Below are 72089 nucleotides of genomic sequence, written 5' to 3'. Positions count from 1 at the left end.
GGAGCGCAACTTCAGGTAAAAAAATATTTACACGAACCTGTAACAAACAATCTTTTAGCAGTGGATGTTTATCCGGTTGTGAAAAAAATTTTCCTTAAATACAACACCACGCTGCCTTCCTCAGCAGCGGTAGAGAGGCTTTTTTCATACGCAACGATGCACAACTTACCTCGGTATAATAGGCTTAAGGACTATAACTTTGAAATACGCGTTCTTGCTAAATGTAATAGTTCGAAAAATTGGCGCTAAACTGGTATGAGCGTAAATAATAAAAGCAATCAGAAATAAAAGAGAGCAGTATAGGCAATAGGTACTCCCTCATTATTCAATCAATGAAAACTTTTTATTCGGTATAAATATGTATGTACATATTTGTTTTAATATTAAAAAAATTTGATAACCAACTAAAGTATATTTGTTTACATACATATTTGCCATATGTCTATATGTATCTCATATGTACAAACATTCTCAAAAAAATATATAAATAAATGAAAATCTACCTATCTTTGTAATTACAGACGTTCTTACGTACTTTATTGTAGTTTAGTACTTTATTGTGTAAGATCGATACCACTGTTGCTATTTACTTCGCAGTTTTTTATTTTTATCATCTTAAGTAAAATGTATATATGCACATATGTTTGTATGTATATATAAAATTACTGCAAATAAAAAGGGCCTATATTAACTTCGTGTTGATTCCAGGATCCCGGAATGGTTCCGAACTGATCCCGAAATTATCAAAAATGACCCCGAGGGTGTCCCCAAAACCATCCCCAAATGACCCGGAGGGATTCCCCAAGACCATCCCGAAGTGGCCCCCAAATTACCCCGAGGGAGTCCCCAAAAGCATCCCGAAATGACCCCTAATGACCCCGAAATGACCCCCAGGGAGTCCACAAAACCATCCCGAAATGACCCCCAAATGACCCCGAAATGACCTCGAGGGAGTCCCCAAAAAGATCCCGGAATTACCCCAAATGTCCCCTAGGGACTCCACAAAACCATCCCCAAATGACCCCGAGGGAGTCCCCAAAAAGATCCCGGAATGACCCCCAAATGACCCCGAAATGACCCCGAGGGAGTCCCCAAAACCATACCCAAATGACCCCGAAATGACCCCGAGGGAGTCCCCAAAATCATCCCGGAATGACCCCGAAATGACCTCGAGGGAGTCCCCAAAAAGATCCCGGAATGACCCACGAATGACCCCCAAATGACCCCTAGGGACTCCCAAAAACCATCCCGAAATGACCCCGAGGGAGTCCCCAAAATCATCCCAGAATGACCCCCAAATGACCCCGAGGGAGTTCCAAAAAGGTCACGGAATGACCCCGGGAGGACCCCGAGGTACTCCCCTAAACCATGCCAAAGTGTCCCAGAAATTACACTCAAACGGCCCCCAAAAACCCCGCGAATACTCCCCAAAATCATCTCAATATTACCCTAAGAAGCTCCAGAACTACACGCGAACTGGTTGCACATATGGGTATATTTTCAGGGCATCTCGATGGTTTATTTTTTTATTTTTGGATAACTGAATAAAAACTAAAATTTTATTGTTATTCCATATTTTGTAAATAATGAATAATAACTCAACTCTTTATTCAAAATTTGCAAAAATAAGAATGGACGTTTATCATCAATTAGAATATTTTGAATAACGAGAAAATGTTATTCATTATTCAAGAAATGCTTGAATAAAAAATAACTTTTTATTCATCAATCAAAAAATTTAAAATGATGAATAATTTTTTATTTTTTATTTTGATTTGTTTCATTTCAAAATGACTCAACCCTGATAGTATATATATATATTTTCGCATTTTAACCCCATTTTAATAGCTAGCAGCTTCAAATTTCACCGAATGCTTACGTATATAGCATATATTGTTGTCTGAAAAAATTATAGGGATCGGTTGTATATATAGTATATATCTCATTCAACCGATTCTTCAGATAAGAAACATTCCGCAATTTCTACCCCATTTTAACAGCTATAAGCTTCAAATTTCACCGATTGTATGTATATATATTATATGTATCACCGTTCTCTATGATTTTTTGACACAACAATATATACTATATACGTAAGCATTCGGTGAAATTTGAAGCTGCTAGCTATTAAAATGGGGTTAAAATGCGAAAATTTATATATATTCTATATATATATACTATACATATATACTATATATATCACCATATATATACTATATATACCACCGATCTTTATGATTTTTTCAGACAACAATATATGCTATATACGTAAGCATTCGTTGAAATTTGAAGCCTCTAGCTCTTAAAATAGGGCAGTAATTACGAAAAGTTTCTTATCTGAACAATCGGTTGTGGGGGATACATACTTTATATATGACCGATCTCATAAATTTTTTCAGGCAACAATATGTGCAATATACGAAAGTATATGGTGAAGTTTGAAGCTTCAATCTGTTAAATTGAGTAAGATATTACAAAAATCCTCTTTTTCTGAAAAATCGGTTGTATGGAGGATATATGCTATAGGGGTCCGACAAATGTCTAATCGGACACCCAAATACACCCGCTCACCAAATTTTATCAAGATATCTCAAAAATTGAGGGATTAGTTTGCATACAAACAGACAGGCGGCCAGACGGACATGGCTAAATCAACTCAGCTCTTCAACCTGATTATTTCGGTATACTTAATGGTGGGTCTATCTATTTTCCTTCAAGGACTTACAATTTTGGGTTTCGTGACGAAATTAATATACCATTTCATTTTCATGAAAGTTATAAAAAGTGCAGCTGTGACAGAGCAGCTTAACACCCTCTTCGGTAATCTCTCTTCTAAGCTAACTGAATTAGAGAAGCAGCTGGTGAAGCGGATTGACAAAGAAATTTCTGTGTGTGTGTGTAAAATTGACGAGTCCGCGATTAACATTAGGGTGCTTGAAGATGAAGCTAAAAAACGTGATGTTGAGATTGCAGAGCTGCGGAGGCTTGTTGAAAACACGCTGTCCTCAAAAAGTAATTCTGTGGAGTTTCCAGCTGATGCTGTTGCGTTCGGGGTACCGTTTGTGTAGGGGGAAAATTTAAAAGGCATTTTTAACCAGATTTGCCTGTCGATTGATTTTATGGTGCCGAAAATAAGTGACATTTTCCGCACAAAAAATTGTTCTGGTTAGGCTAATAATGCCATCATCATTAAATTTTACTCTCCGCATGATCGAAATAAAACTCTTCGTGCTTTCTCTGCTTTCCATGGGAGGAACAACTCAACCATCCCGCTTAGTTCCGTTGGATTTGACGGAAATTTAATTTTATATGAGAGCCTCTCTAAGTTTAATCGTAAATTGCTGCAAGAAGCCACCAAACTAAGGCGAGATGGCAAGGAGCGGAGAGTATTTACTCTTAATGGAATTGTTTATGTGCGATATGAAATTGGTTCTCCCCCTATGAAGATTTGCTGTGAAGATGACTTGGTGCGATTTCGCTGACATTGTACATTTGTTTATATTTATGTTGTTATGTATGTTATTCTTTTTACGTATAGTCTCCTTTATTTTAATTTCTCCTATGGCTGTCAAGTTGGCCCTTCTCTTTAGTGCCTTTAAAACATTATTTGCAGTATTGGTTGCTTTTGTTTACTTCTCCCATGGTACTAAACGATAGGTACAATAGTGCTGACGAATTTGGTCCTGCTAAGCTTAATGTTTTATGCAGTCAACAAAGTGGTTTAAATTGGTGAAATTTGAAGCTTATAGCTGTTAAAATGGGGTAGAAATTGCGAAAAGTTTCTTATCTGAACAATCGGTTGAATATATAATATATATATGATGGTATATATCGCTTCCCAATGCAGTCGGTTCTATGTACCGGAGCTACTCGTGATTTTTCCCGACCAAGGACTGCCATTTCAGTGTGACCCCATTTAATTTGTTTCGTCCCTCCCACAAATTGTCAACCTCCCAGCAGCTCCTTGCAGCAGGACTGCTCCATACTCTCTTACTCCGGGAAGGCATTGAATCCAATCCGGGTCCGTCTCCTGACCCCGGTCCTGAGAAATGGTTTTGCTGAATTTGCCGGAAAAGAATCTTTTTATGACGGTCATACTCTGTTCAGTGTGTCCCGTGCAAGGGATGGTTGCATCGGACAGGTTGTTCTGGGCTTGATCCCAAAACCCGACGTCCACGTAACTTTTATAAATCTTTTGTAGCTCCTTGCTGTTCACGCCCAAGGGCGTCCCGTAGTCTACGCCTAAGCGCCCCCCCCCCCCACTACCTTCCAGCAGCCCCGCTGCTCAGCATGCCACAACAAGTACCCGCTGCTGCTCGTACCCCACGGCGCCAACCACTCAAACAGCTGACACCCCTCATAACTACTACCTTCGTAGTAGAGTTGGTAGCAATGCTGAGCATCAGCCCCTGACCCCGTCTCCTCCCCCCCCTTTACCGGCAGCAATCGTGCAGGTCAGGGAAACAGACTCTTAGTCCCTACCTCCGTTTGCACCATCTGCCAGCACAGAATATATAGGTTTGCGACATCCGCCCAGTGCAGCTCCTGCCTTGGGTGGTACCTCTTTACTAGATGTTCAGGTCTCCGCGACGGCAACCCCTAGGCGGGTTTCATCGCGCCATGTTGCCAGGTCGCAAACCCAAATCATCCGGGTACCCCAATGCTTGCCCACGGACGCCCAGTCCCAGGGCCACAACAGCAATTGCGTCCTGGCCTTCCACAACCCAGGCGTAGTCACCCGTCACTTACGCCCAGAGTGGCGGCGTCTCCCCTTATGCACTTCAGAATTCTACAGTTAAACTGTAATGGACTAACTGCGAAGATTACGGAGATAGTCGATTTCATGAAGCGGCACAACATCCGCATTTCTGCGATTCAAGAGACTAAACTTACAGCAAGATCTGCATTGCAGATATGCTCTGGGTATAATGTCCACAGGAAAGACCGCGAGAGCGGAAATGGAGGCGGCCTCGCGTTTATCATACACCACTCTGTGCATTATTATATATTTGATCCTGGCAACGACCGCAGGGACAATGTCTTAGAACGTCAAGGCCTATCTGTCCGGTCAGGCGATGCAAACCTAGAAATCATCAACATCTACATCCCTCCTGCCACCTGTTGCCCTAGTGGATACCGCCCTAATATCAGGGCCTTACTCACTGGCACCAATCGCATTATCTTAAGCGATTTCAATGCCCATCATGATCTATGGCATTCAAACTTGCGGGCGGACAGTAGTGGTGAGATGTTGGCGGATCAAATAGAAGAAACGACGTTCTGCACAATAAACGGAGACGCCCCCACACGTATGGTAGGAAGCTGTCACAGCTCGCCAGATATCTCAATCGTGAGCGCAGAACTCGTAAACTGCGTCAACTGGCAGCCGATGGTAACATCGGCGTCCGACCAACAGCCCATACTTATTTCGCTCGAGCGTACCGCCGACTTCATCGTCACTGAAAAACGCACTTTCATAAACTTCAAAAAAGGAAAGTGGGAAGAATATAAATCCTTTACAGAAAACCGCTTTGCTACCCTCCCTATCCCGACTGATGCCCGCCAAGGGGAGCGTGCCTTCCGTAAGGTCATTGATACCGCCTCGACACGTTTCATTCCCGCCGGGAGAATTCCCGAAATCCGGCCCCACTTCCCGGCGGAGGCCGCAAACTTAGCGAGAGAATGTGACCTTATAAGACAGCTTGATCCAGGCGACCCCCAAATAAGGGATATAAACCAACGCATCAGATTGCTTGTGGATGAACACAAGCGGGCGAAATGGGAGGAGCACCTAAGAGGTTGTAACCTCTCTACCGGTGTGGGTAAACTTTGGTCCACCGTAAAGTCCCTATCGAATCCGAATAAGCACAAAGACAAAGTTTCCATCGCCTTTGGCGACAAAGTGCTGTCGGATGCGAAAAAATGCGCGAGTGCTTTCTGCCGACAATATATAATGCATCCTACGGTCGACAAAGATAGACGGAGAGCCAATAGACATGCACATAAACACAAATTCAGCACGTCACCAATCACCATCGCCGCTAAAGAGGTTGAGGACGCCATTGGTCGCGCTAAACCATCCAAAGCAGTGGGCCCAGGCGGCATAGCCGTGCCGATGCTTAAAAGCCTAGGGAAAGAGGGTTTCAAATATTTAGCGCATGTCTTCAACCTGTCTCTTTCCACCTTTGTCATACCCGAAAAATGGAAAATGGGCAAGGTGGTCCCGCTACTAAAGCCTGGGAAACCAGCTAACATAGGTGAGCCGTATAGTCCGATATCTCTCCTATCGCCAGTGGCAAAGACGCTTGAAGCCATCATGCTCCCTTATTTCCAAGCAAATTTGCAGCTAGCACCACCACCGCGCTAAATGCCATTAGCACCCAGATAAATTGCGGTTTAAATCAATACCCCCACCATAGAACAGTACTCGTAGCGCTAGACCTATCAAAAGATTTTGATACGGTCAACCATGGCTCGTTACTGCAAGACCTGGAAGGGTCTACCCCTCCGTCATGTCTTAAAAGGTGGACCGCAAATTATCTAGGTGGTCGACAGGCATCTGTGCAATTTAGAAACGAAACATCAAAACCAAGGAGAATTAAACAAGGGGTGCCACAGGGTGGTGTCCTATCCCCACTTTTGTTTAATTTCTACATATCTAAGCTACCTTCACCACAGGAAGGAGTCACAATCGTTTCCTACGCCGATGACTGCACAATAATGCCACAGGCCCAGGTCCAGATCGATGCGCTATGCAACAAAAAAAAACGGCTACCTCCCTGATCTCTCCAGTTTTTTCGCCCCGCGAAACCAGGCATTATCACCGAATAAATCTTCCGCGACCTTATTTACAACATGGACGTCCCAAATGTCGACCATTTTGAACATCCACGTCGATGGTACTACGCTACCGACTGTCCTATATCCCAAAATCTTGGGTGTGACGTTTGATGAGGATCTACATTTTGGTGAGCACGCAGCCGCAATTGTTCCGAGAATTCAGAGCCGTAACAAAATCCTCAAATCCCTCGCTGGCAGTACCTGGGGAAAAGTTAAAGAAACGCTCATGACTACATACAAAGCAATAAGCCAGCCGATTACGTGCTACGCGTCGCCCATATGGTCGCCAAGCCTTAAAATTACCCACTGGAAGAAAATTCTGGCCTGCCAAAATACTGCTCTCAGAATCGCCACGGACTGTCTTCTTATGTCCCCAGAACACCATCTGCATAATGAGGCGAGAATACTCCCCATCATGGAGAGAAATGAGATGCTGACCAAACAGTTCCTGTTGAATACCCAGAAACCTGGGCATCCCAACAGACATCTGATTGATGAACCAGCACCGCCTAGGGGTTTAAGGAGTCATCTCCGTAGGCATTTTGAGGAAATACGGCATTTAAGAACCCAGCCGTATGAAGTGAAAAAACACAAGCAGGTCCTTGGAGAACTCCATAAACAGGCGTCGGACCTTTATGCCGGGAATTGCCCGGTGAATCCAGTACTTAAAGAAAATTATCCAAAACTCGCGGAAGAGGAATGCATACTCCCCAGGGAAACGCGTGTCACTCTTGCTCAACTTCGTTCTGGATACTGTAACAGGTTAAACTCTTACCTATCCAGAATCAACCCCGACATACAAAATGTATTCCCCGCTCGCAATGTGTCCCCACATGACACCAACCATCTCTTTAATTGTAATAATGGACCAACGTCTCTAACACCCCTTTCCTTGTGGTCCACCCCTGTTGAAACGGCAAGTTTCCTTGAAGTCCCGTTAGAGGATATTGATGACAATTTGTGATCGGTCGTGGATATTAGGTGGGGCGAGCATTGCTACAACAACAACAACAACATGATGGTATATATAGTATATATATATTTTTTTTGCGATTTCGGCCCCATTTTAACAGCTAGAAGCTTCAAATTTCTCCAAATGCTTACGTGTATAGCATATATTGATGTCTGAAGAAATCATTGAGATCGGTGGTATACATGGTATATATCTCATACAACCGATTGTTTAGATAAGAAACTTTGCGCAATTTCTGCCCCGTTATAACAGCTAGAAGCTTCAAATTTCACCAAATGCTTACGTATATAGCATATATTGTTGTCTGAAAAAATCATAGAGATCGGTGGTATATATATTATATACTTCATATAAACTCTCATTTTTGCCCCTTTTTTACGGCTAGAAGCTTTAAAATTCATCAAATTTCATCAAATAGTTACGTTTAGGTCATATATTTTTCAAATACGTGATTCGTAGTCATAGTTTTTACATGCAGACCACAAAAAACGTGAAGCTTTGCATCCTCACACAAAGTACCTACCTATTTTTTATTTTATATTTATCTTAAAAATCGTTTAGATATGTTCAAATTTCACCAAATGTTTACGTGTATAGCATATGCTGTTGTCTGAAAAAATCATAGAGACCGGTGGCATATACATATAGTATATATCTCATACAACCGATTGTTGAGATAAGACGCTTTGCGCAACTTCTTCCCCATTTTAACAGCTTGAAGCTTCAAATTTCACCAAATGCTTACGTGTATAGCATATATTGTTGTCTGAAAAAATCATAGAGATCGGTGGTATATATATTATATACCCCATATAAATTGTATTTTTTTTGCTCCTTTTTTACGGCTAGAAGCTTCAAAATCCATCAAATTTCATCATATAGTTACGTTTACGTCATATATTGTTGAAATACGTGATTTGTAGTCATAGTTTTTACATGCAGACCACAAAAAACCTGAAACTTTGCATCCTCACACAAAGTACCTACCTATTTTTATACCTTTCATGAAAATGAAATGGTATATTAATTTCGTCACGAAACCCAAAATTGTAAGTTCTTAAAGGAAAATAGATAGACCCACCATTAAGTATACCGAAATAATCAGATTGAAGAGCTGAGTTGATTTAGCCATGTCCGTCTGTCCGTCTGTCGGTTTGTATGCAAACGAGTCCCTCAATTTTTGAGATATCTTGATAAAATTTGGTGAGCGGGTGTATTTGGGTGTCCGATTAGACATTTGTCGGAACCGGCCGGATCGGACCCCTATAGCATATATCCTCCATACAACCGATTTTTCAGAAAAAGAGGATTTTTGTAATATCTTACTCAATTTAACAGATTGAAGCTTCAAACGTCACCATGTACTTTAGTATATTGCACATATTGTTGCCTGACAAAATTTATGAGATCGGTCGTATATATAGTATATATCCCCCACAACCGATTGTTCAGATAAGAAACTTTTCGTAATTACTGCCCTATTTTAAGAGCTAGAGGCTTCAAATTTCAACGAATGCATACGTATATAGCATATATTGTTGTCTGAAAAAATCATAAGGATCGGTGGTATATATAGTATATATATGGTGATATATATAGTATATATATATAATATATATATATATTTTCGCAATTTTAGCCCCATTTTAACAGCTAGAAGCTTCAAATTTTACCGATTGCTTACGTATATAGCATATATAGTTGTCTGAAAAAATCATTGAGATCGGTGGTATATATAGTATATATCTCATAGAACCGATTGTTCAGATAAGAAACTTTGCGCAATTTCTGCTCCGTTTTAACAGCTAGAAGCTTCAAATTTCACCAAATGCTTACGTATATAGCATATATTGTTGTCTGAAAAAATCATAGAGATCGGTGGTATATATATTATATACCCCATATAAACTGTATTTTTTGCCCCTTTTTTACGGCTAGAAGCTTCAAAATTCATCAAATTTCATCAAATAGTTACGTTTAGGTCATATATTTTTCAAATACGTGATTCGTAGTCATAGTTTTTACACGCAGACCACAAAAACCCTGAAACTTTGCATCCTTACACAAAGTACCTACCTATTTTTTATTTTATATTTATCTTAAAAATCGTTTAGGTATGTAGATCTCTTCATTATATATTTCTTATCTTATACATCCGATTATTCGGAGATTACGAACGGCATAAGATTATTGTTCAGCCCCATTCATGAAAGGTATGAAGTTTTCGGCACAGCCGAAGACAGTCCCGTCCTTACTTGTTTCTTCTAATTCTTTAACAGCGGCCAAGACAGCACTGCTTTCATCAAATTTAGCAGCTTTCGCGAATGGTGACTCTCTGCTAGCGCGACACTTAAGAGTCGGTTGAGCGGTAGCAGACATTTCAACAGAAAAACGTATGTTTGTATTTTTGCATGTACCGAAGTATTTAGCGCACAGATAAAAGAATTGATTAATTGAGTAAATTGTAAACTATACACCAAGTTCTTCGTTATGCTTGCAAACATTCAAGAAGAGAAACAATAATATGTCTTCAGTTGCACTGTAAGCAGCTTGTGTTGCATAAAAATAAGTTAAACTGAGAAAAATCAACCGAAACTCGGAGCGAATAAAACTGAGATTGCAGCACTTATAGTACCTAGGACCTACCTAATTATTTTCTCGCTTTTAATATTATTATTACTTCATATAAGTATTGTTTTCAATAAAACCGCTTAAGATCGCGAGTTTGAATCGAGCTCAAGGCCTAACAATAATTATTTTATCTATATTATTGTTATAATATATTTTTTCTTAATTGAAAAAATTTTAAATTAGAATAGAAGAAAGAAAAAATTTAGACAACTGCCATAGCTCGTTGTATAGATCCATTTCGGGAACTGCTAAATCCCTTCATCGGCAACGTTTAGGCGCCGCTGCTATAACCATTCAGCCATCACAGCGGTTTTTTTGTTTGTCTTCATTATGCCTACTTCAATTCTGGTTCTTGCCAATTGATATTCACAGCACTGCGACATCTGTTACATAATAGTTGTGAAAATTGGACTTTGTTTATGGCGGTGATGCCATGGTGTCATATTTCATTGACACTTTTTCCCCGTGCTCTGGGATGTATTAACAATTTGTGTTGTTATATCGGCCTACTGATTTGTAAGATCGCCAGTTTGAATCGAGGTCAAGGCCTAACAATAATTATTTTATCATTATTATTGTTATAATATATTTTCTCTTAATTGAAAAAATTTTAAATTAGAATAGAAGGAAGAAAAAATTTAGACAACTGCCAAAGCTCGTTGTATAGATCCATTTCGGGAACTGCTAAATTCCTTCATCGGCAACGTTTAGGCGCCGCTGCTATAACCATTCAGCCATCACAGCGGTTTTTTTGTTTGTCTTCATTATTCCCTGTGAAAATTGGACTTTGTTTATGGCGATGATGCCATAGTGTCATATTTCATTGACATTTTTTCCCCGTGCTCTGGGATGTATTAACAATTTTTGTTGTTATATCGGCCTACTGATTTGTAAGATCGCGAGTTTGAATCGAGCTAAAGGCCTAACAATAATTATTTTATCATTATTATTGTTATAATATATTTTTTCTTAATTGAAAAAATTTTAAATTAGAATAGAAGAAAGAAAAAATTTAGACAACTGCCAAAGCTCGTTGTATAGATCCATTTCCAATTTTCACAACTATTATGTAACAGATGTCGCAGTGCTGTGAATATCAATTGGCAAGAACCAGAATTGAAGTAGGAATAATGAAGACAAACAAAAAAACCGCTGTGATGGCTGAATGGTTATAGCAGCGGCGCCTAAACGTTGCCGATGAAGGAATTTAGCAGTTCCCGAAATGAATCTATACAACGAGCTTTGGCAGTTGTCTAAATTTTTTCTTCCTTCTATTCTAATTAAAAATTTTTTCAATTAAGAAAAAATATATTATAACAATAATAATGATAAAATAATTATTGTTAGGCCTTGACCTCGATTCAAATTCGCGATCTTACAAATCAGTAGGCCGATATAACAACAAAAATTGTTAAAACCGCTTAACTTAAAATTTTTTTTAAATTATTTTATTTCAAGTTTTTAGTCTTTATTTGATTGCCTATTATTTCTCATTCTATTTAGTTAATTCAGTGACTCATTATTACAAGGACTCTTTCCTGACAATTTGTTACAATCTAAGTCCTCAATACATAATCCTCCTAAAGACTTTGCTCGACTCTGCACCACGTATGCTTGTCCCTCCTCCAACTCCAAAATATGTTGATGTCGCTTCTACCGGACTGTATGTAATATTTGTTCCAAATGTGAGCCAAATCGGATATCATAGGTCGCTTTCTATTCATATATGTATTGTGTTCCAAATATGGACCCAATCGGACCACAAATACGATTTTTTTAATATCTCGATCTGTGAGCCACCTAGCAGCGATTTTTTTCATAGGTCGCTTTTTATTCTTGTATGTATTATGTGTTCCAAATATGAGCCAAATCGGAGCACAAATAAGATTTTTGTGAATATCTGGAACCTTGCGCCACCTAGCGGCGATTTTTTTCATAGGTCGCTTTGTATTCTTGTATGTATCATGTGTTCCAAATATGAGCAAAATCGGACCACAAATACGATTTTTGTGAATATCTCGATCCTGGCGCTACCTAGCGGCGAATTTTTTATAGGTCGCTTTCTATTCTTGTATGTATTACGTGTTCCAAATATGAGCAAAATCGGACCACAAATACGATTTTTGTGAGTATCTCGATACTTGCGCCACCTAGCGGCGATTTTTTTTTCATAAGTCGCTTTTAGTATGTATTATGAGTTCCAAATATGAGCCAAATCGGACCACAAATGCGATTTTTGTGAATTTCTCGATCCTTGCGCCACCTATCGGCGATTTTTTTCTTATTATTGCATTGCCATCGGGTTCTGAACTATATTCCATGTTTCAAGCTTGTAGCTTATCGGGAAGTTACTTAAATTTCAATTTAAAAAAATCGTTCAAACTAAATAAAACCGTTTAAAAATGTCATTTGCCCGACGGCTTGGAAGGAATCTTTTCTTATCCCACTCCATAAAAAAGGAAGCAAGTCGTCTATTGAAAACTATCGTGGAATAGCAAAGCTCTCCGCTATCCCTAAGCCTTTCGAAACAATCGTTACTAATCACCTTACATTTTCGATTTCTACATTGATAGATAGTTCTCAGCATGGCTTTTGTAGAGGCAAATCACCCACACCCAACTTGTTTGAATTTACAACTCACGTTTTTAGTTGGTTTAGAAACCATCATCATGCCGACGTTATATACACTGATTTCAGCAAAGCATTTGACAAAGTATGCCACTCATTATGCTTGAAACACAATGCCGGGCGAAGACGATATACGCCGCGTCGGGCGATGACATTTTTCAAATTACGCCCAGACATTTCGTCTACTTAAGCACAATGCCGGGCGGACGCTGTTTATTCAGACTGGCCATTATTTAGAAATAAAAATGAAAACAATTAAAACCTTTTTAATTCTTTGCTTTAGCACTTGACTGCTGAAACGCGCTCAAAATGTGATGAGCTGTGTTAATCCGGAGGGTGAACATTAATATTATAATAATGAATACAGTTTACATGTATACGGCGCACATTACGTACGTTTCCATAAGCTTTCATAAGTTTAAATTTTTGACAGCGCACGTACCCGGTTAGTTGAAAACATTGAAACGGAAATTTAGCAAATGTTTGTGCTAATTGCCTTTTAGTTTTTAATAATATTAATCAATAGTTGGGGGTTTATTAATAATGGTACCGAAACACGTCTTTCGATATCCCTCCCAATTTTTTTGAACGTGTTTTGACAGTAAAATTAAGAACTGTATGTAAAAAAAATAACAAAAAATTTGTTTTTGGATATTATGTTTTATTTTTATACTCAGGTGAGCAAAGCTCACAGAGTATATTAACTTTGATTGGATAACCGTTGGTTGTACAGGTATAAAGGAATCGAGATAGATATAGACTTCCATATATCAAAATCATCAGTATCGAAAAAAATTTGATTGAGCCATGTCCGTCCGTCTGCCTGTTAACACGATAACTTGAGTAAATTTTGAGGTATCTTGATGAAATTTGGTATGTAGGTTCCTGGGCACTCATCTCCGATCGCTATTTAAAATGAACGATATCGGACTCTAACCACGCCCACTTTTTCGGTATCGAAAATTTCGAAAAATCGAAAAAGTGCGATAATTCGTTACCAAAGACGGATAAAGCGATGAAACTTGGTAGGTGAGTTGAACTTATAACGCAGAATAGAAAATTAGTAAAATTTTGGACAATGGGCGTCGCACCGCCCACTTTTAAAAGGAGGTAATTTAGAAGTTTTGCAAGCTGTAATTTGGGAGTCGTTGAAGATATCATGATGAAATTTGGAAGGAACATTACTCCTATTACTAAATGTATGCCTAATAAAAATTAGCAAAATCGGAGAACGACCACGCCCACTTAAAAAAAATTGTTTAAGTCAAATTTTGACCAAAAATGTAATATCTTTACAGTATATAAGTAAATTATATCGAAATTCGACTCCAGTAATGATATAGTGTAATAAAATACAAAAATAAAATAAAATTTCAAAATGGGCGTGTCTCCACCCTTTTTCATTTAATTTGTCTAGGATACTTTTAATGCCATAAGTCGAACAAAAATTTAACAATCCTTGTGAAATATGGTAGAGGCTTAGATTCTAGGACGACAACTGTTTTCTGTGAAAAAGGGCGAAATCGGTTGAAGCCACGCCCAGTTTTTATACACAGTCGGCCGTCTGTCCTTCCGCTCGGCCGTTAACACGATAACTTGAGCAAAAATCGATATATCTTTACTAAACTCAGTTCACGTACTTATCTAAACTCACTTTTTATTGGTGTAAAAAATGGCCGAAATCCGACTATGACCACCCCCACTTTTTCGATATCGAAAGTTACGAAATATGAAAAAATTCCATAATTCTATAACAAATACGAAAAAGGTGATGAAACATGGTAATTGGATTGGTTTATTGACGCAAAATATAACTTTAGAAAAAAAATGCAAAATGGGTGTGACACCTACCATATTAAGTAGAAGAAAATGAAAAAGTTTTGCAGGGCGAAATCAAAAGCCATTGGAATTTTGGCAGGAATAATGTTCGTGGTATTACATATATAAATAAATTAGCGGTACCCGACAGATGATGTTCTGGGTCACCCTTGTCCACATTTTGGTCAATATCTCGAAAACGCCTTCACATATACAACTACCACCACTCCCTTTTAAAATACTCATTAACACCTTTAATTTGATACTCATATCGTACAAACAAATTCTAGAGTCACCCCTGCTCCACCTTTATGGCGATAACTCGAAAAGACGTCCACCTATAGAACTAAGGCCCACTCCTTTTTAAAATACTCATTAACACCTTTCATTTGATACCCATATCGTACAAACAAATTCTAGAGTCACCACTGGTCCACCTTTTTGGCGATATCTCGAAAAGGCGTCCACCTATAGAACTAAGGCCCACGCCCTTTTAAAATATTTGTTAACACCTTTCATTTGGTACCCATATCGTACAAACAAATTCTAGAGTCACGCTGGTCCACCTTTATGGTGATATCTCTAAAAGGCGTCCACTTATAGAACTAAGGCCCCCTCCCTTTTAAAATACTTATTACCACTTTTCATTTGATACCCATATCGTAAAAAAACAAATTCTACAGTCGCCCCTGGTCCACCTTTATGGCGATATCTCGAAAGGCGTCCACCTATAGAACTAAGGCCCACTCCCTTTTAAAATACTCATTAACACCTTTCATTTGATACCCATATCGTACAAACAAATTCTAGAGTCACGCCCTGGTCCACCTTTATGGCGATATCCCGAGAAGGCGTCCACCTATAGAACTAAGGACCACTTCCTTTTAAAATACTCATTAACACTTTTCATTTGATACGCATATCATACTAACAAATTATAGAGTCACCCCTGGTCCACCTTTATGGCGATATCTCGAAAAGGCGTCCACCTATAGAACTAAGGCCCACGCCCTTTTAAAATACTCATTAACACGTTTCATTTGATGCCCATATCGTACAAACAAATTCTAGAGTCACCCCTGGTCCACCTTTATGGCGATATATCGAAAAGGCGTCCACCTATAGAACTAAGCCCACGCCCTTTTAAAATACTCATTACACCTATCATTTGATACCCATGTCGTACAAACAAATTCTAGAGTCAGCCCTGGTCCACCTTTATGGCGATATCCCTAAGTGGCGTCCACCTATAGAACTATGGACTACTCCCTCTTAAAATACTCTTTAATACCTTCCATTTGATACACAAGTCATACAATCACATTTCAGGGTTACCCTAAGTTCATTTTCCTACATGGTGATTTTCCCTTATTTTGTCTCCATAGCTCTCAGCTGAGTATGTAATGTTCGGTTACATCCGAACTTAGCCTTCCTTACTTGTTTTATATAATATATATCAGGGATGCTTAACGAACGAAACGATATCATTTCGTTACGATAATCAACGTTAATAAACGAAACGAAGTCATTTCGTTTCGTTTATTATCGTTAAGATCGTGAAATTAACGTTAATTTCACGATCTTAACGATAATAAACGAAACGAAATGACTTCGTTTCGTTTATTGACGTTGATTATCGTAACGAAATGACATCGTTTCGTTGGTTAAGCATGCCTGATATATATAGTCGCAAAATGACGTCGCGTAAGTTTTCTCTTCGCTTTCATTGTGTTCACCTTCATGTAATTACGGGGATTCTATTTTTGACGAGGCGAAGTTCTACGCGTTTATTTCGCGGCGTCAAGGCATTGTGTTTCAAGCATTACTTGTCTTTAAACTCGAATTGCTTGGCTTTCAACCTGGCCTAACTCGCTGGATCTCCTCCTATTTTTGCGGCAGAGCTCAAAGAGTAATTTTTAAAAACATTTGTTCGAATGTCATCGATGTTCCCTCCGGTGTGCCTCAGGGCAGCCATCTCGGTCTGATTCTGTTTTTGCTCTTTATAAACGATATTTCCACAACTATAAAATATTCTAAAATTTTAATGTATGCCGACGACGTAAAACTTTCTAAGTCGGTTGAAAAACGTTCTGTACTCTAGCCAGATTTAAATTGTTTAGCTACTTGGTGTAATGCGAATTTTATGCCGCTCAACATAAAAAAATGTAAATTCAAATTAATGGCCAAACTCTGGAAAGCGTTGATGGTTTTGTCGATTTGGGAGGAGTTTTAGCATTTGTGAAAAGATGGGCATACAAGTTTAGTGATCCTTACGTCACAAAAACCCTTTTTACATTATTGTTGAGGACGATATTAGAATACGGATCGATAATTTGGAATCCGCGTTATCAAGTTCGTGTAGATAGGCTGTAATCAATACAAAAACAGTTTTTACTTTTCGCCTTGAGAAATTTTCAATTGGACTCCTTGTATAATCTTCCTCCTAATCGGTTAAAACTAATAAATCTTCCCACCCTTGCAAGTCGTAGAGAAATGCTAGGTGTACTATTTATGGCTAAACTATTAAATAGGTCGATTTCAAGCCCATTTCTTTTGAACGAAGTAAACTTGAATGTTCCATGGCGAGTTTCAAGGCATTATAAACTCCTTTTCTACGTTTGTGTGAAGATTATAACTCTCACTCGAGAATAATCGATGTTTCGGACTCGCTCTTTATCATAAAAAAAAAGTTCTATCTTCTCTTAATAATTAAAGAATGACATGCATACTTTTAATCTATTGTATTTGTGAATCTATATTTCTCAGCTGATGAGTTTCTCTGTAGCTGAGCAGTTTTAGATCTCGGCGCTTAAGAAGCCACTGCCTCTCAAAGACTCGGTAACAATAAAAATTATCCAAAGTAATATCTAATCTAATCTAATATCTATATATTAATACGCTAACAAAATTTCCATACAATCAATTGACAGGTTGTTTGGCATAGTTAGCGTACGTAAAATCATATAAAATTTATATGAATCGATTCGTATGGATCAGCCGCAGTGCATAGGCCTATTTTTGTTAACAACTATTACTCTATTTGTTTATTATTAATAGAAAAAGTTTTTTGTAAATTCGAAAATCTGTGCAAATATCGAAATTTCTATCTGTAATACCCATTATGTTCACAAACCCCCCTGAATTCGAAACTCCAACAGCTGCATTGTCGCGTTGCTCAAATGTTTCATCTCTACATATGTATATATTCGAACGCGCCAAACGGTGAGAGAACTACTGCCTCTCTCATTTTCAGTTCAAATAAAATATTGTTTCCCATTGTTGCCACTTACCTATATTGGTCTGTACCAAAATCTTAAAAAAATTGTTCTAAAATAATTGTTAGTGCACAAAAAAACTTTAAAGAGAAGTAATAACTAAACCGGCCTATTTTATGGGACACATTTTACTTACACGTAAATGCATAGGTCTTCATTTAACAGATTCTTTGTTTTTTATTTTAGATTTCAAAAAAAAACATGAAATCACAAATAATGAGTCAACTTTTGTTCAAACTCACTAAATTTATTTATTTATAACAATTAATTGCAAATTTTACCCAAAATACTTTTTGCATTTTCAGATTTTATGCTCATTTTAGATATAGCACGTCTTATACTGAACAAAAAATAAATAAATTTGCTACAAAGATATAACGTAAAATTTGAATATCGATTCGGATGGATGAGCCTATGTGCATAGGCCTATTTTTGTTAAGAAATATTACTCTATTTGTTTATAATTAATAGAAAAAAATTTTTGTAAATTCGAAAATCTGTGCAAATATAGAAATTGGCATGTGTAATACCCATTATGTTCACAAACCCCCTTAATTCGAAACTCCAAAGCAGCATTGTCGCGTTGCTCAAATGGTTCATCTCTACATATGTATATAAATGTACGCCCCAAACGGTGAGAGAACTACTGCCTTAATCATTTTCAGTTCAAATAAAATATTGTTTCCCATTGTTGCCACTTACCTATATTAGTCTGTACCAAAATCGTTAAAAAATCTTCTAAAATAATTGTTAGCGCACAAAAAAACTTTAAAGAGAAGTAATAACATAACCGGCCTATTTTTTTGGATATATTTTACTTACACGTAAATGCATAGGTCTTTATTTAACAGATTCTTTGCTTTTTATTTTGGGTGCTTTCAAAAAAAAAAACATGAAATCACAAATAATGAGTCAACTTTTGTTCAAACTCACTAAAATTTATTTATTTATAACAATTAATTGTAAATTTGACACAAAATGTTTTTTGCATTTCGATATTTTATGCTCATTTTAGATATACTGAACAAAAAATAAATAAATTTGCTAGAAAAATATTACATTAAAATTTGTATATTGTCTTTTATGCTAATTTCTTTTGATATTTCTTATTTTATTTTTGTACAAAACCGTGGTGGCAGCGGCGCGCACCCACGTAATTGTAAAAAAGTGTAGGTTTAGGAAAAAAGGAAGAGAATAAGAACACAAGAACGGTTTCGTGAATAAATGGAATTACACATGGCTTTTTCATTAACTGTATAGAAATACAACAAGTGTTAAGAATTGGTTTAACAAATGTTGTGGACAATGGTATATGATAATAATTTTGAAAATGTGCACTTACGTGAACGTGAGATTACGTTTACCTTTGCTGGCTGCTGGATTCAAAGAAGGCGAGCCTCTTTGCGACATGAGCCGATGAACCCACGATACAGCTCCTTCGTTGGGTTTCCCGGCAACTAAATTGCTGTACCGCGGGCTCACTGCGGTAAAAATCTAAGATACATACGTACTACGACTCAGAGATGCCTGTGTGTATTAGTGATCACAGGCATATGTGGGTGACAGTAAACGAAGGAAACTAAACTAAAGAAAATTATGTTACGAGGGGGGGGGGGGGGGGGGGGGAGATATATTTAGGCCTGTGGCCTAAACATACCGGCCCCTTGCCGTAAGCAACAAAGAAAAAAATTAAAAGAAAAGAATACCACGTCATCGCACGTCCAGTAAGGCGCCGTAACGAAATAAGGCAGTGCAGATGCGGACTGCAAGCACTGCACGCCAGATGGTTCACCTCACGTTTCGCTTTCCTGTGGAAAAAGAAAAGAGGTTATTAAGTATAAGTACGTGGTTTTGAATTCCGTGCATATTTACATAAATATATATTAGATTGCGCATGTGTGAGGCGTGAAGATCGGATGTTTATTTTTGGCAGGCTCCCGGGACCACCAACCCGAACATGGTCGGTTGTGTTAAGAGGCCGCCAACTGTAGAGGCCGGTGTACCGCTCACCATCATTTCGGCGCATATGTCAGCGCCGAGTGTAAGCCGTATTGGTGATGAGCGGTAGAATTGCGGATGCGCCAGCCGCATGAATTCAAAGGGCGCGGCATTCTTCGGGTCCACAATGGACGGTGGACTCAAGCGGTAATGGCTTTCGACGACGGCTGCTTTTGTTGTTATGTGCGTCGACGCCCCGAATTTGTCGCGCAGTATGAGGGTGCATTGTCCATGTCCTTGGCGCTCCAATTGTAAGTCGCGTATTAGCTCTGCAGCAACGATCGTGCTGGTGGCGCAGGGATCAATAATGGCCCGAACTAGGTGTAAATGCCCACGCGATTCTGTTGGGGACTTTTATAGCTCCTCGCAGTAAGTGTCATCGTTATTGATGCTCCTCTTCATCATCAGGCAATTTTGTAATGTTATCAAAGGTTTCACCGGGATTCGAACCGTGAATCACATGGTGAGACTGCAGTAGCCTTTAACAACTAGGCCATTCTGCTGGTATTTTTTTTTCGTGCTTAATTCAGTTTTTATTTCAGTTGCAAGACTTTGAGGCTGTAGCTCTTTTGTAGGGCTTCCCACCACATTATAGACTCATACGTCAACATTGACCACATCATTGAGTCATGCAGCCTAGCATCATATTTAACTCGATTACGTTACCGCTTCTAGATGCACGCTTTGTTCTTCTGTTTGCAATCGATTAATTAGACCTAGATTTTTAGTTACAAATATTTGAATATGTTTATTGCTGACCATTGCCGGATTCAGCCCAAGCCAAACCCCCATTTCAATTATTGTGTTTTCTAAGAGAAACTGAAAAGAAATATGTACAACTGAGCCCGAGTTTACAAAGCTTCTCATTCGCAACGAAGAAGAACTTTACAAAAACAAATCTACATGGCACACAAATCAATACAGAGACAAAATTTCTCAATTGTGTTGTTAGTGTAGAAATGAGAAAAACTGAATTAAGCATGAAAACAACTACCAGCAGGATGGCCTAGTGGTTAAAGGCTACTGCAGTTTCACCATGTGATTCACGGTTCGAATCCCGCGAAACCCTTGATAACATTACAAAATTGCCTGATGATGATTGCGTTGGCGGTTTTCGAAATGGGTCCATCGCAATATGCCAGTAAATGTGTCTTTCTATTCAGTTTCTCTTAGAAAACATAATAATTGAACCTCAATTATTATAAGCCGGTGTTAAGCTCATGAATTCTTAAATATAAGTAAAAAGAATTTTTGATTGGGCCTTTACTATGATACGTTTATTTTCGTATCTGTCACAAAGGATTTTCCACGCTGTTTCGAAACCGTCTTTCGTTAAAGGACATCGTCCAACTATTTCTTTGGTCTCACCTTGAGCATTTTGCTTTAAGTAATATAATTTTTCTACTGCTTCGAGGTTTTTGTTACGTATATATATAGCAGTGAACATGTCTCTAAACGAAGGCCAAGAAAGGTAATCTCCTTTGAAAACGTCCGTATCACACGGTGGCAGGCGCACGCGATATTCCCTATCTCCTGAGCTTTCTTCTTTCTTTTCAGCTTTCGCAAGTTTTTCCGAAAGTTCAGCCATTGCTGCCTGGCACTTGAGAAAGCTGAAGTATGTAACTTTGTGCTTCTTTTTAATGGCCGACTACTCTTTTGCCTGAAGTTCTGAGGAGCTCAAGAGTTCTTCATATGTCTGCTCCGCCTTCTCCCATAGCGATTTCAACTCCTCCTTTTGGACTAAAAGGGTGTGTTTTGTATGGTCTGAACGTGACATATCATTATAGTCATTTTCAAACTCAGTCACTGCCTCTGCTTGGCGGATATAGGTATCCATTATGAAAATTTATTGAAATATTAATTAATTAATTGCCTTTGCAGAGAGTATTGAGTGAAAATGAACTGGAATGAAGGACTGTATTTGAGAGAGATTTCTCGGTGAAGTGGCCTTGAAGCTTGCAAGAAAGCTAGTAGTTTAAAAATGTACAAATGCGTAGTGGCAACGGCGCGCACCCACGTAATTGCTAAAAGAAAGTGCTAATGAATTGTGTAAGCCAATAAGTAATGGTGGTAAAGGGATGTTAGTGAAAATAAAAAATGTATGAACGCTCGTTATGGACTTTTTGGTACTTTAACCAAGGACTGTGAACTTTTGTATCACAAAAATTAGATCAGTCAAAACTGATTTGTGTATTGCCGCAAGTAAAAATAATAATTCTTAAATTTGTTAAATAATTGTACAAGGAATAAGCCTATTGGCCACCCAAACAACAACAACAATATGTGCAGTTTAAAAATAAGTGTACTTTGCACTGTAACAACAAAATAAATTGCAGTCGTGCTGCCGTTTTAAATGCAAGTGATTTTATAAGTGGAAAAATTTGTTTAATTGGATGTGCGTAAATTAATTTTACAGGTTATATTTAAATAGCCTTAACAACTGAAAATTTAATTATGTGTATAGCTTGAAAATGAAAATTATGCTAAAATCAAAATAGAAAAGTGGCGCAAAGCGGTGTTTGAGGTTATGTTAACCTTTAGAGCAGTGTTGTGCTACCTTGAGCTGTGTTCGGACAATCTTACCGAGGGTGGGGGATTGTTCCGGATAGTCACAAGGCGTGATGCTTACTTACTTACTTAATTGGCGCTTAACCGTCTAAACGGTTATGGCCGTCCAACAAGGCGCGCCAGTCGCTCCTTCGCTCCGCCAACCGGCGCCAATTAGTCACACCAAGGGAGTTTAAATCGTTTTCCACCTGGTCCTTCCAACGGAGCGGGAGCCGCCCTCTACCTCTACTTCCATAGGCGGGTTCCGATAGAAACACTTTCTTGGCCGGAGCATGATCTTTCATTCGCATAACATGGCCCAGCCAGCGCAGCCGCTGCGTTTACCAAAAGGCTGTTGTGTGCAAACGCTGATTATTATATTATCACGATTGTAACAGATGTTTACTGTTCCTTGATTATCTGCTGAAGTTTCGTCTGTAAGATTCGTGTGGACTGTGTTTATGAGTTGCTGGTTCCCTTTATCGGCGTGGTAAGGACCATGTACAAAAGCGTGGTGGCAGCGGCGAGCACCCACGTAATTGTAAAAAAGTATAGGTTTAGGCGAAAGGGAAGAGAATAAGAACACAAGAAAGGTTTCGTGAATAAATGGAATTACAAATGGCTTTTTTATTAACTGTATAGAAATACAACAAGTGTTAAGAATTGGTTTAACAAATGTTGTGGACAATGGTATATGATAATAATTTTGAAAATGTGCACTTACGTGAACGTGAGATTACGTTTACTTTTGCTGGCTGCTGGATTCAAAGATGGCGAGCCTCTTTGCGACATGAGCCGATGAACCCACGATACAGCTCCTTCGTTGGGTTTCCCGGCAACAAAGTTGCTGTACCGCGGGCTCACAGCGGTAAAAGACTAAGATACATACGTACTACCAGTCAGAGATGCCTGTGTGTATTAATGATCACAAGCATATGTGGGTGGCAGTAAACGAAGGAAAATAAACTAAAGAAAATTATGTTAGGAGGGCGGGGGGGGGGGTAGGTATATTTAGGCCTGTGGCCTAAAAAATTTTATTTTTCGTTTAATATACAACGTGAAATTTTTCGATTCAATCAAGTTGCATTTAAATAATAATAAACTAAGTTGAAATAAATACCCAAAATGTTTTTTGCGTTTCCAGATTTTATGCTCATTTTATATATAGCACGTCTTATACTGAACAAAAAAAAATAAATTTGCTACAAAATATTCTATTAAAATTTGTATATTTTCTTTTATGCTAATTTATTTTGATATTTATTATTTTATTTTATTATATTATCTATTATTTCAACTTAGATTATTATTATTTAAATGCAACTTGATTGCATCGGAAAATTTCACGTTGTATATTAAACGAAAGAAACGACCCAAAAAGGTTTTCGATTTTAGGTCGAAATATTGCATAGGCAGTATATTACCCTACTATCTATATACTAATACGCATATGTACATATTCGTACCGGCCAAATGGTGGGAGAACTACTGCCTCTCTCATTTTCAGTTCAAATAAAATATTGTTTCCCATTGTTGCCACTTACCTATATTGGTCTGTACCAAAATCTTAAAAAAGTTGTTCTAAAATAATTGTTAGTGCACAAAAAACTTTAAAGAGAAGTAATAACTAAACCGGCCTATTTTTTTGGACAAATTTTACTTACACGTAAATGCATAGGTCTTCATTTAACAGATTCTTTGTTTTTTATTTTAGATTTCAAAAAAAAAAAACATGAAATCACAAATAATGTGTCAACTTTTGTTCAAACTCACTAAATTTATTTATTTATAACAATTAATTGCAAATTTTACCCAAAATACTTTTTGCATTTCCAGATTTTATGCTCATTTTAGATATAGCACGTCTTATACTGAACAAAAAATAAATAAATTTGCTACAAAGATATAACGTAAAATTTGAATATCGATTCGGATGGATCAGCCTATGTGCATAGGCCTATTTTTGTTAAGAAATATTACTCTATTTGTTTATAATTAATAGAAAAAATTTTTTGTAAATTCGAAAATCTGTACAAATATCGAAATTGCCATGTGTAATACCCATTATGTTCACAAACAAACCCCCTGAATTCGAAACTCCAAAGCAGCATTGTCGCGTTGCTCAAATGTTTCATCTCTACATATGTATATATATGTACGCCCCAAATGGTGAGAGAACTACTGCCTTACTCATTTTCAGTTCAAATAAAATATTGTTTCCCATTGTTGCCACTTACCTATATTAGTCTGTACCAAAATCGTTAAAAAATCTTCTAAAATAATTGTTAGCGCACAAAAAAACTTTAAAGAGAAGTAATAACATAACCGGCCTATTTTGTTGGATAAATTTTACTTACACGTAAATGCATAGGTCTTTATTTAACAGATTCTTTGTTTTTTATTTTGGGTGCTTTCAAAAAAAACATGAAATCACAAATAATGAGTCAACTTTTGTTCAAACTCACTAAATTTATTTATTTGTAACAATTAATTGTAAATTTGACACAAAATGTTTTTTGCATTTCGATATTTTATGCTCATTTTAGATATACTAAACAAAAACTAAATAAATTTGCTAGAAAAATATTACATTAAAATTTGTATATTGTCTTTTATGCTAATTTCTTTTGATATTTCTTATTTTATTTTTGTACAAAACCGTGGTGGAAGCGGCGTGCACCCACGTAATTGTAAAAAAGTGTAGGTTTAGGAAAAAAGGAAGATAATAAGAACACAAGAAAGGTTTCGTGAATAAATGGAATTACAAATGGCTTTTCTATTAACTGTATAGAAATACAACAAGTGTTAAGAATTGGTTTAAAACATGTTGTGGACAATGGTATATGATAATAATTTTGAAAATGTGCGCTTACGTGAACGTGAGATTACGTTTACCTTTGCTGGCTGCTGGATTCAAAGAAGGCGAGCCTCTTTGCGACATGAGCCGTTGAATCCACGATACAGCTCCTTCGTTGGGTTTCCCGGCAACTAAATTGCTGTACCGCGGGCTCACTGCGGTAAAAATCTAAGATACATACGTACTACGACTTAGAAATGCCTGTGTGTATTAGTGATCACAAGCATATGTGGGTGACAGTAAACGAAGGAAACTAAACTAAAGAAAATTATGTTACGAGGGGGGGAGATATATTTAGGCCTGTGGCCTAAACATACCGGAATGCCACGTCATCGCACGTCCAGTAAGGCACCGTAACGCAATAAGGCCGTGCAGATGCGGACTGCAAGCACTGCACGCCAGATGGTTCACCTCACGTTTCGCTTTCCTGTGGAAAAAGAAAAGAGGTTATTAAGTATAAGTACGTGGTTTTGAATTCCGTGCATATTTACATAAATATATATTAGATTGCGCATGTGTGAGGCCTGAAGGTCGGATGTTTATTTTTGGTAGGCTCCCGGGACCACCAACCCGAACATGGTCGGTTGTGTTAAGAGGCCGCCAAATGTAGAGGCGGGTGTACCGCTCACCATCATTTCGGCGTATATGTCAGCGCCGAGTGTAAGCCGTATTTGTGATGAGCGGTAGAATTGCGGATGCGCCAGCCGCATGAATTCAAAGGGCGCGGCAATCTTCGGGTCCACATTGGACGGTGGACTCAAGCGGTAATGGCTTTCGACGACGGCTGCTTTTGTTGTTATGTGCGTCGACGCCCCGAATTTGCCGCGCAGTATGAGGGTGCATTGTCCATGTCCTTGGCGCTCCAATTGTAAGTCGCGTATTACCTCTGCATCAACGATCGTGCTGGTGGCGCAGGGATCAATAATGGCCCGAACCAGGTGTAAATGCCTACGCGATTCGATGCGTACGATGGCCCTTGGCGCAATGGTCACGAAAGGCCGCATGATGGGCGATGGAGTAGCCTGGAGCAGCCGCCCTGTCCGTGTTACCTCTTTCTTCCTCCGCCTTTGCTCTCTCCTCCTCCATTTCTTCCTCCTCCACCTGCTGAGCCCAGGATTTAGCCGGTCTCGAGAGGTTGATTGACAGCGCGTCGTCGGACGTGTTTTCTTCGCCGTTTGTGTTTGTCTCGTCGCATACCGGTCGACGCTCATCTAAATGAAGCGTGGGGTGGTGCTTCTCTTGCCACCCCTTGCAGCGATACTTTCTGTTACATTTGTTCACACGGTGAAAGGGCGACAAACAGTTTGTACAGTACTTATGTAGAAGTACTGCCCGCAACCTCTCTTCTGGAGTTTTTTTTTGGTATACTCCACAGAACCTAAGGCTAGGATCCCTGCCGCAGAGCTGGCAAGCAACGTCGAAACGATTTGCACCTCCCTCTGACTTGGCCAATAAGGTTTGGTAACGGGTCGTGATCTGAAAGAATATTGGTATCATAGATCATGCCCAAATTGAGGTTGGCGTAATGTTGTTTGGGTGGCGTAAACAAAAAGTCATATCAAATATATTTTCGCAAAAGAAAAAAATTTTTTATTGAAATAAAATTTAATTGATATAAAAGACTAAAGGTCATAAGTAAATACTTATGTGCGCGAAGAGCTGAAAAAATTTTTTATTGAAATAAAATTTAATTGGAGTGAAGGATTAAAGGCCGTAAATAAATACTTTTGTGCGCGAAGAGATGGAGAAAAAACGGATTTAGCACTCCACCATGCGATGTGGCTGGTGCTTTAGCGCATTTAATACATTTTATAATTCGACTTATGTCGGTAGATGTCGCCGAAGTAGTCTTAAAGTTATTTTAGATTTGTGGTGAACTTGATTTTCACAACAAGTGGCCTGCCACCAGACGGAACAGTTGGAAACCTGGCTGAAAAGGAATAAAGGACTGCATGTGCAGTTGCATTTTCAATAATTCAACGTTATTTTTGACGTATATCGTCGATAATGTTGAGATTCGTGGAGTTGAGTACTTTTTTTTTTTAAATCTCGACCGAATGAATGATTGGGAGAGATATGTGGCATGTAGCGCGTGTAGCGCGCATGAGGCCTAATGTCGGCATTGCCATGCATTCACAGTCAGAAATGAAGTGTAGAAATTTGACATTTGCTACAATTTTTCATTTCCTGAATGAAAAAAATCATTGATTTAAAACACGCGGTGGTGAGTAGGAATTGTTGCAAATTAGATTGTATTTTTTATTAATTGAGTTCCTTATTTTCTTTTCAGATGGAAATATGTATAAAACGGCCTTTTCGTATTATATATTGCATATTGGGATTATTTGTGCCATTCAATTCGACAAGAAAATATGTTGACTTTCTATTATTATTACTGCACATGAAGATCATCATATACGCTTTTGTGATAATGTTTTGGGGACATTAATACATTCGATGGGGCACATTTGGAACCGGTGACATCGTTGGGTGTTGATGCGCATTTCACCACCTTGTGTGAGAAATTGACGTAATTGAAAGCAGGTACGTGTATCTTTGACAAAGTATTAGGACTTTGGGTGGCACTACGCAGTCGGGATGCGAACGTTTCATATCGCCCGTATGTCAACTTTGAGAATTTCAGCTAAATATTTCCATTTGGGGCAGGGTTCAGGTTCGAACCCACCTTGTGCATTGTAAACGTGCTCTTTGGATAAATTGAATATTTGCTCAGCTGAATCTAAAAGCGTACAACCTGAATTACTAAGTGCATACTCTGTAGTGCGATAACGTTTGGTTAGTGCATAAGCGGCCACTGCATCATGATATATATTGGAAACCATAAGATTGCGTAAAATTTTCAAATCAGCTACTATCAATTTAGTCTGCGAATTCAATTGATGCCAAATACAGTCCAGCTGCGCTTGCAGTTTTTTTTGGACATTTTTTTTTTGTTGTACAATTCTCTACTGTGATCTCTTCCAATTCGACCAATCGGTTTGTACGCTTAATTCCACGCACTAAATAATTCATTATATCAAGCAAATGTGTTTGTGTTATCGTCATTTCGTCGTTTTTGCCTCATAAGGCTTCAGTGATTGTTGTACAATAGCATGAAAACGTGGCCAAATAAATAATTGTTTTACAAGCAAATTACGCATAGCGCTAAAATCATCAGTGATTTTATTCCATTTCAACGAGTAGCGAAGGGGGTGTTATAACTAAAGTTAATACATAGATAGTATAAAGATGACGAACTCTTGGCTGAACGTGCTCAGCATGTACTTCATGTGACAGCAAACCAATCCCAGCTAGCGCCACCTTTCTTTGCTTCAGCCGCCAACTTGGAATACCTCAAGCGTGAAGTAACTGGCGAAAAGAAAAAATGTTGCCGTCATCACATTGAATCGCCCCAAAGCACTCACCGCCTTGTACAATGGTCTTATGACTGAGCTGAGTAAAACTCTGCAGACCTATGAACAAGACAGCAGTATTGCCGCCATTGTCATCACTGGCAGTGAAAAGGCATTCGCTGCAGGTGCTGATATTAAGGAATGGGAATGTATTAAGGGTAATTTGCTTAGCGATTGGTCGCAGGTTGTACGCTGTCAGAAACCTATTATTGCTGCTGTAAATGGTTATGCATTGGGTGGTGGTTGCGAATTGGCTATGATGTGTGACATCATATATGCTGGTGATAAAGCGAAGAAAAGTTGGGTTTGGTTAGTAAAGTGGTGCCCGCGGATCAGTTGGTCAATGAGGCAGTTAAATTGGGTGAAAAGATTGGCACACACTCCGGTTTGACTGTACAGTTGTGCAAGGAGGCTGTGAGTACAAAGTATGAAACTACATTGCAGGAAGGTCTTAAGTTCTAACGTCGCACTTTCCATGCAACATTCTCACCTGAAAATCGCAAGGAAGGTATGACCGCTTTCGTCGAGAAGCGTCCGGCGAATTTTAAAAACAATTAATACCTCACGTTGAGTAGAGGGTAAAGCAATTACCTGGAACTGAATGCCAGCTTCTGCATTTATATCTATTACTTGATACTACTATGATTACTTTTATTTTTGCCAGTAAATTTGTATCGCTTACAATGTTTTTAAAAACAGAAAAGTGATTAAAGAAATTTTTTTGTAGGAAAGTAGTTATTGATGTAAAGAAATAGTTTGTTAAATAAACCCAAAGTATGTTAAATCCAACGGAAACTTCGGCGCTGTTGAAAGATGTTTTATAAAACCAGTTTTATTACTCATACGAGAAAGACGCAAAGCAAATGCTTCTTGACAGGATTCAATAATGGTGTGTGCGCGTAGCACAACGATACCCGTTATTAGCTCAATGGGTATACGACGCTTTAAGAGATCAACAACTAGAATTCGTGTGCTTATGAATTGAATGTCGCCTTCCAAGTAAACGTGTTCTCTTTCCGTAGCTGTGTTCGCTACTTCATGTACATATTTCTGTTCCAATTTAGACTTATAATAATGCTCCTCCCAATCTGAACAATTTATTACAAGCACTACATTGCCTGGATCGCTGTACACTTTTAATATATTTGTAAGTACGCGACCGTAGTGTAAACCCTTTGCGCAAACTAGCAAACCATCAGAGTTCACCATATCCAAAAAAATTTGCCGTTCATTTGTATATGCTTATGTTGGAGGTATTCTTCAGCGTTCATAATATTTGCTGAAGTTTCATCATCGCCTTGGAATCCAGATTCCTCTTGATTTGCCGGGGATTTGCTTCCCTCATGGCCAGCCGATTCACCGGCATTATTTCTTTGCGCGATTTCGCTATTTGAACTTGATTCTGTCCTAGCTTCCATGCTTCTCATGCTATACTTACTACAGCTGGGTTTATCGTCATCTTCACAATCCATATTTATTGATAAATATAAGTAAATTGATCTAACTGGTTTTAACCAAAGGTGCCGAAATTGAAAGAACTGTGAATTTGTTTATGGTAGTAGGATACAAAACTTTGTCGAGCGCATGACCCATTTGGAGCAAAAGCAAAAAGTGCTCTTATATATGTGGGCGTTGAATGCAAAAAAAAAACGCATACTCAATAAAGGATACAATATCTGTAGGCATGTATATATACTTTTATAAAGGTAGAATTATTGTAGAGTATATATAAGTGTAAATTAATGGCGTGTCGCTGGCAGGCGGCAAAACTATTAAAGATTGAATGTCCTGCTAGATCCATGCTGTTACTGTCTATAAATAAGAGGTAAATGGCAGTGAGGATAATACAGATGAGCTTATCATCAGATTTATGTATGGAGGTACATAATGTTTGTATGTATGCTATTTCGTATGCCAAAATACATTGACCTGCTCAGATCATGGAATAAAAAGGACATTAAAATTGGGACAATTTAAAATTACTTATTAGGGATTCAATAACACTAAAGCTGTTGTGGCAAACTGAAAATAGTTTTTATATCATATTATGGAATCATATTTGAACCAAATGTGGTTACTTGAGGTGATCAACTATTTTTAACCATTTTTCATTCAGCTTTCTGAATCTGTCCTGATTATCTTTGTTGAGTGAGGCATGAATATGATACTTGTTAAAACTTAACTATTTTTGAACAATTGCGTGGTGGCTGCGGCGCACCCACGTAATCGTTGGAAAAAGTATTATGTGGCAGACAGTGTATCTGCGTTAGGGTTCTGTTGACCTCGCTCGGGGTGAACGAGAGCTGGGTTGTCGTTCTGGCGTCCTCGCTATGGGTTAGTGAGTGAATTGTTGGACAATTGTTCAGAATAACGTTCGTTCTGTTTGGGATAGACACATATGGGCTTTTCTGGTTAGTTGTTCTCGTCGTTGGGCGGAAGTAGTACCAGTTTCGCGATTGGTCGGGTAATTTGTCCCTTAATTGTATTGACGTCAACAACACGTACACGGTTATCGGAACCTGGGTGTGTTTTGACGATTCTCCCCATTCTCCATTCGTTTGATTGCAGGTTATCCTCCTTTATGACGACTAGGTCCCCGGGTTTCAGTTGGACTGTGGATGTTTCCACTTATATCGTTTTTGGATTTCGGTGAGATATTCCGGTTGCCATCTTTTGCAAAGGTTTGATGAAGGGCTTTCATCTTTTGCCATCGGTTTACAATTGGGGCAGGATTTTCACTACAATCGAGCTCAGGTGGAGCTAAAAAATGCCCACCTACGAGAAAGTGGCCTGGAGTAAAGGTCGGAAGGGTCGTTGGATGAGGGACTGAGGGGCCCAGAGTTGAGGCAGGCCTCAATTCGACATAAGATGGTAGTAAACTCCTCAAAAGTATATTTATGATCGGACGCGCTCTTTTTAAAATGGGTCTTAAAACTTTTTACCCCCGCTTCCCACAAACCTCCCATGTTAGGAGCGCTTGGCGGTATAAAATGCCATTCTAAAATGTGATGGCTTTATTTATTCAATGTTCCGTCCCTTGCTTCACCCAGAAATGCTTTAAACTCGGATCGTAAAGATCGCGAAGCTCCGACAAAGTTAGTACCATTGTCGGAGGAAAGGTTTTTCGGACAGCCTCGTCTAGATACAAATCTGGCGAAGGCAGCTAGGAAGGACCCGGTACTAAGGTCGTTTGTCGCTTCTAGATGGATGGCTTTCGTCGAAAAGCAGAAGAACAGACAAACATATCCTTTTAAAATTCGACATCCCCTCCCTCGGTAGGATTTTATATCGAATGGTCCCGCGAAATCTACCCCAGTGTTGGTGAAGGCCGTAGTAAAGGTGGTGCGCTCTTTCGGAAGAATGGGACTCCTTGTATAATCTTCCTCCTTACGCTAATCGGTTAAAACTAATAAATCTTCCCACCCTTGCTAGTCGTAGAGAAATGCTAGGTGTACTATTTATGGCTAAACTATTAAATGGGTCGATTTCAAGCCCATTTATTTTGAACGAAGTAAACTTGAATGTTCCATGCCGCGTTCCAAGGCATTATAAACCTTTAATTCTTAAACAATGCAGAAACAATTTCCAACTAAACGAACCTTTTCTACGTTTGTGTGAAGATTATAACTCTCACTCGAGAATAATCGATGTTTCGGACTCGCTCTTTATCATAAAAAAAAGGTTCTATCTTCTCTTAATAATTAAAGAATGATATGCATACTTTTAACTATTGTATTTGTGAATCTATATTTCACAGCTGATGAGTTTCTCTGTAGCTGAGCAGTTTTAGATCTCGGCGCTTAAGAAGCAACTGCCTCTCAAAGACTCGGTAACAATAAAAATTATCTAATGTAATATCTAATCTAACCAATGTCTATATATAGGATAGGATAGGTTAGGTGGTAGCTGCCCTGATAAGGATAGCTCACTTGGACAACACGAAGGTCCGTTGTGATACCACATACACCAAACATAACGGTGACCTAGATCCAGCTACTTAGAGAATCGTTGGGTAGCAACGATAAAGCTCCGAATGATACCGATCTCAACTTTGGATATATCCTCGGGAGATCCAAGTGAGTCGCGACCGAAGTACTTTCGCCTAATTCTGGCAAAAGCTGGACAATCAAGCATAAAGTGATTTGGTGATTCCACCTCATCATCCTCCATACAGCTGCAGCAGGATGGAGTTTCCAGTATATTGAGACGTACCGCATGGATACCCATGGGACAGTGCCCTGTCAAAACCCCAATGACCATTGATAGGTGAGCCTTAGTGAACCCAATTATTTCAGCAGACCTCCTGCCATCCACTTTCGGCCAGAAAGATCTTGCTACCCTGCAAGACGTGGTATCCGCCCAACGTTTGCTGAGCTGATTCGAGGCCCAGCTATGGAGGAGCAATCCACAGGTGGCCAGCGGGATCCCGAAGTCCCTACAGCCATCTTCATCCGGTTCAGTTGTACCGATGCGGGCTAAGAGATCCGCTTGACAGTTACCCGGGATATCACTATGGCCCGGGACCCAGATAATCTTAATTGTAAAATAATTCGATGCAATCGCAAGCGAGGTCAGGCACTCCCAGACCACCCTCGATCGCACTGTAGTTGAGCTCAAGGCCTTGATAGCCGATTGGCTATCAGAGTAGATGTTAAATTCCCTAACCGTGGTAGCACTGGATAGCATTCCATCCACCGCATCCTTAATCGCAGCAATTTCCGCTTGGAATACACTGCAGTGATCAGCCAACTTAAACTTGCGGCTTAAATTTAGCTCTTGACAAAAGACCCCCCCACCAACCTTTCCATCCAGCTTTGACCCATCCGTGAACAAGTTAACCGGTCCCATGCCCCAGATAATTCCTCTTCCCCAATCCTCTCTCTCTGGAATAACTGGGGTGAAGGTTGTATAGGGAGCTGTTAACGGCATACAGTAGTCCGTTCTGTCCGGGATGAAGTCGAAACTGGTAAGAAGGCTAGAGTGTCCGCGGTCAGAAAGTCTATATCCCATATCACGAAGCCTGACCAACGACCTTGCCGCGGCCGCCTTTCCCGCAATATCTACTGGGTATATGTTCAGCATGACGTTCAGTGCCAAGGTAGGCGTTGTTCTGAGAGCGCCACTGATACCGATCAGCGCCGTCCGTTGCACTGACACTAACATTTTGGAGGTGCTCGCCGTGTCCAGTGCTTTCCACCAGACCAGCACCCCATATAGCAGAATCGGTTTGACCACCATCTCATAAAGTCAGTGTACTATTCTTGGCGAGAGTCCCCATCTCTTTCCGATAGCTCCTCTGCAGCAGTACAAGGCAATGGCGGCCTTCCTGGCCCGATCTTCCACATTGGGTCTCCAGGACAGTTTCTTGTCCAAAACAATCCCCAAATATTTAACCCTATCAGAAAGTACCAACGGTACCCCTCCAATCGAGGGAGTTCTGAAATCGGGCACCTTATATCTTCTTGTGAAAAGGACCAATTCCGTTTTTCCCGGGTTGACCGCCAATCCACATGATTCAGCCCACCTAGCCACAGTATCCAGGTAGCCCTGAAGAACATCGCGCAGGGCGCCCAGAAATTTGCCTCTGACTAGGACAGCGAGGTCATCTGCATAGGCAACCACCCGACAACCATTGGCTTCCAGCTCCACAAGAAGCTCGTTGACTACCAAAACCCAGAGGAGAGGAGATAGGACACCCCCCTGTGGCGTGCCCCTGCACACCTTCCTCTTAATTATGGCCCCTCCCCACTCCGCTGCGACAATTCTGCCGCATAGAAGTTTGCTAATAAATTCAACCAGAGCCGCCTCGACTCCTAAACCCACCAGAGCTCTTTCGATTGACCCGGGTAAGACATTGTTAAAAGCTCCCTCGATGTCTAGAAAGGCACCCAGAGCATACTCTTTGTGTTCTAGGGACCCCTCTATTTGCTTTACAATCGAATGGAGAGCCGTTTCCGTCGATCTGCCCTTGCAGTACGCATGTTGTGAAGCCGACAGTAACCCCCGAGGTATCCTTTCCCGTAGGTACAGGTCAATCAACCGCTCAAACGTCTTAAGAAGAAACGACGAGAGACGGATTGGCCTGAAATCCTTAGGTGATACATGAGAGCTTCTGCCGGCCTTCGGAATGAAAATAACCCTAACCGTGTGCCAAGACTTCGGGATATAGTTAAGCCTGAGGCAGTTAGTATATATGATGGCCAACCAGCGGCAGGAAATCCCCAAAGACCTTTGAAGCTGCGCAGGAATGATTCCATCCGGGCCCGGAGACTTATAGGCTTGAACGACCCTATAGCCCAGGTTATCTGACTTTCCCGTATTGGAATGGCAGGCACTTCTGCATGGCCAACGACCGCCGACCATGCAGGCGAAGATCCCTGCGCAACTGGGACATCGGGAAAATGATTGTCCAGTAAAAGCCTTAGGGACTCCTCGCTACTCATCGACCAGTCCCCACCATCATCTCTCAGATACCCCAGAGGAGCGGGGTTCCTAGAGAGTATTTTTCTAAATCTCGCGGATTCATTGCAGCCTTCTACGTTTTCGCAGAAGCTTCGCCATGCATCTCGCTTGGCTATCCTTATTTCATATTTATAAATCCCCAGACTCACCTTATAGAGCTCCCAGTCCGAGGGTAATTTACTCCTCCTGGCTCTGTTGAAGAGCCGCCGACTGGACGCTCTTAGGTCGTCAAGAGAATCCGACCACCAGGGCGGCTTGCCCTTCCCCCTGTAAGTTTTCAATGGGCAGGACAGCTGAAAGGCGCTATTGCTTGCCGAGGTGAAGTTTTCCACCAGAACGTCTATCTCAGATTCGGACAGGCCCGAACTAATGATAGGCACCGCAGGCAGTAGCTCTCCCAGCTTCCTACAATACAAGTCCCAGTTAGTACTTTTAGGGTTCCTAAAAGATATTTTACCGGGACGTTCTTCGTTCACTGAGAACTGAATATATCGGTGATCAGAGAAGGAGTGCTCGTTGAGAACCCTCCATCCAGATATCCGACCTTCCAGTTCTCTACTAACCAGGGTGAGGTCCAGGACCTCCTCCCTTAACGCAGTAATAAAAGTCGGGTCATTCCCCCTATTACATATACAAAGTCCCTCATCTACAATAAAAGTAAATAAAGACTCACCTCTAGTGTTGGTATCCGAGCTTCCCCAAATGCTATGATGGGCATTTGCATCGGCACCGATGATCACGCCAACACCTCTCCGCCTTGCTTCAGCGGTGATTTCACCCAGTATCGCAGGTGGTGGTCCCACTACGTCCCCGTGGGGCATGTACGCTGAGACCACCCACATTTCATTACTTCCTCGCTCGAGGCAGACCGTGGTTACGTCAGCATTGCTGAAATTAGAGAGAATAAAAGCTTTAATCTCTTTTTTAACAAGCACACAGGATCTAGGCCTACTTGCCTCCCCATGCACCAAGGTGTTGAATTTTCCAGTCCTTAATCCAGAAATCTTACTGCCGTTACTACTCAGCCACGGCTCCTGGACAAGGACTATATCCACTCCGCCTTTTTCAAGGCAGAGCAACAAATTTGCGGAAGCCGCCTTAGAGTGCTGAAGATTGATTTGACGGATTTCCATCAAAAGCGCTCTTCTTCCGCACCCCATGTCTATATATTAATATGCTAACAAAATTTCCATACAATCAATAGACAGGCTGTTTCGCATAGTTAGCGTACGTAAAATCATAAAAATGTTATATGAATCGATTCGTATGGATCAGCCGCAGTGCATAGGCTTATTTTTGTTAACATATATTACTCTATTTGTTTATAATTAATAGAAACATTTTTTGTAAATTCGAAAATCTGTGCAAATATCGAAATTGCTATTTGTAATACCCATTATGTTCACAAACCCCCCTGAATTCGAAACTCCAATAGCTGCATTGTCGCGTTGCTCAAATGTTTCATCTCTACATATGTATATATTCGAACGCACCAAACGGTGAGAGAACTACAGCTTCACTCATTTTCAGTTCATATAAAATGTTGTTTCCCATTGTTGCCACTTACCTATATTGGTTTGTACCAAAATCCTTAAAAAATTGTTCTAAAATAATTGTTAGCGCACAAAAAAACTTTAAACAGAAGTAATAACATAACCGGACTATTTTTTTGGACAAATTTTGCTTACACGTAAATGCATAGGTCTATATTTAACATATTCTTTGTTTTTTATTTTAGGTGCTTTCAAAAAAACATGAAATCACAAATAATGAGTCAACTTTTGTTCAAACTCACTAAATTTATTTATTTATAACAATTAATTACAAATTTGACCCAAAATATTTTTTGGATTTCCAGATTTTTTGCTTGTTTTATATATAGCACGTCTTATACTGCAGCAAAAAATCCTTAAAAAATTGTTCTAAAATAATTGTTAGCTTAACCGGCCTATTTTTTTGGACAAACTTTAGTTACACGTATTGGGTCTGTTTTTTTTTCGTTTAATATGCAACGTGAAATTTTCCGATTCAATCAAGTTGCATTTAAATAATAATAAACTAAGTTGAAATAAAAGATAAGACCCAAAATGTTTTTTTGCATTTCCAGATTTTATGCTCAGTTTATATATAGCACGTCTTATACTGAACAAAAAATAAATAAATTTGCTACAAAGATATTACATTAAAATTTGTATATTGTCTTTTATGCTAATTTATTTTGATATTTCTTATTTTATTTTATTATATTATCTTTTATTTCAACTTAGTTTATTATTATTTAAATGCAACTTGATTGCATCGGAAAATTTTACGTTGTACAAAAAAAAACAAAAATAAATAAATAAAAAAAAAAATACGAAAAAACGACCCAAAAAGGTTTTCGATTTTAGGTCGAAATATTGCATAGGCCGTATATTACCCTACTATCTACATACTAATACGCATATGTACATATTCGTACCGGCCAAATGGTGAGAGAACTACTGCCTCTCTCATTTTCAGTGCAAATAAAACATTGTTTTCCATTGTTGCCACTTACCTATATTGGTCTGTACCAAAATCTTTAAAAAATTGTTCTAAAATAATTGTTAGCGCACAAAAAAACTTTAAAGAGAAGTAATAACTTAACCGGCCTATTTGTTTGGACAAATTTTACTTACACGTAAATGCATAGGTCTTTATTTAACAGATTCTTTTTTTTATTTTAGGTGCTTTCAAAAAAACATGAAATCGTAAATAATGGGTCAACTTTTGTTCAAATTCACTAAATTTATTTATTTATAACCATTAATTGCAAATTAGACCCAAAATGTTTTTTGCATTTCCAGATTTTTTGCTCATTTTAGATATAGCACGTTTTATACTGAAAAAAAAAAAATAAATTTGCTACAAAGATATAACGAAAAATTTGTATATTGTCTTTTATGCTTATTTATTTTGATATTTCTTATTTTATTTTATTATATTATCTTATATTCCAACTTAATTTATTATTATTAAAAAAGTTTTCGATTTTAGGTCGAAATATTGCATACTGCCTACCCACTATCTATATATTAATACGCTAACAAAATTTCCATACAATTAATTGACAGGCTGTTTCGCATAGTTAGCGTACGTAAAATCATATAAAAGTTATACTAGTCGATTCGTGTGGATCAGCCGCAGTGCATAGGCCTATTTTTGTTAACTAATATTACTCTATTTGTTTATAATTAATAGAAAAAGGTTTTGGTAAATTCGAAAATCTGTGCAATTATCGAAATTGCCATCTGTAATACCCATTATGTTCACAAACCCCCCTGAATTCGAAACTCCAATAGCTGCATTGTCGCGTTGCTCAAATGTTTCATCTCTACATATGTATATATTCGAACGCGCCAAACGGTGAGAGAACTACTGCTTCACTCATTTTCAGTTCAAATAAAATATTGTCTCCCATTGTTGCCACTTACATATATTGGTCTGTACCAAGATCCTAAAAAAATGGTTCTAAAATAATTGTTAGCGCACAAAAAAACTTTAAACAGAAGTAATAACATAACCGGCCTATTTCGTTGGACAAATTTTACTTACACTTAAATGCATAGGTCTTTATTTAACAGATTCTTTGTTTTTTATTTTGGGTGCTTTCAAAAAAAAAAACATGAAATCACAAATAATGAGTCAACTTTTGTTCAAACTCACTAAATTTATTTATTTATAACAATTAATTGCAAATTTTACCCAAAATGCTTTTTGCATTTCCAGATTTTATGCTCATTTTAGATATAGCACGTCTTATACTGAACAAAAAATAAATAAATTTGCTACAAAGATATTAAAGTTCCGAGTAATTTGAATGCTGAATAACGACTGACTTTATTTTGTACGAACGAATGTTTTGCAAAAGAGAAATGAAAAATGATAGACATGGTTGCATTTACATATGATTGTAATATAAAGTACATGTTAAATTAAACGTTCTGACCATGAACAACTTCGCCTCCGCAACACCCCCTCTCGAAGTAGAGAATGTACCAATTCATGTGCTGCGTTCGACAAGACCCAAATTCGTTGAACAGATATTATGTTTCATTTGCGTAAGACCCTTAGTTAGCATGTCCGCTGGCATTTCTTGTGTTGACATATACTTTATTATGATCGATTTATCTTGCACGCAGTCACGGATAAAATGATGAGGATGGAAATTCGAAGATGTGGCCAGCTTGTGCGCGCTTTGATTATCATTGAATAACTTTACGCTGGCGCAATCGATTCCCAATTCGCTCAATGCAGATTTCAAATATAAAGATTCTTTAGTAGCTTCAGTTAGTGCGATGTACTCCGACTCTGTGCTTGAAAGAGAGACGGTACGTTGCTTACGTGCTTCCCAACTTATGGAAGACCCGGCGAAAATAAATGCAAAACCGGAATAAGAGCGCCTGTCGGCAGAATTTGCGCCCCAATCGGCGTCAACAACGCCATACAACTCCGCACCTGTATTTTTGTACAATAAACCTTTTTGTAGTGTACCTTTAATGTAACGCAGAATTCTCTTTGCCGACTTTCAATGCTCTTCGTTATAGTTGCTGTTAAATTGGCTCATGAAGTTGACAGCAAACGATATGTCAGGTCTGGTATATACCGCCAGATACATTAATGCGCCAATTAGATTTTGATACGGATATTTTGCCATTATAGCTTCATCTTTCGTTTCGGGCATAGTGAGTTTGCAATTCGCTTCAATTGGCGTTTTCGAAGGATTGCAATCTGACATGCCGAACCTATCTAATACTGATTCTGCATACGATTGTTGTGATATAAATATCTCACTCTTCTCCTGATTCTGGTAAAAATCTATGCCAAGGCATCGGTTGACCCTCCCGGTGTCCTTCATGTCGAAATGCTGTGAAAGTCTTATCTTTGTATCTTTTAACCAATTATCGTTGTTCGAAGCTAGCAGCAAATCGTCCACGTATATTACCACCAACATGATAGAATCGCCTTCACGGCGCACGTAAAAACATGGATCAAATTTCGTTGGTTCCAAACCAATCTTGCTTAGGATAAGTGATAATTTTTGGTACCACATTAACCCTGACTGACGCAAACCATAGAGTGCTTTTGAGACTAAACACGTAGGATTGCTTTGTTGTAGTGATACTCGCCACTCTTCTGCTGTTTGCTTAATCTCTTTGCTGTGCTTCGTCAAACCTTTTGAGCCAACAGGTTTACCACGTTGAATTTTCTTTAATACGCTCATAAGCAGATCAGGAACGTCCATATAGATTTTCTCATCCAGATCCCCGTTCAAATATGCGGTAATCACATCCATCTGATGTATCTGAAGATTTAGCTCTGCGGCCAACGCCGTAAACAATCGCACTGATGTTGATCGTACGACCGGGGATGAGATGTCATGAAAATCTTCGCCTGGACGTTGAGCGTAGCCTTTTGCTACAAGTCTAACTTTCTTTAAATTATTGTCTTTAGTACGAAATACGAGTTTGTTGCCTATAATTTTACGATCTGAAGGTTTTTCAGCAATTTGCCAAGTTTTGTTTCGAATATGCGCCAAAAATTCGTCTTCAAGCGCATTCAACCACATAGACGCTTCGTCGGTTTTCAGATCCTCTGCCAAAGTTTGGGGATCATCAGTGACAAGGCCTGCTGATTCTTCATTGCATTCGAAGAAATCATCTGAATCTGCCTCACTCCGCTCACCGCTTTCAACTGTTTCATGATAAACTTTTCGTGGCCTACCTCGATGATCAGTGCGCAAATGGGTTGGACGACCTCTACCACGTCGAGCCTCCCCCCCACCTAATTCAACTATAGGTTCATCTGACAATTCTTCGTCACCGTTGTGAGTATTCGTATTATTTTCTAACAAAATATCGATTTTACCATTATCGCCGATATTTTCGCTATCGTATTCAAAATCCTCAAAAGTTCCTTCAAAACCCGCTTTGTCAATTAATTTTACATCGCGGCTTATAATAACACGCTTTTTTGTTTTCGAGTATAGACGGTACGCCTTTGAATCATCGCAATAGCCCACGAATATACACGGTTCCGCGCGCGAGTCAAATTTTCCTTTCGCCGGATTTTTATTTAATGCATACGCTTTTGTACCGAATATTTTCATATATGCCACGGTCGGATTTCGATTTGTCCATGCTCTATATGGCACTTCACCCGTCGTTCTTGTTACACAACGATTTCTTATATAACATGCCGTGTTCACCGCTTCGGCCCAAAATGGTGGAGGTGCATTTGCATGCTTCATCATGCACCTGGCCATTTCAACGAGGGTTCGATTCTTACGCTCCGCCAAACCGTTCTGTTGCGGAGTATACGGTGCTGTAAGACGACGTTTAATACCGCACTCACTAAGAAAATTGTCAAATTTTTCATTACAATATTCGCGGCCGTTATCAGACTGCAAAGCTTTTATTTTCTTTCCCGTAAATGTTTCAACTTTAGCTTTATACTGCTTGAAAACATTTAGCACGTCCGATTTGTTGTTTATGAAATAAATTTCACACCATCTGGACTTTTCGTCTATAAAAGTAACAAAATATTTTGCACCGCCATTGGAGGCATGTCTCATTGGCCCACATACGTCACTATGTACGATTTCAAGTAAATCGTTTACCCTATCTGTGCCGGATTTTGGAAATGGCGCACGCACTTGTTTCTCACTAGCGCAGATTTCACAGTCTGATAATTTCTCAGTTTGTTTAAATTTAAGACCGTACACCGAACCGTTTGCCATGGATTTCAAGTCGCGTTCATTTACGTGGCCCATTCTGTAGTGCCACAAATCAATACCGTTTTCAATGTTTGCGAAATTTGCGATATTTTTCGAAGTTTTTAAATAGTACAAATTTCCGATTCTTTCGGCTTCTAACACCACTTTATTTTCATTGTTTATAATCACGGCCTCATTTTTTTCAAATTTTACCGCGTAGCCTTTGTCTGTAATTTTAGCCACCGACATTAAATTCGTACGCAAATCAGACACATGCCAAACATTTTCCAAATCTAAATCAATTTGCTTTCCGCGAACGTCCACTTTGGCGCGCACCTTGCCGGCACCGCTTATCTTTGTCGAACAATTGTTTGCCAAGTTTACCTCATCATTAACTTGTTTCATATTCTCAAATATGTTTACATTTGCACTCATATGTGATGTGCACCCACTGTCAATGCACCACTTCATATTTTCTACAGGGACTGCAAATTCCTTTTCTACTGTATTCAATGTCATTTTTGCTTTTTCGTTTGATTTTTCACTCGCACGCGTGTTTTGTTTTTCTTTGCTTATGCAATTTCTTGCGAAATGGCCTGGCTTGCCACAACGAAAACACTTCTTTATTTGTTTTGATTTACCCGAATTCCGATCAATGCTCGTTTGATTTTGATTTTGTTTTCTGTTTATGTAAAGCACTTTGTTTTCGTTCTTTTCTTCTTTCGACTTTCGAGACTCGCTCTCTTCAAGTATTTTTACACGAAGTACCTCGGGCTTTGGCAATTCGTCTCGCGTTTCTACTGCGCATCTAAACGTTTCGTACGACGCCGGCAGACTATACAAAAGCAAAATTGCCAACAGCTCGTCGCCAATAGCGACGCCTATTTCTTTTAACTTCGCGACAGCGTCGAAAAATGCATTGATATGATCACGAACTTTCTCGTCCTCTGTCATGCGCGACAGAGCTACACGTTTTAGTAACGTCGCTTTTCTTGCCGGACCTTTTGATTGGAATGTCGATTCTAACCTCAACCAAATATCGCGTGCACTTATACACTCTGAAATGAGTCCTAACTCTGATGGTGCTATAGCCAATGTAATGTCTGCTGATGCTTTTTGATCAGCAATTGTCCACTCCGCGAGTTTTGCCGCATCATTTGGTTTTGCAATAGAACCATCTACATAGGCCCATAAATCATTTTTAATGAGAATTGCACGCATTTGCAATTTCCATGAATCGTAATTCTCCGCGTTTAGCGGCTCTATTCTCACTACACCAGCCATTACACTTTGTAGCTTTTACTTCAACGTTTTCTCAAAAATATACTTCACTTGTATTCTTTGAAGTTTTAACTTTTCTTGTATAAAGAAATACACTTCACTTTTTGCAGTCGTTTACATTTTCGAGCGCTGGGCCCATAACCTAAAGTTCCGAGTAATTTGAATGCTGAATAACGACTGACTTTATTTTGTACGAACGAATGTTTTGCAAAAGAGAAATGAAAAATGATAGACATGGTTGCATTTACATATGATTGTAATATAAAGTACATGTTAAATTAAACGTTCTGACCATGAACAACTTCGCCTCCGCAACAGATATAACGTATAATTTGAATATCGATTCGGATGGATCAGCCTATGTGCATAGGCTTATTTTTGTTAAGAAATGTTACTCTATTTGTTTATATTTAATAGAAAATGCTTTTGTAAATTCGAAAATCTGTGCAAATGTCGAAATTGCCATCTGTAGTACCCATTATGTTGACAAACCACCTGAATTCGAAACTCCAAAGCTGCATTGTCGCGTTGCTCAAATGTTTCATCTCTACATATGTATATATTCGTACTCCCCAAATGGTGAGAGAACTACTACTGCCTTACTCAATTTCAGTTCAAATAAAATATTGTTTCCCATTGTTGCCACTTACCTATATTGGTCTGTACCAAAAACCTTAAAGAATTGTTCTAAAATAATTGTTAGCGCACAAAAAATTTTAAAGAGAAGTATTAACTTAACCGGATTATTTTTTGGACAAACTTTACTTACACGTATTGGGTCGTTTTTTTTTCGTTTAATATACAATGTGAAATTTTCCGATTTAATCAAGTTGCATTTAAATAATAATAAACTAAGTGGAAATAAAAGATAAGACCCAAAATGTTTTTTGCATTTCCAGATTTTATGCTAATTTTATATATAGCACGTCTTATACTGAACAAAAAATAAATAAATTTGCTACAAAGATATTACATTAAAATTTGTATATTTTCTTTTATGCTAATTTATTTTGATATTTTTTATTTTATTTTATTATATTATCTTTTATTTCAACTTAGTTTATTATTATTTAAATACAACTTGATTGCATCGGAAAATTTCACGTTGTATATTAATCGAAAAAAACGAATGAAAAAGGTTTTCGATTTTAGGTCGAAATATTGCATATGCCGTATATTACCCTAATATCTATATACTAATATGCATATGTGCATATTCGTACCGGCCAAATGGTGAGAGAACTACTGCCTTTCTCATTTTCAGTTCAAATAAAACATTGTTTCTCATTGTTGCCACTTACCTATATTGGTCTGTACCAAAATCTTTAAGAAATTGTTCTAAAATAATTGTTAGCGCACAAAAAAACCTTAAAGAGAAGTAATGACTTAACCGGCCTATTTTTTTGGACAAATTTTACTTACACGTAAATGCATAGGTCTTTATTTAGCAGATTTTTTGTTTTTATACTCAGTTGAGTAGAGCTCACAGAGTATATTAACTTTGATTGGATAGCGGTTGGTTGTACAGGTATAAAGGAATCGAGATAGATATAGACTTCCATATATCAAAGTCATCGGTATCGAAAAAAAATTAGATTGAGCCATGTCCGTCCGTCCGTCCGTTAACACGGTAACTTGAGTAAATTTTGAGGTAACTTGATGAAATTTGGTATGTAGGTTCCTGGACACTCAACTCAGATCGCTATTTAAAATGAACGATATCGGACTATAACCACGCCCATTTTTTCGATATCGAGAATTTCGAAAAATCGAGAAAGTGCGATAATTCATTACCAAATACGGATAAAGCGATGAAAATTGGTAGGTGAGTTGAACTTATGACGCAGAATAGAAAGATAGTAAAATTTTGGACAATGGGCGTGGCACCGCCCACTTTTAAAAGAAGGTAATTTAGAAGTTTTGCAAGCTGTAATTTGGCATTCGTTGAAGATATCATGATGAAATTTGGCAGGAACGTTACTCTTATTACTATATGTATGCTTAAAAAAATTAGCAAAATCGGAGAACAACCACGCCCACTTTAAAAAAAAAATATTTTAAAGTAAAATTTTAAAAGAAAAGTTAATATCTTTACAGTATATTATTAAATTATGTCAACATTCAACTCCAGTAATGATATGGTGCAACAAAATACAAAAATAAAAGAAATTTTCAAAATGGGCGTGGCTCCGCCCTTTTTCATTTAATTTGTCTAGGATACTTTTAATGCCATATGTCGAACAAAACATTACCAATCCTTGTGAGATTTGGTAGAGGCTTAGATTCTAGGACGATAACTGTTTTATGTGAAAAAAGGCGAAATCGGTTGAAGCCACGCCCAGTTTTTATACACAGTCGACCGTCTGTCCTTCCGCTCGGCCTTTAACACGATAACTTGAGCAAAAATCGATATATCTGTACTAAACTCAGTTCGCGTAATTATCTGAACTCTCTTTATATTGGTGTAAAAAATGGCCGAAATCCGACTATGACCACGCCCAGTTTTTCGATATCGAAAATTACTAAAAATGAAAAAAATGCCATAATAATATACCAAATACGAAAAACGGGATGAAACATGGTAATTGGATTGTTTTATTGACGCGAAATATAACTTTAGAAAAAACTTTATAAAATGGTTGTGACACCTACCATATTAAGTAGAAGAAAATGAAAAAGTTCTGCAGGGCGAAATAAAACACCCTTAAAATCTTGCCAGGTATTACATATATAAATAAATTAGCGGTCCACCAATAGAACTAAGGCCCACTCCCTTTTAAAATACTCGTTAACACTTTTCTTTTGATACCCATATCGTACAAACAAATTCTAGAGTCACCCCTGGTCCACCTTTATGGCGATATCTCGAAAAGGCGTCCACCTATAGAACTAAGACATACTCCCTTTTAAAACACTCATTAACACCTTTCATTTGATACCCATATCGTACAAACAAATTCTAGAGTCACCCCTGGTCCATCTTTATGGCGATATCTCGAAAAGGCGTCCACCCATAGAACTAAGACCCATTCCCTTTAAAATACTTATTAACACCTTTTGTTTGATACGCATATTGTACAAAAGCATTCTAGATTCAACCCTGGCCCACCTTTATAACGATATTCCGAAAAGGCGTCCACCAATAGAACTAAGGCTCACTCCCTTTTAAAATACTCGTTGACACTTTTCATTTGATACCCATATCGTACAAACAAATTCTAGAGTCACCCCTGGTCCACCTTTATGGCGATATCTCGAAAAGGCGTCCACCTATAGAACTAAGGCCCACGCCCTTTTAAAATACTCGTTAACACTTTTCATTTGATACCCATATCGTACAAACAAATTCAAGAGTCACCCCTGGTCCACCTTTATGGCGATATCTCGAAAAGGCGTCCACCTATAGAACTAAGACCCACGCCCTTTTAAAATACTCATTAACACCTTTCATTTGATACCCATATCGTACAAACAAATTCTAGAGTCACCCCTGGTCCACCTTTATGGCGATATCTCGAAAAGGCGTCCACCTATAGAACTAAGACCCACTCCCTTTTGTGATACTCATTAACACCTTTCATTTGATACCCATATCGTACAAACAAATTCTAGAGTCACCCCTGGTCCACCTTTATGGCGATATCTCGAAAAGGCGTCCACCCATAGAACTAAGGCCCACTCCGTTTTCAAATACTCATTAACACCTTTCGTTTGATACCCATATTGTACACACGCATTCTAGAGTCACGCCTGGTCCACGTTTATGGCGATATCTCGAAAAGGCGTTGTGAGGACCAAATAAATCCTCATTAATTTGGCCCACACAAAACGACCCCACAACATATTTGACACGGCATTAACACAACAAGTGGCCACAAAAGGCTCTAGCAACACGATCAACCAACCAGTCTCAGCAACACAACGAGCGGTCGCAACATTTAACAGCAACACGGCCAACCAACAAATCTCAGCAACACAACGAGCGCTCGCAACATTCAACAGCAACACGGTGACCATGGCTACGCAACCATTTGAGCTAGCAACACCAAACACAACAGCCATAAAAGGAGCGACACAGCAGCACAGCAGGCAGTCAGCACGGAGCTGTGGTCCTGACCAGAGCTACTAGCGAAGTATATCCCTATTGCAGTTGACCTTCTCTATGCAGTAGGAATCCACTTCATAGGAGCGAGTCGTGGAATGGTGATTGCGGTTGACCTTCTCTACGCATCACCTCCAAAGTCCAAAGGCCCCGCCACAGTAACGCGCAACCGCGACAGGTGACACCCGCTCACCTCCGTCAGTAGAAGTACGCTGGCAGAGGCTGCAACAGAGCGGCAACGCACGTAAACCAGCGCAGAGCGCGGCAGCAAAGTCAGTCAGCACGGAGCTGTGGTCGTGACCAGAGCTACTAGCGAAGTATATCCCTATTGCAGTTGACCTTCTCTATGCAATAGGAATCTTCTTCATAGGAGCGAGTCGTGGAATGGTGATTGCGGTTGATCTTCTCTACGCATCACCCCCAAATACCAAAGGCCCCGCCACAGTAACGCGCAACCGCGACAGGTGACACCCGTTCAGCTCCGTCAGCAGAAGTACGCTGGCACAGGCTGCAACAGAGCGGCAACGCACGTAAATCAGCGCAGAGCGCGGCAGCAAAGTCAGTCAGCACGGAGCTGTGGTCGTGACCAGAGCTACTAGCGAAGTATATCCCTATTGCAGTTGACCTTCTCTATGCAATAGGAATCTACTTCATAGGAGCGAGTCGTGGAATGGTGATTGCTGTTGATCTTCTCTACGCATCACCCCCAAATACCAAAGGCCCCGCCACAGTAACGCGCAACCGCGACAGGTGACACCCGCTCACCTCCGTCAGTAGAAGTACGCCGGCAGAGGCCGCAACAGAGCGGCAACGCACGTAAACCAGCGCAGAGCGCGGCAGCAAAGCGCAGCAGAGGTCCGCCGACGCACAACGTAACCAGGGTAAGCCAGCGCGAACCGCGGCAGCAGAGGTACGCCGACAGAGGTCACGTCAACGCGGCGACGCATAGCGCAGCCAGGGTAAGCCAGCGCCAAGCGCGGCGGCAGTGCGCAGCAGAGGTACACCGACAGAGTAATACAAGTAAGCGCCGACGGAGGGCACGACAGAGCATCGCCTCAGCAAATACGAGTAGACGCCGACGCAAGGCGTGGCAGAGAATCACCCAGCAACCAGCAATACAAATAGACGCCGACGCTAGGCGCAGCAGAGTAATACAAGTAAACGCCGACGTAGGGCGCGACAGACTATCGCCCAGAAAATACGAGTAGACGCCGACGCAAGGCGTGGCAGAGTAATACAAGTAAACGCCGACGTAAGGCGCGTAAAGGCACCGACGCCACATACTAACGGGATCCGTCTAACGGAACACGGCGACAGAGCATCGCCTCAGCAATACAAGTAGACGCCGACGTAAGGCGCGACAGAGCACCGCAGCAGAGAGAGACGCCATCATAAGGCGCGTCAAGGCACCGACGCCACATACCAACGGGACCCAGCTAACGGAATACGGCCGGACCGCTAAGGCCCGCCACCGCAATCAAGGATACCGCAAAATAATCCAAGTGAAATTGAAAATGAAGTATACAAACACGTTTTATTTTATATTATAGAATTTAGAACCAATAAAGAAAGTGAAGTTTTTATATTAAATCGATTTGCAAGGTGCCACTTTAATACAAATTTATTGTAAACGAACCCTGGGCACGGCGAGTATACCCCAGCAAATATCAAAGAAGCAGCGGGCACGAAAAAAGCTTCGTTACAATTGGTGCCCGAGCAGGGACCCTGCAAATCGCTACCACGTCAGAAGGAACATTCCTGACGAGAAACCTAACCGTAAAATGGTCGACCAGATTGACAACACGTGGTTAGACACAGGAATTGGGTATTGAGCAGACAGGTACCACCCGAGAAATCCGAAAGCGCATAGCAGCACTGGCTTCAAAGGCAAATACGGACTCGGAAATCCACGAAAAAATTTTATCCCTACAAGCCACCTACAAGGAAACTACGCACATGAGCGACGTAAATGAGGTTAAGACACCGACTCCGTCGAACGGAGGAGGCACACCGAAGGTCGCCGTTATAACAGTAGAACAAACTCAATTCGCGTTTCCTCCCAGGAATACAGTACCCGCACAACAGTACTTACCATCAGGAATAGCTTTACCACCCAACGGTACATCTCAGGCACCTCCCAGGAGTACAGTACCCACACAACAGCACGTACCATCAGAAATTACGTACCATCAACCGGCACATATCAACCCACGCAACCGTACTTACCAGCGGGAATGACGGCACCAGCCATGAACTATACATGCCAGGTAACTCAAGCACCGACCGTGGTGTTCGCGCCCATCATCGACCAGGTAAGAAAGTGGTCCGTAAAGTATGAAGGGGGACGGGACCCGTTAGGGTTCATCGAACGGTTAGAGGAGTTAGCCGAAGTATACGCGCTAAACGTGGACCTCCTACCAAAAACCATGCCCGAGCTACTAGGGGGCGCCGCGCTACAATGGTACCGCAATAACAATGCGCACTGGGAGAGTGGACAAGCTTCAAAAAGGATTTTTTACGTTTCTTCGTACCAGTCAGGTACTTCGAGCGGCTCGACGACGACATACGCCAACGAAGGCAGCACAACAAGGAGAGGTATAAGGACTACGTACTAGGAATCCAGAGCTTGATGAGACACGCAGGGTACACCAGCGAACAGCGGCTGGAACGAGTCTTCCGTAACAGCCACCCCGATTACCAACTTTACATCCGTCGGAGGGACTTCACTAATCTCGCACAGCTCCTGACACTCGCCGAAGAATACGAGAACATACGCGAGGACTATCGAAGATCATCAGGCGGACATCACCGCGAAGTTACGCGATACATCGCCAGTGACACAACCCGGGTGTCACCATCAAAACCTGAAACACAACCACCACCACCACCGAACCTAACGAACCGCACGCCTCCAAGCAATCAGAGATACGACCCCAACGGCGTATGCAGGAGATGCGGCGAACGAGGATATGACACCAATAGGTGCCGAAACCCACAGAAAATTTTTTGCTGGGAATGTGGCCGCAACGACATACGAACCATCGAATGCTGCCGCCGACGTCAGGGAAACGACAGAAGGCTCCACGAAGAAGAAGGCGCCATGAGCCCAAGGGACCTAGCGCCGAAACGGCAGTAACAATGTACCAAAAGCATGGTCGCCTCTACGCCGTAGCCAAGCTCGGCGCGGAATCAGCCGAGGCAGTCATCGACACAGGGGCATCAAGAAGTTTCGTCTCGAGCAGCTTAGCAGAACGTGTGGTGAACCCGGGAAGCGGAGAAATGGTGAGAGTGGCCACCAAAATAACAATGGCAGACGGGACTAGCACTACCATCTTCGATGCCGTAAGGACTGAGGTACGCCTCGGAGAACCGCCACTCCACACAGTTACACGTCATGCCCGGAGCGATCGACGACATCATACTGGGCCTAGATACGCTAGGAAGCATGGGAGCCACCATATCATGTGGAGAAGGCCACCTCGTGCTAACCAGACCCCTTTCCCAGCACACACCGAATCCGGGAGCCGCGCCAGAAACTGTTCAAAGTACACCATCAGCCAGAACGGATATCGCCAGGTACGACAGCCCTGGGACTATTCCAAGTTAAATATCATCAAGAAAGGATATCGCCAGGTACGACAGCCCTGGAACTATTCAAAGTACACCATCAGCCAGAACGGATATCGCCAGGTACGACAGCCCTGGGACTATTCAAAGTACACCACCAGCCAGAACGGATATCGCCAGGTACGACAACCCTGGGACTATCCAAAATTCAACATCATCAAGAACGGATATCGCCAGGTACGACAGCCCTGGGACTATTCAAAGTACACCATCAGCCAGAACGGATATCGCCAGGTACGACAGCCCTGGGACTATTCAAAATTCAGCATCATCAAGAACGGATAACGCCGGGTACGACACCCCTGGAGCCTCATCTGGAACCATTCAGAGTATAACAGCACCGAGCAGCAGTAACTTCAAGCACGACGGCATTATGCAAAACAACGACAACCGGTCATTCTATCGCAAACCACCGAGGTGACAACACGTGCTTTTGTTACGAATTTCTTTTCCATTTCCAAAAAAAAAAAAAAAAACCAACAACCTAAGATGGAGAGCCATAACGCCAAACTAAACAACAGCGTCAAGCGTATGCGCCAGCATTACGAGGAGGAGGAAGCAAAGCGCCGCAGAGTAGTATTGTTGGAAGGAGCTACTGGCGCCGACGTCAGCAACACGCGTGGAACCACACGCACAAACAAGTACGCTGACGTCGCACGCAACGATACACCACCAAGCGCTACTGGCGCCGACGTCAGCAACACGCGTGCAACTAAACGCGAAAACACGTACGCTGACGTCGCACGTATCATCACGCCACCGAACACCACAGGCGGCGACGCCAACAACATGCGTATAACTACACACGCAAACACGTACGCTGGCGTCGCACGCACCATTACATCACCAAACACTGCAGACACCTACACCAACACCACGAACACCGAGTCGGCCGCAGCCGCAGCTTATGCCAGCACCAACATCAGACGCGCGGCGGAAGCAGCCAGACGGGCAACGGAACTCGTGACACGAACTACGCGCATATCTAAATGGGAGGAAGTCGCGGCCAAGGCCCACGGCAAGACCAGCACATCACCACTAACAGCCACACTGGGTAGGATAGACGTGGAGGCAGGGCAGTTGCCGGCAGCCATCGAGCTCTCCTCTGGCGAGGACACAGCCCCACCAGAGAGGGAAACGACCAAAATAGTATTCCCGGCAGCACCAGGCGGCATAACACTCTACGCGACTGACCTCAACGCCCTCAAGGGATCTAGATGGCTAACCGATACCGTCATTCACGCTTGGGCGAAGGGACTGGAAGAGCAACACGGACAACCTAATACGACTCTCAGCCCTTTCGTGATCTGGCAGCTGACCCAGAAGAGGAACAGGGAGGAAAATTACCGACGCATACACCGCTGGGTCCGGAACGTCGACCTGTTTGGCAAGAGCGTGATCCTTGCGCCCCACAACGTCGCCAAACACTGGTACCTACTCGGCCTGGCGAACGCAGCAGTGACACACCACATCACTGACACGGAATGCTGGCAGGAGCGGTACGTATGGATAGCGGACTCGATGCACAGGGCCAAAGTTCCGCACGCAACACAGGCTTGGGTGGATTTCCTTCGGTGAGAGTATGTACAGCGGTACGGGTATGACGGGTTTAAGGCCCAGGAGCTAGTACTCGAGGTCCCTCAACAATGCAACAACAACGACTGTGGCGTATACGTAGCCGAGAACATGGAGAGTGTATTGCGATACACAGGGAGCGGAGAAGGAGTACCCGGACTGTGCAGAAAGCCGCTCACCGAGGAAATGGCGAGCCAGAAGCGCACAGAAATGTTGAACCGATTTCTACGGGACGATCGAGAGTCCACGAAGACTGCGCAAACCATAACCACAACATACAATCCTTACACAGTCAAACAACCAATCCCGGAAGACAACACTGAACCGGTAGCACCAGACGCCGAAACAGAACCACAACAAACAACAGCAGGCCACCAAGAGGTGATAATCGAGGCCCACGACGCGGATGGACCAACGCTAAACCAATTCCCGAAAGTTGCAGAAAGCGTGCGAGACATTTTCCGACGTATCGCCGAAGGCAAAGGACGCTCCCGCGTAAGTTTTCGCACACGGGAATACACCGTCACGGTGGTAAAAGGCAGGGCCCGCATACGAATACTGGGCACCGAGGGCTAAATTTCTGAAGTGGGGGGGGGGGGGGGGGGGGGGAGTGTGAGGACCAAATAAATCCTCATTAATTTGGCCCACACAAAACGACCCCACAACATATTTGACACGACATTAACACAACAAGTGGCCACAAAAGGCTCTAGCAACACGATCAACCAACCAGTCTCAGCAACACAACGAGCGGTCGCAACATTTAACAGCAACACGGCCAACCAACAAATCTCAGCAACACAACGAGCGCTCGCAACATTCAACAGCAACACGGTGACCATGGCTACGCAACCATTTGAGCTAGCAACACAAAACACAACAGCCATAAAAGGAGCGACACAGCAGCACAGCAGGCAGTCAGCACGGAGCTGTGGTCCTAACCAGAGCTACTAGCGAAGTATATCCCTATTGCAGTTGACCTTCTCTATGCAATAGGAATCCACTTCATAGGTGCGAGTCGTGGAATGGTGATTGCGGTTGACCTTCTATACGCATGACCCCCAAAGACCAAAGGCCCCGCCACAGTAACGCGCAACCGCGACAGGTGACACCCGCTCACCTCCGTCAGTAGAAGTACGCCGGCAGAGGCCGCAACAGAGCGGCAACGCACGTAAACCAGCGCAGAGCGCGGCAGCAAAGTCAGTCAGCACGGAGCTGTGGGCGTGACCAGAGCTACTAGCGAAGTATATCCCTATTGCAGTTGACCTTCTATATGCAATAGGAACCCACTTCATAGGAGCGAGTCGTGGAATGGTGATTGCGGTTGATCTTCTCTACGCATCACCCCAAAGACCCAAGGCCCCGCCACAGTAACGCGCAACCGCGACAGGTGACACCCGCTCACCTCCGTCAGTAGAAGTACGCCGGCAGAGGCCGCAACAGAGCGGCAACGCACGTAAACCAGTGCAGAGCGCGGCAGCAAAGTCAGTCAGCACGGAGCTGTGGTCGTGACCAGAGCTACTAGCGAAGTATATCCCTATTGCAGTTGATCTTCTCTATGCAATAGGAATCCACTTCATAGGAGCGAGTCGTGGAATGGTGATTGCGGTTGATCTTCTCTACGCATCACCCCAAAGACCAAAGGCCCCGCCACAGTAACGTGCAACCGCTACAGGTGACACCCGCTCACCTCCGTCAGTAGAAGTACGCCGGCAGAGGCCGCAACAGAGCGGCAACGCACGTAAACCAGCGCGAACAGCGGCAGCAGAGGTACGCCGACAGAGGTCACGTCAACGCGGTGACTTATAGCGCAGCCAGGGTAAGTCAGCGCCAAGCGCGGCGGTAGAGCGCAGCAGAGGTACACCGACAGAGTAATACAAGTAAGCGCCGACGGAGGGCGCGACAGAGCATCGCCTCAGCAAATACGAGTAGACGCCGACGCAAGACGTGGCAGAGAATCACCCAGCAACCAGCAATACAAATAGACGCCGACGCTAGGCGCAGCAGAGTAATACAAGTAAACGCCGACGTAGGGCGCGACAGAGCATCGCCTCAGCAATACAAGTAAACGCCGACGTAGGGCGCGACAGAGTATCGCGCAGCAAATACGAGTAGACGCCGACGCCGGCGTGGCAGAGTAATACAAGTAAACGCCGACGTAAGGCGCGTCAAGGCACCGACGCCACATACTAACGGGATCCGTATAACGGAACACGGCGACAGAGCATCGCCTCAGCAATACAAGTAGACGCCGACGTAAGGCGCGACAGAGCACCGCAGCAGAGAGAGACGCCGTCATAAGGAGCGTCAAGGCACCGACGCCACATACCAGCGGGACCCAGCTAACGGAATACGGCCGGACCGCTAAGGCCCGCCACCGCAATCAAGGATACCGCAAGATAATCCAAGTGAAATTGAAAATGAAGAATACAAACACGTTTTATTTTATATTATAGAATTTAGAACCAATAAAGAAAGTGAAGTTTTTATATTAAATCGATTTGCAAGGTGCCCCTTTAATACAAATTTATTGTAAACGAACCCTGGGCACGGCGAGTATACCCCAGCAAATATCAAAGAAGCAGCGAACACGAAAAAGCTTCGTTACAATTGGCGCCCGAGCAGGGACCCTGCAAATCGCTACCACGTCAGAAGGAACATTCCTGACGAGAAACCTAACCGTAAAATGGTCGACCAGATTGATACCACGTGGTTAGACACAGGAATTGGGTATTGAGCAGAGAGGTACCACCCGAGAAATCCGAAAGCGCATAGCAGCACTGGCTTCAAAGGCAAATACGGACTCGGAAATCCACGAAAAATTTTTATCCCTACAAGCCACCTACAAGGAAACTACGCACATGAGCGACGTAAATGAGGTTAAGACACCGACTCCGTCGAACGGAGGAGGCATACCGAAGATCGCCGTTACAACAGTAGAACAAACTCAATTCGCGTTTCCTCCCAGGAATACAGTACCCACACAACAGTACTTACCATCAGGAATAGAGTTACCACCCAACGGTACATCTCAGGCACCTCCCAGGAGTACAGTACCCACACAACAGCACGTACCATCAGAAATTACGTACCATCAACCGGCACATATCAACCCACGCAACCGTACTTACCAGCGGGAATGACGGCACCAGCCATGAACTATACATGCCAGGTAACTCAAGCACCAACCGTGGTGTTCGCGCCCATCCTCGACCAGGTAAGAAAGTGGTCCGTAAAGTATAAAGGGGGACGGGACCCGTTAGCGTTCATCGAACGGTTAGAGGAGTTAGCCGAAGTATACGCGCTAAACGTGGACCTCCTGCCAAAAACCATGCCCGAGCTACTAGGGGGCGCCGCGCTACAATGGTACCGCAATAACAATGCGCACTGGGGAGAGTGGACAAGCTTCAAAAAGGATTTTTGACGTTTCTACGTACCAGTCAGGTACTTCGAGCGGCTCGACGACGACATACGACAACGAAGGCAGCACAACAAGGAGAGGTATAAGGACTACGTACTAGGAATCCAGAGCTTGATGAGACACGCAGGGTACACCAGCGAACAGCGGCTGGTACGAATCTTCCGTAACAGCCACCCCGATTACCAACTTTACATCCGTCGGAGGGACTTCACTAATCTCGCACAGCTCCTGACACTCGTCGAAGAATACGAGAACATACGCGAGGACTATCGAAGATCATCAGGCGGACATAACCGCGAAGTTACGCGATACATCGCCAGTGACACAACCCGGGTGTCACCATCAAAACCTGAAACACAAACACCACCACCACCGAACCTAACGAACCGCACGCCTCCAAGCAATCAGTGATACGACCCCAACGGCGTATGCAGGAGATTCGGCGAACGAGGATATTACATCAATAGGTGCCGAAACCCACAGAAAATTTGTTGCTGGGAATGTGGCCGCAACGACATACGAACCATCGAATGCTGCCGCCGACGTAAGGGAAACGACAGAGGGCTCCACGAAGAAGAAGGCGCCGTGAGCCCAAGGGACCTAGCGCCGAAACGGCAGTAACAATGTACCAAGAGCATGGTCGCCTCTACGCCGTAGCCAAGCTCGGCGCGGAATCAGCCGAGGCAGTCATCGACACAGGGGCATCAAAGAGTTTCGTCTCGAGCAGCTTAGCAGAACGTGTGGTGAACTCGGGAAGCGGAGAAATGGGGAGAGCGGCCACCAAAATAACGATGGCAGACGGGACTAGCACTACCATCTTCGACGCCATAAGAACGGATATCGCCAGGTACGACAGCCCTGGGACTATTCCAAGTTCAATATCATCAAGAGAGGATATCGCCAGGTGCGACAGCCCTGGGACTATTCAAAGTACACCAACAGCCAGAACGGATTTCGCCAGGTACGACAACCCTGGGACTATTCAAAATTCAACATCATCAAGAACGGATATCGCCAGGTACGACAGCCCTGGGACTATTCAAAGTACACCATCAGCCAGAACGGATATCGCCAGGTACGACAGCCTTGGGACTATTCAAAATTCAACATCATCAGGAACGGATATCGCCAGGTACGACAACCCTGGGACTATCCAAAATTCAACATCATCAAGAACGGATATCGCCAGGTACGACAGCCCTGGGACTATTCAAAGTACACCATGAGCCAGAACGGATACCGCCAGGTACGACAGCCTTGGGACTATTTAAAATTCAACATCATCAGGAACGGATATCGCCAGTTACGACAGCCCTGGGACTATTCAAAATTCAACATCATCAAGAACGGATAACGCCGGGTACGACACTCCTGGAGCCTCATCTGGAACCATTCAGAGTACAGAGTATAACAGCACCGAGCAGCAGTAACTTCAAGCACGACGGCATTATGCAAAACAACGACAACCGGTCATTCTATGGCAAACCACCGAAGTGACAACACGTGCTTTTGCTACGAATTTCTTTTCCACAAAAAAAAAAAAAAAACCAACAACCTAAGACGGAGAGTCATAACGCCAAACTAAACAACAGCGTCAAGCGTATGCGCCAGCATTACGAGGAGGAGGAAGCAAAGCGCCCCAGAGTAGTACTGTTGGAAGGATCTACCGGCGCCGACGTCAGCAACACGCGTGGAACCACACGCACAAACAAGTAAGCTGACGTCGCACGCAACGTTACACCACCAAGCGCTACTGGCGCCGACGTCAGCAACACGCGCGCAACTAAACGCGAAAACACGTACGCTGACGTTGCACGTATCATCACACCACTGAACACCACAGGCGGCGACGCCAACAACATGCGTGCAACTACACACGCAAACACGTACGCTGACGTCGCACGCACCATTACATCACCAAACACTGCAGACACCTACACCAACACCACGAACACCGAGTCGGCCGCAGCCGCAGCTTATGCCAGCACCAACATCAGACGCGCGGCGGAAGCAACCAGACGGGCAACGGAACTCGTGACACGCACCACGCGCATATCTAAATGGGAGGAAGTCTCGGCCAAGGCCCACGGCAAGACCAGCACATCACCACTAACAGCCACACTGGGTAGGATAGACGTGGAGGCAGGGCAGTTGCCGGCAGCCATCGAGCTCTCCTCTGGCGAGGACACAGCCCCACCAGAGAGGGAAACGACCAAAACAATATTCCCGGCAGGACCAGGCGGCATAACACTCTACGCGACTGACCTCAACGCCCTCAAGGGATCTAGATGGTTAACCGATACCGTCATTGACGCTTGGGCAAAGGGACTGGAAGAGCAACACGGACAACACAATACGACTCTCAGCCCTTTCGTGATCTGGCAGCTGACCCAGAAGAGGAACAGGGAGGAAAATTACCGACGCATACACCGCTGGGTCCGGAACGTCGACCTGTTTGGCAAGAGCGTGATCCTTGCGCCCCACAACGTCGCCAAACACTGGTACCTACTCGGCCTGGCGAACGCAGCAGTCACACACCACATCACTGACACGGAATGCTGGCAGGAGCGGTACGTATGGATAGCGGACTCGATGCACAGGGCCAACGTTCCGCACGCAACACAGGCTTGGGTGGATTTCCTTCGGTGAGAGTATGTACAGCGGTACAGGTATGACTGTTTAAGGCCCAGGAGCTAGTACTCGAGGTCCCTCAACAATGCAACAACAACGACTGTGGCGTATACGTAGCCGAGAACATGGAGAGGGTATTGCGATACACAGGGAGCGGAGAAGGAGTACCCGGACTGTGCAGACAGCCGTTCACCGAGGAAATGGCGAGCCAGAATCGCACGGAAATGTTGAACCGATTTCTACGGGACGGTCGCGAGTCCACGAAGACTACCGAAATCATAACCACCACATACAATCCTTACACAGTCAAACAACCAATCCCGGAAGACAACACTGAACCGGTAGCACCAGACGCCGAAACAGAACCACAACAAACAACAGCAGGCCACCAAGAGGTGATAATCGAGGCCCACGACGCGGATAGACCAACGCTAAACCAATTCCCGAAAGTTGCAGAAAGCGTGCGAGACATTTTCCGACGTATCGCCGAAGGCAAAGGACGCTCCCGCGTAAGTTTTCGCACACGGGAATACACCGTCACGGTGGTAAAAGGCAGGGCCCGCATACGAATACTGGGCACCGAGGGCTAAATTTCTGAAGTGGGGGGGGGGGGGGGGTGTGAGGACCAAATAAATCCTCATTAATTTGGCCCACACAAAACGACCCCACAACATATTTGACACGACGTTAACACAACAAGTGGCCACAAAAGGCTCTAGCAACACGATCAACCAACCAGTCTCAGCAACACAACGAGCGGTCGCAACATTTAACAGCAACACGGCCAACCAACAAATCTCAGCAACACAACGAGCGCTCGCAACATTCAACAGCAACACGGTGACCATGGCTACGCAACCATTTGAGCTAGCAACACCAAACACAACAGCCATAAAAGGAGCGACACAGCAGCACAGCAGGCAGTCAGCACGGAGCTGTGGTCCTGACCAGAGCTACTAGCGAAGTATATCCCTATTGCAGTTGACCTTCTCTATGCAATAGGAATCCACTTCATAGGAGCGAGTCATGGAATGGTGATTGCGGTTGACCTTCTCTACGCATCACTCCCAAAGACCAAAGGCCCCGCCACAGTAACGCGCAACCGCGACAGCTGACACCCGCTCACCTCCGTCAGTAGAAGTACGCCGGCAGAGGCCGCAACAGAGCGGCAACTCACGTAAACCAGCGCAGAGCGCGGCAGCAAAGTCAGTCAGTACGGAGCTGTGGTCGTGACCAGAGCTACTAGCGAAGTATATCCCTATTGCAGTTGACCTTCTCTATGCAATAGGAAACCACTTCATAGGAGCGAGTCGTGGAATGGTGATTGCGGTTGATCTTCTCTTCGCATCACCCCCAAAGACCCAAGGCCCCGCCACAGTAACGCGCAACCGCGACAGGTGACACCCGCTCACCTCCGTCAGTAGAAGTACGCAGGCAGAGGCCGCAACAGAGCGGCAACGCACGTAAACCAGCGCAGAGCGCGGCAGCAAAGTCAGTCAGCACGGAGCTGTGGTCGTGACCAGAGCTACTAGCGAAGTATATCCTTATTGCAGTTGATCTTCTCTATGCAATAGGAATCCGCTTCATAGGAGCGAGTCGTGGAATGGTGATTGCGGTTGATCTTCTCTACGCATCACCCCCAAAGACCAAAGGCCCCGCCACAGTAACGCGCAACCGCGACAGGTGACACCCGCTCAACTCCGTCAGTAGAAGTACGCCGGCAGAGGCCGCAACAGAGCGGCAACGCACGTAAACAAGCGCAGAGCGCGGCAGCAAATCGCAGCAGAGGTCCGCCGACGCACAACGTAACTAGGGTAAGCCAGCGCGAACCGCGGCAGCAGAGGTACGCCGACAGAGGTCACGTCAACGCGGCGACGTATAGCGCAGCCAGGGTAAGCCAGCGCCAAGCGCAGCGGCAGAGCGCAGCATAGGTACACCGACAGAGTAATACAAGTAAGCGCCGACGGAGGGCGCGACAGAGCATCGCCTCAGCAAATACGAGTAGACGCAGACGCAAGGCGTGGCAGAGAATCACCCAGCAACCAGCAATACAAATAGACGTCGACGCTAGGCGCAGCAGAGTAATACAAGTAAACGCCGACGTAGGGCGCGACAGAGCATCGCCTCAGCAATACAAGTAAACGCCGACGTATGGCGCGACAGAGTATCGCCCAGCAAATACGAGTAGACGCCGACGCAGGCGTGGCAGAGTAATACAAGTAAACGCCGACGTAAGGCGCGTCAAGGCACCGACGCCACATACTAACGGGATCCGTCTAACGGAACACGGCGACAGAACATCGCCTCAGCAATACAAGTAGACGCCGACGTAAGGCGCGACAGAGCACCGCAGCAGAGAGAGACGCCGTCATAAGGCGCGTCAAGGCACCGACACCACATACCAACGGGACCCAGCTAACGGAATACGGCCGGACCGCTAAGGCCCGCCACCGCAATCAAGGATACCGCAAGATAATCCAAGTGAAATTGAAAATGAAGTATACAAAGACGTTTTATATTATATTATAGAATTTAGAACCAATAAAGAAAGTTTTTATATTAAATCGATTTGCAAGGTGCCCCTTTAATACAAATTTATTGTAAACGAACCCTGGGCACGGCGAGTATACCCCAGCAAATATCAAAGAAGCAGCGGGGCATGAAAAAGCTTCGTTACAGCGTCCACCCATAATAAACCTAAGGCCCACTCCCTTTTAAAATACTTATTAACACCTTTCATTTGATATCCATATCGTACAAACAAATTCCAGAGTCACCCCTGGTCCACCTTTATGGTGATATCTCGAAAAGGCGTCCACCTATAGAACTAAGGCCCACGCCCTTTTAAATACTCATTAACACTTTTCATTTGATACCCATATTGTAAAAACGCATTCTAGAATCACCCCTGGTCCACCTTTATAACGATATTCCGAAAATGCGTCCACCAATAGAACTAAGGCCCACTCCCTTTTAAAATAATCGTTAACACCTTTCATTTGATACCTATATCGTACAAACAAATTCTACAGTCACCCCTGGTCCACCTTTATGGCGATATCTCGATAAGGCGTCCACCTATAGAACTAAGGCCCACGCCCTTTTAAAATACTCATTAACACCTTTCATTTGATACCCATATCGTACAAACAAATTCTAGAGTCACCCTTGGTCCACCTTCATGGTGATATCTCGAAAAGGCGTCCACCTATAGAACTAAGACCCACTCATTTTTGTGATACTCATTAACACCTTTCATTTGATACCCATATCGTACAAACAAATTCTAGAGTCACCCCTGGTCCACCTTAATGGCGATATCTCGAAAAGGCGTCCACCCATAGAACTAAGGCCCACTCCCTTTTAAAATACTCATTAGCACCTTTCGTTTGATACCCATATTGTACAAACGCATTCTAGAGTCACCCCTGGTCCACGTTTATGGCGATATCTCGAAAAGGCGTCCACCCATAAACCTAAGGCCCATTCCCTTTCAAAATACACATTAACACCTTTCATTTGATATCCATATCGTACAAATATATTCTAGAGTCAACCCTGGTCCACGTTTATGTTGATATCCCGAAAAGGCGTCCACCCATAGAACTAATTCCCTTTTAAAATACATATTAACACTTTTTGATACCCATATTGTACAAAAGCATTCTAGAGTCACCCCTGGTCCACCTTTATAACGATATTCCGAAAAGGCGTCCACCAATAGAACTAAGGCCCACTCCCTTTTAAAATACTCGTTAACACTTTTAATTTGATACCCATATCGTACAAACAAATTCTAGAGTCACCCCTGGTCCACCTTTATGGCGATATCTCGAAAAGGCGTCCACCTATAGAACTAAGGCCCACGCCCTTTTAAAATACTCGTTAACACTTTTCATTTGATACCCATATCGTACAAACCAATTCAAGGGTCACCCCTGGTCCACATTTATGGCGATATCTCGAAAAGGCGTCCACCTATAGAACTAAGGCCCACGCCCTTTTAAAATACTCATTAACACCTTTCATTTGATACCTATATCGTACAAACAAATTCTAGAGTCACCCCTGGTCCACCTTTATGGCGATATCTCGAAAAGGCGTCCACCTATAGAACTAAGGCCCACGCCCTTTTAAAATACTCATTAACACCTTTCATTTGATACCCATATCGTACAAACAAATTCTAGATTCACCCCTGGTCCACCTTTATGGCGATATCTCGAAAAGGCGTCCACCTATAGAACTAAGACCCATTCCCTTTTATAATACTAATTAACACCTTTCATTTGATACCCATATCGTACAAACAAATTCTAGAGTCACCCCTGGTCCATCTTTATGGCGATATCTTGAAAAGGCATCCACCCATAGAACTAAGGCCCATTCCCTTTAAAATACTTATTAACACCTTTCGTTTGATACCCATATTGTACAAAACATTCTAGATTCAACCCTGGCCCACCTTTATAACGATATTCCGAAAAGGCGTCCATCAATAGAACTAAGGCTCACTCCCTTTTAAAACACTCGTTAACACTTTTCATTTGATATCCGTATCGTACAAACAAATTCTAGAGTCACCCCTGGTCCACCTTTATGGCGATATCTCGAAAAGGCGTCCACCTATAGAACTAAGTCCCGCGCCCTTTTAAAATACTCATTAACACCTTTCATTTGATACCTATATCGTACAAACAAATTCTAGAGTCACCCCTGGTCCACCTTTATGGCGATATCTCGAAAAGGCGTCCACCTATAGAACTAAGACCCACTCCCTTTTGTGATACTCATTAACACCTTTCATTTGATAACCATATAGTACAAAGAAATTCTAGAGTCACCCCTGGTCCACCTTTATGGCGATATCTCGAAAACGCGTCCACCCATAGAACTAAGGCGCACTCCCTTTTAAAATACTCATTAACACCTTTCGTTTGATATCCATATTGTACAAACGAATTCTAGAGTCACCACTGGTCCACGTTTATGGCGACATCTCGAAAAGGCGTCCACCCATAGAACTAAGGCCCAATCCCTTTTAAAATTCTCATTAACACCTTTCATTTGATATCCATATCATACAAACATATTCTAGAGTCACCCCTGGTCCACCTTTATGGCGATATCTCGAAAAGGCGTCCACCCATAGAACTAAGGCCCACTCCCTTTTAAAATACTCATTAACACCTTTCGCTTGATATCCATATTGTACAAACGCATTCTAGAGTCACCACTGGTCCACGTTTATGGCGACATCTCGAAAAGGCGTCCACCCATAGAACTAAGGCCCATTCCCTTTTAAAATACTCATTAACACCTTTCATTTGATATCCATATCGTACCAACATATTCTAGAGTCACCCCTGGTCCACCTTTATGGCGATTTCTCGAAAAGGCTTCCACCTATAGAACTTAGGCCCACGCCCTTTTAAAATACTCATTAACACCTTTCATTTGATACCTATATCGTACAAACAAATTCAAGAGTCAACCCTGGTCCACCTTTATGGCGATATCTCGAAAAGGCGTCCACCTATAGAACTAAGGCCCACGCCCTTTTAAAATACTCGTTACCACTTTTCATTTGATACGCATATCGTACAAACAAATTCAAGAGTCACCCCTGGTCCACCTTTATGGCGATTTCTCGAAAAGGCGTCCACCCATAGAACTAAGGCCCACTCCCTTTTAAAATACTCATTAACACCTTTCGCTTGATATCCATATTGTACAAACGCATTCTAGAGTCACCACTGATCCACGTTTATGGCGACATCTCGAAAAGGCGTCCACCTATAGAACTAAGGCCCACGCCCTTTTAAAATACTCGTTAACACTTTTTATTTGATACCCATATCGTACAAACAAATTCAAGAGTCACCCCTGGTCCACCTTTATGGCGATTTCTCGAAAAGGCTTCCACCTATAGAACTTAGGCCCACGCCCTTTTAAAATACTCATTAACACCTTTCATTTGATACCTATATCGTACAAACAAATTAAAGAGTCACCCCTGGTCCACCTTTATGGCGATATCTCGAAAAGGCGTCCACCTATAGAACTAAGGCCCACGCCCTTTTAAAATACTCGTTAACACTTTTCATTTGATACCCATATCGTACAAACAAATTCAAGAGTCACCCCTGGTCCACCTTTATGGCGATTTCTCGAAAAGGCGTCCACCCATAGAACTAAGGCCCACTCCCTTTTAAAATACTCACTAACACCTTTCGCTTGATATCCATATTGTACAAACGCATTCTAGAGTCACCACTGGTCCACGTTTATGGCGACATCTCGAAAAGGCGTCCACCCATAGAACTAAGGCCCATTCCCTTTTAAAATACTCATTAACACCTTTCATTTGATATCCATATCGTACCAACATATTCTAGAGTCACCCCTGGTCCACCTTTATGGCGATATCTCGAAAAGGCGTCCACCTATAGAACTTAGGCCCACGCCCTTTTAAAATACTCATTAAACAAACAAATTCAAGAGTCACCCCTGGTCCACCTTTATGGCGATATCTCGAAAAGGCGTCCACCTATAGAACTAAGGCCCGCGCCCTTTTAAAATACTCATTAACACCTTTCATTTGATAACCATATCGTACAAACAAATTCTAGAGTCACCCCTGGTCCACCTTTATGGCGATATCTCGAAAAGGCGTCCACCCATAGAATTAAGGCCCACTCCCTTTTAAAATACTCATTAACACCTTTCGTTTGATATCCATATTGTACAAACGCATTCTAGAGTCACCACTGGTCCACGTTTATGGCGACATCTCGAAAAGGCGTCCACCCATAGAACTAAGGCCCACTCCCTTTTAAAATACTCATTAACACCTTTCATTTGATATCCATATCGTACAAACATATTCTAGAGTCACCCCTAGTCCACCTTTATGGCGACCACTCCCTTTTAAAATACTCATTAACACCTTTCATTTGATATCCATATCGTACAAACATATTCTAGAGTCACCCCTAGTCCACCTTTATGGCGATATCTCGAAAAGGCGTCCACCTATAGAACTTAGGCCCACGCCCTTTTAAAATACTCATTAACACCTTTCATTTGATACCTATATCGTACAAACAAATTCAAGAGTCACCCCTGGTCCACCTTTATGGCGATATCTCGAAAAGGCGTCCACCTATAGAACTAAGGCCCACGCCCTTTTAAAATACTCGTTACCACTTTTCATTTGATACCCATATCGTACAAACAAATTCAAGAGTCACCCGTGGTCCACCTTTATGGCGATATCTCGAAAAGGCGTCCACCTATAGAACTAAGGCCCACTCCCTTTTAAAATACTCATTAACACCTTTCATTTGATACCTATATCGTACAAACAAATTCAAGAGTCACCCCTGGTCCACCTATATGGCGATATCTCAAAAAGGCGTCCACCTATAGAACTAAGGCCCACGCCCTTTTAAAATACTCATTAACACCTTTCATTTGATACCTATATCGTACAAACAAATTCAAGAGTCACCCCTGGTCCACCTTTATGGCGATATCTCGAAAAGGCGTCCACCTATAGAACTAAGGCCCACGCCCTTTTAAAATACTCGTTAACACTTTTCATTTGATACCCATATCGTACAAACAAATTCAAGAGTCACCCCTGGTCCACCTTTATGGCGATTTCTCGAAAAGGCGTCCACCCATAGAACTAAAGCCCACTCCCTTTTAAAATACTCATTAACACCTTTCGTTTGATATCCATATTGTACAAACGCATTCTAGAGTCACCACTGGTCCACGTTTATGGCGACATTTCGAAAAGGCGTCCACCCATAGAACTAAGGCCCACTCCCTTTTAAAATACTCATTAACACCTTTCATTTGATATCCATATCGTACCAACATATTCTAGAGTCACCCCTGGTCCACCTTTATGGCGATATCTCGAAAAGGCGTCCACCTATAGAACTTAGGCCCACGCCCTTTTAAAATACTCATTAACACTTTTCATTTGATACCTATATCGTACAAACAAATTCAAGAGTCACCCCTGGTCCACCTTTATGGCGATATCTCGAAAAGGCGTCCACCTATAGAACTAAGGCCCGAGCCCTTTTAAACTACTCATTAACACCTTTCATTTGATTACCATATCGTACAAACAAATTCTAGAGTCACCCCTGGTCCACCTTTATGGCGATATCTCGAAAAGGCGTCCACCCATAGAACTAAGGCCCACTCCCTTTTAAAATACTCATTAACACCTTTCGTTTGATATCCATATTGTACAAACGCATTCTAGAGTCACCACTGGTCCACGTTTATGGCGACATCTCGAAAAGGCATCCACCCATAGAACTAAGGCCCACTCCCTTTTAAAATACTCATTAACACCTTTCATTTGATATCCATATCGTACAAACATATTCTAGAGTCACCCCTGGTCCACCTTTATGGCGATATCTCGAAAAGGCGTCCACCTATAGAACTTAGGCCCACTCCCTTTTAAAATACTCATTAACACCTTTTATTTGATACCTATATCGTACAAACAAATTCAAGAGTCACCCCTGGTCCACCTTTATGGCGATATCTCGAAAAGGCGTCCACCTATAGAACTAAGGCCCACGCCCTTTTAAAATACTCGTTAACACTTTTCATTTGATACCCATATTGTACAAAAGCATCCTAGAGTCACCCCTGGTCCACCTTTATGGCAATATCTCGAAAAGACGTCCACCTATAGAACTAAGGCCCACGCCCTTTTAAATACTCATTAACACCTTTCATTTGATACCCATATTGTACAAACGCATTCTAGAATCACCCCTGGTCCACCTTTATAACGATATTCCGAAAAGGCGTTCACCAATAGAACTAAGGCCCACTCCCTTTTAAAATACTCGTTAACACCTTTCATTTGATACCTATATCGTACAAACAAATTCTACAGTCACCCCTGGTCCACCTTTATGGCAGTATCTCGAAAAGGCGTCTACCTATAGAACTAAGGCCCACGCCCTTTTAAAATACTCGTTAACACTTTTCATTTGATACCCATATCGTACAATACAATTCAAGAGTCACCCCTGGTCCACCTTTATGGCGATATCTCGAAAAGGCGTCCACCTATAGAAGTAAGGCCCACGCCCTTTTAAAATACTCATTAACACCTTTCATTTGATACCCATATCGTACAAACAAATTCTAGAGTCACCCATGGTCCACCTTTATGGCGATATCTCGAAAAGGCGTCCACCCATAGAACTAAGGCCCACTCCCTTTTAAAATACTCATTAACACCTTCCGTTTGATACCCATATTGTACAAACGCATTCTAGAGTCCCCCGTGGTCCACGTTTATGGCCATATCTCGAAAAGGCGTCCACCCATAAACCTAAGGCCCACTCCCTTTCAAAATACACATTAACACCTTTCATTTGATATCCATATCGTACAAGCATATTCTAGAGTCAACCCTGGTCCACGTTTATGTTGATATCCCGAAAAGGCGTCCACCCATAGAACTAAGGCCCATTCCCTTTTAAAATACATTTTAACACCTTTTGATACCCATATTGTACAAAAGCATGCTAGAGTCACCCCTGGTCCACCTTTATAACGATATTCCGAAAAGGCGTCCACCAATAGAACTAAGGCCCACTCCCTTTTAAAATACTCGTTAACACTTGTCATTTGATACCCATATCGTACAAACAAATTCTAGAGTCACCCCTGGTCCACCTTTATGGCGATATCTCGAAAAGGCGTCCACCTATAGAACTAAGGCCAACGCCCTTTTAAAATACTCGTTAACACTTTTCATTTGATACCCATATCGTACAAACAAATTCAAGAGTCACCCCTGGTCCACCTTTATGACGATATCTCAAAAAGGCGTCCACCTATAGAACTAAGGCCCACGCCCTTTTAAAATAATCATTAACACCTTTCATTTGATACCTATATCGTACAAACAAATTCTAGAGTCACCCCTGGTCCACCTTTATGGCGATATCTCGAAAAGGCGTCCACCTATAGAACTAAGGCCCACACCCTTTTAAAATACTCATTAACACCTTTCATTTGATACCCGTATCGTACAAACAAATTCTAGAGTCACCCCTGGCCCACCTTTATGGCGATATCTCGAAAAGGCGTCCACCTATAGAACTAAGACCCATTCCCTTTTATAATACCCTTTAACACCTTTCATTTGATACCCATATCGTACAAACAAATTCTAGAGTTACCCCTGGTCCACCTTTATGGCGATATCTCGAAAAGGCGTCCACCTATAGAACTAAGACCCACTCCCTTTTGTGATACTCATTAACACCTTTCATTTGATAACCATATCGTACAAACAAATTCTAGAGTCACCCCTGGTCCACCTTTATGGCGATATCTCGAAAAGGCGTCCACCCATAGAACTAAGGCCCACTCCCTTTTAAAATACTCATTAACACCTTTCATTTGATATCCATATTGTACAAACGCATTCTAGAGTCACCACTGGTCCACGTTTATGGCGACATCTCGAAAAGGCGTCCACCCATAGAACTAAGGCCCACTCCCTTTTAAAATACTCATTAACACCTTTCATTTGATATCCATATCATACAAAGATATTCTAGAGTCACCCCTGGTCCACCTTTATGGCGATATCTCGAAAAGGCGTCCACCTATAGAACTTAGGCCCACTCCCTTTTAAAATACTCATTAACACCTTTCATTTGATACCCATATCGTACAAACAAATTCTAGAGTCACCCCTGGTCCACCTTCATGGCGATATCTCGAAAAGGCGTCCACCTATAGAACTTAGGCCCACTCCCTTTTAAAATACTCATTTACACTTTCATTTGATACCCATATCGAACAAACAAATTCTAGAGTCAGCCCCGGTCCACCGTTATGGCGATATCCCTAAATGGCGCCCATCTATAGAACTATGGCCCACTCCCTCTTAAAATACTCTTTAATACCTTCCATTTGATACACATGCCATACAAACACATTCTAGGGTTACTTAGTTTCATTTTACTACGAGGTGATTTTCCCTTATTTTGTCTCCATAGCTCTCACCTGAGTATGTAATGTTCGCTTACACCCGAACTTAGCCTTCCTTACTTGTTTATTTTAGGTGCTTTCAAAAAAACATGAAATCACAAATTATGAGTCAAATTTTGGTCAAACTCGCTAAATTTATTTATTTATAACCCTTAATTGCAAATTTGACCCAAAATGTTTTTTGCTTTTCCAGATTTTATGCTCATTTTAGATATAGCACGTCTTATACTGAACAAAAAATAAATAAATTTGCTACAAAGATATTGCGTAAAATTTGTATATTGTCTTTTATGCTAATTTATATTGACATTTCTTATTTTATTTTATTATATTATCTATTATTTCAACTTAGATTATTATTATTTAAATGCAACTTGATTGAATCGGAAAATTTCACGCTGTATATTAAACGAAAAAACGACCCAAGGAGGTTTTCGATTTTAGGTCGAAATATTGCATAGGCAGTACATTACCCTACTATCTATATACTAATACGCATATGTACATATTCGTACCGGCCAAATGGTGAGAGAACTACTGCCTCTCTCATTTTCAGTTCAAATAAAATATTGTTTCCATTGTTGCCACTTACCTATATTGGTCTGTACCAAAATCTTTAAAAAATTGTTCTAAAATAATTGTTAGCGCACAAGAAAACTTTAAAGAGAAGTATTAAATTAACCGGCCTATTTTTTTGAACAAACTTTATTTACACGTATTGGGTCGTTTTATTATTATTTAAATGCAACTTGATTGAATCGGAAAATGTCATGTTGTATATTAAACGAAAAAAACGACCCAAAAAGGTTTTCGATTTTAGGTCGAAATATTGCATAGGCCGTATATTACTCTACTATCCATATATTAATACGCTAACAAAATTTCCATACAATTAATTGACAGGCTGTTTCGCATAGTTAGCGTACGTAAAATCATATAAAAGTTATATGAGTCGATTCGGATGGATCAGCCGCAGTGCATAGGCCTATTTTTGTTAACAAATATTACTCTATTTGTTTATGTTTAATAGAAAAATTTTTTGTAAATTCGGAAATCTGTGCAAATATCGAAATTGCCATCTGTAATACCCATTATGTTCACAAATCCCCTGAATTCGAAACTCCAAAGCAGCATTGTCGCGTTGCTCAAATGTTTCATCTCTACATATGTATATATTCGTACTCCCCAAACGGTGAGAGAACTACTGCCTTACTCATTTTCAGTTCAAATAAAATATTGTTTCCCATTGTTGCCATTTACCTATATTGGTCTGTACCAAAATCCTTAAAAAATTGTTCTAAAATAATTGTTAGCGCACAAGAAAACTTTAAAGAGAAGTATTAAATTAACCGGCCTATTTTTTTGAACAAACTTTATTTACACGTATTGGGTCGTTTTATTATTATTTAAATGCAACTTGATTGAATCGGAAAATGTCATGTTGTATATTAAACGAAAAAAACGACCCAAAAAGGTTTTCGATTTTAGGTCGAAATATTGCATAGGCCGTATATTACCCTACTATAGATATACTAATACGCATATGTACATATTCGTACCGGCCAAATGGTGAGAGGACTACTGCCTCTCTAGTTTTCAGTTCAAATAAAACATTGTTTCCCATTGCTGCCACTTACCTATATTGGTCGTACAAAAATTTTTAAAAAATTGTTCTAAAATAATTGTTAGCGCACAAAAAACTTTAGAGAGAAGTAATAACTTAACCGGCCTATTTTTTGGACAAACTTTACTTAGACGTAAATGCATAGGTCTTTATTTAACTTTAAAATTTTTTTTTTTTTTAAGTGGGCGTGTTTGTCATCCGATTTCGCTAATTTTTACTTAGCACACATATAGTAATAGGAGTAACGTGCCTACCAAATTTCATCATGATATCTTAAACAACTGCCAAATTACAGCCTGCAAAACTTTTAAATTACCTTCTTTTAAAAGTGGGCGGTGCCATGCCCATTGTTCAAAATTTTTCTAATTTTCTATTTTGCGTCACAAGGTCAACGACCTACCAAGTTTCATTGCTTTATCCGTCTTTGGTAATGAATTATCGAACTTTTTCCGTTTTTCGAAATCGAAATTTTCGATATCGAAAGAGGGGGCGTGGTTGTAGTCCGATTTCGTTCATTTTAAATACCGATCTGAGATGAGCGCCCAGAAACCTACATACCAAATTTCATTAAGATACCTCAAAATTTACTCAA

General features: G+C 41.7%; 1 pseudogene; it reads right to left on the bottom strand.

The window, feature by feature from the left end:
• Window positions 1-27978: 27978 nt before the first annotated feature.
• Window positions 27979-30452, bottom strand: LOC137235201 (DNA repair endonuclease XPF-like; annotated as a pseudogene).
• Between the last annotated feature and the right edge of the window lie 41637 nt (window positions 30453-72089).

This window comes from Eurosta solidaginis, chromosome X, assembly GCF_040869045.1.
Source record: "Eurosta solidaginis isolate ZX-2024a chromosome X, ASM4086904v1, whole genome shotgun sequence".
Taxonomy (NCBI): domain Eukaryota; kingdom Metazoa; phylum Arthropoda; class Insecta; order Diptera; family Tephritidae; genus Eurosta; species Eurosta solidaginis.
Note: the sequence above shows the minus strand (reverse complement) of the source record. Positions and strands in the feature narration are given on the sequence as shown.